Source organism: Hypanus sabinus, chromosome 9 (assembly GCF_030144855.1).
Source record: "Hypanus sabinus isolate sHypSab1 chromosome 9, sHypSab1.hap1, whole genome shotgun sequence".
Classification (NCBI taxonomy): domain Eukaryota; kingdom Metazoa; phylum Chordata; class Chondrichthyes; order Myliobatiformes; family Dasyatidae; genus Hypanus; species Hypanus sabinus.
This window is the reverse complement of record NC_082714.1, coordinates 30,967,553-31,028,500: the sequence shown is the minus strand read 5'-3', so window position 1 is coordinate 31,028,500 and position 60,948 is coordinate 30,967,553. Positions and strand designations below refer to the sequence as shown.

General features: G+C 40.4%; 1 protein-coding gene across 1 annotated transcript; it reads left to right on the top strand.

The window, feature by feature from the left end:
- The first annotated feature begins 3,361 nt into the window (after positions 1–3,361).
- Positions 3,362–32,904, top strand: LOC132398975 (protein disulfide-isomerase-like). The gene is made up of 11 exons (XM_059978811.1): positions 3,362–3,419; positions 11,845–12,051; positions 17,782–17,915; positions 19,543–19,680; positions 20,164–20,280; positions 20,684–20,809; positions 25,306–25,503; positions 29,719–29,839; positions 31,128–31,312; positions 31,400–31,471; positions 32,851–32,904. The coding sequence occupies exons 1-11, from the start codon at positions 3,362–3,364 to the stop codon at positions 32,902–32,904; spliced, it is 1,410 nt and encodes a 469-aa protein (XP_059834794.1).
- Positions 32,905–60,948: the final 28,044 nt, after the last annotated feature.

The following is a 60,948-nucleotide window of genomic DNA, read 5'->3' as shown; positions in this document are numbered from 1 at the left end:
TTAATTTAATAATAGAGCACTTACCACAGCTTTCACTCAGAGTATTAGTATCAATCTAATTATCACTTTGTTCCAGCCCAGAAGATTTCTCCCTTCAAGTTTGAGATCTATTTCACCCTATTATTCAATCTGTTTTAGTATCTGTTTAGTGACTATACTCCACATAAAAAAAACCTTGGCTGTTTAAACTAGATCCTTTCCAACCTACTTCGTTTTTTTTTGCAAATTGATCCCCTATTCTCTGATTTCCAATCCTCTTGCCCAAATTATTCCATAGAACTCTTCAAAATTTTGTTCACCTTGATTGAAACTTTCTCAAGTCCTCCTGGCTCTATGCCTTTTCTCACTGTCATCACCTGTAAAATTATTCTGATGCCAAAGGTGATTATTTATCAGAGAGGATTCCTGTATTTTGCAATCAAAACAGGAGATGGCAGCAAAGTGCAATCAGCAACTGCTGGCCACAGTTCTAACAATTCACTGGAATCCAATCAATTATCAACTTTTACAATCTAATAGAGCAAAGAAATTTAAAACTAATGATATACAGTACTGTGGAAAAGTCTTAGGCACATATATATATAGTGAGGGTGCCTACGACCTTTGCACAGTGCTGCAGTAATTTTATGTTTTGCACTGTACTGCTGCCACACCAAAAAAAAACACAAATTTCATGACTATATGGAGAGGGGAGGGAGTAGAAGGCACTAGAGAGACATTCTGTAATGATCAATAAGCCATTTATTTAAAATCAAATGGCGTCTGCAACCATGCCACCCCTTCTCTGTCTTTCCACGGTGCTCCAGCCTCGTCATTCCCAACATCCATTGATCCCACCAGATTTACAAACGCGGACCTCTGCTCCACATTGACAAATACAGTACTGAGCAAAAATCATAGGCGCCATAGCTACATATGCGTATGTGTGCCTAAGACTTTTGCACAGCACTGTATTATCAGAGAAAGAACACATACTCTTTGATACAATACTAATGTAATTAAATTTGATTTAGTGGTAAGCTACTGCACTTATTTTTAACAATTTGAAATAATGCCAATATTATGATACCTTAGAAGTGTAGAATTTGATAAATTATCAGTATCAAAGAATGTGGAATATTAAGCAATCTAGTGCAAACATGATACTGTAGAATTTAAAATAATGCTGTTATTATGCAACAGAAAGTTCAGTCGATTGGACAGCATCTGTGGAAAGTGAAAGAAAGTTAAAGTTTCAGGCCAAATAATCTTTCAGGTTCTTCAATGTGAAATGTTAATCCCATTTTCACAGATACCTCCTGATCTGTTGAGTGTTTTCAGTATCTGCAGTACTTTGATTTTCGAATAGTATTGAATACAATTTTTTAAAGATCATTAACATCAGTTTTTATGAGTAGCAGGTTTTAACTGAGTTTCTTTGTGAAAGAAGGAAGTCAGTAAGCATAAAGAAGCTCCCCATATACTGAGCAAAAATCCAATCCAAAGAAGAGCTCAATCTGAATTTCACAAGCACTCAGAAGAAAAGGACTGAGAGACGTATACTGGACAATGAGAAACTCATTATTTGCAGATATACAATGTAAGGTTTTTCAACAGATAAACCTATAAACTGGAAATAACTTCACAGAACATGTTGATTGTCATGGCTGCAGTCAGTGTAATGGAGAATTGTATTTGTATTTATAATGGCATAAAAATTTTCAATGAGCTACAACAGTATTATTTCAGCTGTAACTACAGATTACTTGTAGAGTTATGTAAACCAGGAGTACTCAGGTCAATGCCGTTTATACGTATAACGGAACAGCAAGAGGAATAAAACCCACAAAATTACACAGAGATCTCCTGTTCTGCATGAGACTGGACAACAGCTCTTAAAAGTGAAATAAACACGGAGAATGCTGAAAACATTCTTCAGGTCAGGCAACAGTTAGTGTTTCAGATAGAAAGCAAATGCGTTTGAAAATGCAAAGGAGGAGGAATGTGGAAAGAAAAAGGGAAGGAAGGCAAGAAGACAGAAAGCAAGAAAGGTTGGACAATGCTATTGGTGTTGGTTAGTGCTGAGGGCTTGCTCATCTGATCATTCTTAGGTAGATATAAAAATGAGGTGAATGAAAACAGAGAGAGAAAGAAGGTAAAAAAAATACTGGAATCATAAGATTACAAATACACCAGCTGATGGAAAGAAAAATAAAGGCTGGAAATATTCAGAAGGTCAGGCATGACCTGTAGAGAAAGAAACAGCTAGCATTTCAGGTCAGTTACCTCTTGTTAGGACCAGGAAACATTTAAAGTAGTCCAGCTTGTTTCAGACTGCAGAGATGGGGGTTAGAGAGAATAGAAGGAATATTTGGGAAAGGGTGGAGACTGAATGAGAATCAGAATCAGTTTTAATATCATTGGCATATGTACTGCTCCTTGAAGTTGACTTGGATACTACATAGGCTAGAACCCATGATGGAGCTGACTAATTTTGCAATTTTCTGCATCTTACTTTGATCTTGTGCAGTTGCCCTCCCATACCAGGTGGTGAGGCTGTCAGTCAGAATAATCTTCACAGTAAATCTGGAGATGTTTTTGAGTGTTTAAGGTGACAAACCAAATCTCCTCAAAGTCCTAATGAGTTATAGCTGCATCATTATGTTGCGTCCAGGTTAAGTTCTCAGAGATACTGACACCGAAGAACTTGAAATTGTTCACTCCCCCCACTTCTGATCCTTCTTTGAGGATAGGTTAATGGTTCCTTGTCTTACTTACTCTTTCTGAAGTAAACAATCAGCTCTTTGGTCTTGCCAATGCTGAGTGTAAGGCTGTTGCTATGACACCACTCAATTAGTTGGTATATCTTGCTGCTGTACGCCCTCTCCTCTCCATCTGAGATTCTGCTAACAATAGTTGTATCATCAGCAAATTTATAGATGGCATTTGAGCTGTGACTAGTCGCACAGTCATGGGTGTAAGAGGGAATAGAGCAGCGGGTGAAACACTCATCCTTCAGTGTTGATTGTCAATGAGGTGGAGATGTTATTTTCAATCCGCACAGATTGTGATCTTCCACAATCAACAAATCAATCAATGTACGACAGCTGAAATGCTCAACAGATCAGACAACACTTGTTGAGTGAAAAAGCATGGTGTTAACCTGAGAGGTTAATGATTTTCCTTAGAATCAGTCTGTTCAAACTAGAAAACCTTGTTAGCTGGAATCATTGAGTTCAGTGTTAAATCCTGGTGGCTGTAGTGTGTGGAGTCAGAAGATGCTGTTCTTATCACTGAAGATGAGCACTCCTGATGGTACTGGCAATGAGTCACTGAGAACAGCAACTTAACAAGGAGTTTATTTAGCTAGCAATGCCGAGGGATGAAGCTGATGTTTCTGCTGAGGATTGATCATTCAGTGTTACAAAGGAGAACCTCAGGTAATGAAAATGTGCAAGGGTAAAACTGGAGGGAGAGTTGGGATCAGAGGAAAGTGAAGAGAGAGAAGGATATGCAAGGGCATTAGAATTTGAGAGTTGTTGAAAATTGTGATCTTCGATGTCTTAAAGGGAGGAAACCACTTTTGCTAAAGGATCAAAATGTGTAGAAAGATGAGGACAAGCTATGGACCATATTAGTTTTGTGAGAGACTAAATTAGTGCTGTTGAGGAGAAAGAGGCTTCCATAGACAGCAGCAGGCAGGGTGGTACCTGCATTAGGGAAAGATTAGAGCTTAGTTCACTCACTCACTTGTCTGCTGGCATATATGAACCAACACACCCCAAATGCTGCAGGAACTCAGCAAGTCAGGCAGCATCTGCAGAGGGAAATGAACAGTCACTGTTTGGGCTGAAACCCTTCATCTGAGCTGGAAAGAAAGAGGATGGAAGCTGGAATAAACGGGTGTGAGAGGGATGGAAGCATGTTCTGATAGGTGCTAGGGAATCCGGTGAGTGAGAGGGAAGTGGGAACAATGTGAAGCTGGAAGGTGGGAAGGATTGAATGATAAGAAAAGACAATAGACCATGGAATAAAGACAAGAATGTGGTGAGCCAGAATGGGTGATGGGCAAGTTGTGAGGAGAGATAGGAAAGAGAAGGGATATCTTAATCTTCTTTTTGTGCTATGTTACAAGAAGATCTAACAAATGTCAGCTGGATGGGAAAACCCAACCAGAGTGTGACACAGAGGAAAAGATACTGCAAGTTCTCAGAATATCACCTACAAAACTCTTTGTAATATACCGGAGCTGAAGAGCTGAGCCATTGGGGGTCAACATAGAAACAAGCAACATCAAAATGACTACTGAAACCAAATGGAGGGGAATGATACTCACACTATTCAATTTTCTCACTTCCATGAATGAGACCAAATCTTAAAATATTGTTCCTTCTCTCTTTTTGCCCTAGTGTCCCTTGGACATGCCTTACCACTTTCTAGCTGAGAAACCTTCCAGCTTATTCTTCGCAATTAACTCTACTTAAAGGAAGCACAACCCACATCTGCCCTCAGCAAATTCTTATTCGTACAATCCTAAAACCCTTACGTTTCTTTCTCCTCTGAGGAAAAACAGCATCCAAGCCTTTAGAAGGCTAACTGTTCCATAAAACCAGATCCTCAGTCACTGCCACATCACTTTAGCACTGAGTAAAAATGAATTTCCCTAGTTACCTACAAAGAACTGTGCATCAGTCAAGTCACTTGATGTATGCTTGCTTGTGACATGACCAGGGTGGCTTTACAGTGATACCTCATGGCCTCCTGGACTGACTTTTTGCCATAGATGATGATGGCAGTGATTAATTTCTGTTATGTTATGGAGGCCTAGTAGTAGTAGTAGTGTGACTAAGGGTCCTTGGGCAGTTTCTGGTAGGGCTGGCTCATTATCTTTTGATGAAAGATTCTTTGCTTACACACCAGCTTACTAAGGTTCTGCATAAAGTGAGGGTCTCATCTGGTCTGGTCTCTTCTCTTAAAATGCTGCCCATTTCTGCCCTGCTGCTGCCCCTGTCCTCTGAGCTAATGGAGGCACCTAAAATTTCATCCCTGCAGCTAGAGGTGGACTGACCTGGGGCAGGAAACATCTTTCCGTGGCTCTGTTAAAGAGAGTGGGAAGCAAATTGTTTGAGACCCCGCTTACTTTGCCATCAAAAAAAATCTCAGCTGCTGAAATTGTCAAGGAGTCCTGAGATCAATGCCTAAAGGATGATCAGAAGTGTGGAGATTGAGGCAGAGCCCTGAATTTGTGAGTTAAGCGGGAAAGTCAAAGCTCTGGGTCTGCTGGAGGCTGGAGACCAGAGACTGTTTGTCTGGGGATTGGAGCACTGTGTATGTGGAATGATGAGTGGGAAGCCTCTTTTGCTGATGTTGCCTTGTTATTTGTTGTGCTATGTTTTGGTGTGTTCTGTGTTGTTCTGGTGAGTGTTCTGGTCATGCTAAGCTTGTGCTCGAATGTGCAGTGATACCCTCCCTGCTGCTCTCAGCACATCCTTGGGTTCTGCTGGCTGTTTAAACAAATGACTCATTTCACTGTATGTTCTAATGTTCATGTGATGAAATAAAATGAATCCAAATCCAGGATCTCTGTGGATGCAAAGCTGTTGCTTCCAATTATGTGGTTGGATTTATGAACATATCCATAAGTTCATCAAAGTCTCCGTTTACTGTAAAACAGCAGTCAGAGCAGCAGAACACCTGGGCTTCAGTATAAACTGCAAATAAGCTAATTCAGAGCTTCATGGGAAGCATCATAAAGCTCTTGGTTATGTCAGAAAGCCAGTGGCATCCTATTTTCCTCCCAACGAAACGTCAACCACAGACTGCAGCATTCTGGGGCAGCTACTACACAACCAGTGAGCTGGATTCAATCCTGGCCTCTGGTAATATCTGTACAGAGTCTGCACATTCTCCCTTTGACCGCGTTGGTCTCTCTTGGGTGCTCCACTTCCCTCCAATATCCCAAAGAAGTGTCAGTTGGCAAGTTAAATGGCCAGTGTGAAAACCAAATAGATGTAGGTGGCTGGTAAGTCTAGGGCAGTTACGGAGATGTCGGGGGAATAAAATGGGATCAGTGTAGAATCTGTACAAATGGTGCTTGATGGTCAGTGTGGAGTTGGTGAACTGGAGAGCTTGTTTTAATAATGTATGACTCAGTGAATCACTGACTGAAACATACAGTATCCCCACATACCATGGGAATTCTGGGTAAGTAATGAGCACTTTATTCTGAGAACTTGCAGTTTCTTTTCCTCTGCGTCATGCTCTTGTTGGCTTTTCCCTCCCAGTTGTCCTTCGTTAGATCTTCTTGTAATGTAACGCAAAAAGAGTAAGTTATGCGCGTGCTATGTGAGAATCTGAATCAGAATCAGGTTTATTATCGCCAGCATGTGACGTGAAACTTGTTAATTTAGCAGCAGCAGTTCAATGCAATACATAATATAGCAGAGAAAAAAATAATAACTAAAATAAAATAATAATAAACAAATAAATCAATTGCATATATTGAATAGATAAAAACAAAATGTGTAAAAACAGAAATACTGTATATTAAAAAATATGAGGTAGTGTCCAAAGATTCAATGCCCATTTAGGAATTGGATGGCAGAGGGGAAGAAACTGTTCCTGAATCACTGAGTGTGTGCCTTCAGGCTTCTGTACCTCCTACCTGATGGTAACAGTGAGAAAAGGGCATGCCCTGGGTGCTGGATGTCCTTACTAATGGATGTTGCCTTTCTAAGACACCGCTCCCTAAAGGTGTCCTGGGTACTTTGTAGGTTAGTGCCCAAGATGGAACTGTCCAGATTTACAACCTTCTGCAGCTTCTTTTGTTCCTGTGCCCTCCATACCAGACAGTGATGCGGCCTGTCAGAATGTTCTCCACAGTACAACTATAGAAGTTTTTGAGTGTATTTGTTGACATGCCAAATCTCTTCAAACTCTTAATAAGGTATAGCTGCTGTCTTGCCTTCTTTATAACTACATCAATATGTTGGGACCAGGTTAGATCCTCAGAGATCTTGACACCCAGGAATTTGAAGCTGCTCACTCTTTCCACTTCTGATCCCTCTATGAGGATTGGTATGTGTTCCTTCATCTTACCCTTCCTGAAGACCACAATCAGCTCTTTCGTTTTACTGACGTTGAGTGCCAGATTGTTGCTGTGGCACCACTCCACTAGTTGGCATATCTCACTCCTGTACACCCTCTCGTCACCACCTGAGATTCTACCAACAATGTTTGTATCGTCAGCAAATTTATAGATGGTATTTGAGCTATGCCTAGCCACACAGTCATGTGTATATGGAGAGTAGAGCAGTGGGCTAAGCACACACCCCTGAGATGTGCCAGTGTTGATCGTCAGTGAGGAGTTTATGTTATCACCAATCCGCACAGATTGTGATTTCTGGTTCGGAAGTTGAGGATCCAATTGCAGAGGGAGGTACAGAGGTCCAGGTTCTGTAACTTCTCAAACAGGATTGTGGGAATGATGCTACTAAATGCTGAGCTATAGTTGATTAACAGCATCCTGACATAGGTGTTTGTGTTGTCCAGGTGGTCTAAAGCTGCGTGGAGAGCCATTGAGATTGCGTCTACCATTGACCTATTGTGACAAAAGGCAAATTGCAATGGGTCCAGGTCCTTGCTGAGGCAGGAGTTCAGTCTAGTCATGACCAACCTCTCAAAGCATTTTACCACTGTCGATGTGAGTGCTACCAGCTGATAGTTTTTAAGGCAGCCCACATTATTCTTCTTTGACTCTGGTATAATTGTTGCCTTTTTGAAGCAAGTGGGAACTTCCGCTTGTAGCCGTGAGAGAGGTTGAAAATGTCCTTGAGTACTCCTGCTAGTTGTTTGGCACAGGTTTTCAAAGCCTTACCAGGTACTCCATTGGTAACTTCCACCTTGTGAGGGTTCACTCTCTTTAAAGACATTTAACATCAGCCTATAAGATGGAGATCACAGGGTCATCAGGCGCAGTAGGAATCTTCACAGCTGTAGATATATTCTCCCTTTCAAAGTGTGCATAGAAGGCATTGTGTTCATCTGGTGGTGAAGCATCACTGCCATTCATGATATTGGGTTTTACTTTGTAGGAAGTAATGTCTTGCAGACCCTGCCAGAGTTGCCGTGCATCCAATGTCACCTCCAACCTCGTTTGAAACTGTCTCTTCACCCTTGAAATAGCCCTCCACAAATCATATCCGGTTTTCTGGTACAGGCCTGGGTTGCCAGACTTGAATGCCACAGCCTTCAGCAGATGACGTGCCTCCTGGTTCATCCACAGATTTTGGTTTGGGAATGTACAGTATGTCTTTGTGGGCACACACTCATCCACACAGGTTTTAATGAAGTCAGTAACAACTGCAGCATACTCATCCAGGTTTGAAGATGAATCCCTGAGTACAGACCAGTCCACTGATTCAAAGCAGTCCTGTAAGTGCTCCTGTGCTTCCCTTGTCCAAACCTTCTTGGTCCTCACTGCTGGTGCTGCAGTTTTCAGTCTCTGCCTGTACTCAGGGAGTAGAAGTACAGCCGGGTGATCAGACATCCCGAAATGAGGGCATGGAAGAGCACGGTAGGCATTCTTGATGCTGGTGTAACAATGGTCCAGTGTGTTGTCTCCTCTGGTATTGCAAGTGATCTGTTGATGTATGTCTTGTTCCATACAAAACTAGTGAGGACGGGTGTAGATTGGCTCAGAATGAATAGCCTTGATTTCTAAGGATTCAGATTTACATCCAAGGTTCACAGTTATCCTTCCTTTCTCTCCCATACATCTGTGGAGGTGTGTTGACAATCATATCCAGTGTGTCAACATGGCAGCTACAGTGCCTGCTAATGTCACCGTTGTCTCTAGTGCTAAGATTTGGTAAGTATCATACTCTTTTTTAAAAGAAAACAGGTTCATGCTTTAGAAGAACCAAATAATTTATCCTTGCAAATCTGTAGTAATAATCTCATCAATTTTATTGGTAGATTAATTTTCAGTATTTTTCCACAAAATCTGACGTGATATCAATATGTGCGAACTACTGCTCTGGCCACTGTGGACCTTTCCTGTTATTATTGGTTAAAGTTTCTCTAGGGTTCTGTGATATCTTTCTTTGTGTTATGTTTTTGAAAGAGAAGTAGTTCTTGACACACAAGTTTGTCAAAATGGCAACTGACAAACAGATATGTAATTGGTAAATGAAGAATAGGATATAAAGAATAAAAAAATCAGAATAACAAATGTTCTTCAATAAGCAAAAGTACTGAACTGGAAGCAACAAGGCTATCTCCGATTTATAGTTACTTGACAGGAATGTTATAGGATCCGGGAAAATAGTCAGGAAGGAGACTGAAGACTTGACCAGAGGCAGGTTTGATTACCGTAGTTCTGTCTGCTCTTTTACATCTTACCACCTCTAAACACCACCCCTGGCAAAGTTTCCCCAATATTTCACAGAGCCCCCAGATCAGAGAATTCCTTCTCTGCAAATTTTTTCATCTCAATCCTAAACCGTTTAAACCTTATTGCAAAATTGGACTTCCTATACCTAGATTTCCCAGCCAGGGAAAGCGTCTTCCTTGCGTCTCGCCTTGAATTTTGGAATTTTTTGGAGAGATCTTTCATTCTTCTAAGCCCTGGAGAATGCAGATGCAGTCTATTCAACTACTTCCCAGATGGCAAACCTGTGATCAGCCTGGTGAGTCTTTGTTGTTTGTCCTCTACTTGCTTTCTTACATAACGGCACCAAATCTACACACAATGCCCCAGGTGAGATCTCACCAAAGCCCCAAGCGATTGCAGTCAGACTTCTTTAATCCTGTATTCCAATCCTTTAATAATGGAAGCCCACAATCCATTTACCCTCATGATCACTGACTTTGCCTGCTTGTTGGCCTGCCATGACCCATGTATAAGCATGTCTAGGTTCCTTTGAATATCAACACCACCCTCTTTCTATTTAACACTCTGATTTTCAGTTACTTCCACCAAAGTGGATAACTTCACATTCTTCCATATTTTGAAATTAGAACTGGAATTGCAGACAGCCCACCCTGCAAAAACTCATTTCAGGGAGGTAGAGCCATCAATTTGTGGGAGACTCCTGGGAGAGGTGGGATGTCTACAATAGAGAGGCTCCTTAGTAGCTAGCCAGCTACTTTAAATAATGTTAGCCATGCTAATGAATGAATGACGCCTGTTAAGCTCACCTCCCTCTCTCTCCCTCTCCCTCTCCCGCTCTCCCAAAAATCGATTTCTGGGATATTGTATATCATTTGCGGGTGTCAGGGAGCTGCTATCAATTTGTGGGAGACTCCCAGAACATCTGAGAGAGGTGGGATGTATGGAATTGGTTTGTTACTGTCACATGTATTGGTATACGGTGAAAAGCTTTTCTTGCATATCATTCCTACAAGTTAAATCATTGCACAGCACACTGAGATAGAGTAAAGAAAAGCAATAGAGTGCAGAATAAAGCGTAACAGTTATAGAGAAAGTGCAGTGCAGGTAAACAATAAGTTGCAAGATAATAATGAGGCACACTTTGTTCCATCTGCTGTATTCTAACCCTCTAACCCTGTTTGTCCATATTCCCTTGTATTCTCAAGGCGTCTTCATCTGCACTCATAATTCCAACTTAATTAGTATTAACTTGGAAATATGTCATTTGGGATCCTCAACTAAATAATGTAGTTTGAGAATAGTTGGTGCGCTAACGTTAATGATCAACGTCCTTTATGGGATGTTATTGAAACCCTTCCAAAAATCCAAATACACCATATGTACTGGTTCACTATTACACCCTTCATTATAGATTCCAGCATTTTCCCTCTCACCGATGTTAGGCTAATAGGTCAGTAGTTTACTGTGTTTCTCTTTCTTCCTTTGTCACATTTACTACCACAAATCCATCGGAGTAATTTTGGATTGTATAAAAGTCTCAAAGATAATAATCAGAGCATATGATTACTAAGACATCAGATCTGAAGACTGAGTTAGAACACTTAACCACTGTGTTTTGGGTGATTTCATATATATTGATGTCATTTGCATGAATGGCCAGTGCAGTCCGAGGATGGGTTGAGGGCAGCCCCCAGGTGTTGCCATGTTTCCAGCGCCAACATAGCATACCCATAACTTACTAGTCCCAACCCATACGTTGTTTGGAATGTGGGAGGAATCCATGAAACCCATGTGAGTCATGGGGAGGACATACAAACTCCTTACAGACAGCAGTGCAGATTGAACCCAATTGCTGGTGCTGTAAATCGTTACGCTAACTGCTATGCTACCGTGCTGGCCCTGGACTTAATGAACTTAATAAACTCAACCATTTAAAATAATTAGATGATTAAAACTGTGATTATATAGTTTTTAAAGCTTGTTACTGAATCTTTGGACAAAAGTTACAAGGGGAATAAAGGTAACTTCGTCACTGGAAACACATCAAACCAACCTTATATTAATCAGATATTCTAAACTAGAACAGGCAATGCTTATATAGAACGTTTCTCTCTATCCTGGTTCTGAGAAATAACTTGTTTGCTCTTTTTCCCAGTTCTGATGAACAGAATATGAAATAATAACTCTTTCTCTTTCCACAGACACCGCCCAACTTGTGGTGTGTATTTACCATTTTTGTCCTTGATTTTGATTAAATAGATCAATTTATCACCTAATTGTAAAATCTCTCTAAGTAAATCTTTAGTGTAACTAGATGAAAATTAAATAAAAGGAATAGTTCATACAGGAAGACTTACTCTGGCTGTCATTGTGCATTTGATTGCATAATAAACTTTGAGAATAAAAACAGCATATTTGATTTTGCAGCAGAGCATATGGTACCATTATGGTTGTTTTTTCACTTGTTACAGATGCCCCTTTGTCTGGCGCTTCACACGTTTTACTGATTGAATATGAGAATGCTGCCAAAGTGCTCAAGAATGAACATTTTGAAGCTAAACTTGGCAAGGTCGATGCATCAGAAGAAAAGGATCTTATAGAAGAATTCAATATTCAAGACTACCCAACTTTGAAATTTTTCGTGAAAGGAGACAGGAAGAACCCATTGAACTGCACAGGTCACTGTTGTTGTTATCAGCACTCATCCCTCTTACACTCTTCCCTGTTGGTTTGTCTTTGATTTTAACACTTACCAAACACCTTGGTCACTCCTTGAGCATAGATATAAGTATCAGAATCAGGTTTGTTATCAGAGAAAAGTGTCAAGCAATTTTCTGCTTTGCAGCAGCAGTACAGTACAATGCATAGAAATTACTATAAGTTACAATGAGGAATATATAAAGAATAAATAAATAGTTCAAAAAGAGAGCAAAATAGTGAGGTAGTGTTCACGGACCATTCAGAAATCTGTGGAAGAAGTTGTTCCTAAAATGTTGAGTGTGTGTTTTCAGGCTTCTGTACCTCCTCGATAGCATCAACATGAAGGGGGCATGTCCTGGGTGGTGGGGTCTTTAGTGATGGATGCTGCCTTTTTTCAGGCATCACCTTTTGAAAATATCCTCAATGATGGGCAGGCTGGTGCCAATGATGGAGCTAGCTGAGTTTTTCCAATCCTATCCAATGGCACCTCCTTACCAAATGGTGATGTAACTGTCTAGAATGGATGTAAGGTTAATAGAGCATAGAACATAGAATAGTACAGCACATTAGAATTGAACAAGTTAGGTCTCTATTCATTGGAGCGTAGAAGGTTGAGGGGGGATTTGATTGAGGTATTTAAAACTTTGAGAGGGATAGATAGAATTGACGTGAATAGGCTGTTTCCATTGAGAGTAGGGGAGATTCAAATGAGAGGTCATGATTTGAGAGTTAGGGGGCAAAAGTTTAAGGGAAATAGACAATAGACAATAGGTGCAGAAGTAGACCATTCGGCCCCTCGAGTCTGCACCACCATTCTGAGATCATGGCTGATCATTCACTATCAATACCCAGTCCCTGCCTTGTCCCCATATCCCTTGATTCCCCTATCCATCAGATATCTATCTATCCAGCTCCTTCTTGAAAGCATCCAGAGAATTCCGAGGCAGTGCATTCCACACCTCCACAACTCTCTGGGAGAAGAAGCTCTTCCTCAACTCTGTTTTAAATAACTGACCTCTTATTCTCAATCCATGCCCTCTGGTACTGGAAATACGAGGGGGTATTTCTTTACTCAGAGAGTGATAGCTGTGTGGAATGAGCTTCCTGTAGAAGTAGTAGAGGCCAGTTCAGTTGTGTCATTTAAGGTAAAATTGGATAGGTATACGGACAGGAAAGGAGTGGAGGGTTATGGGCTGAGTGCAGGTAGGTGGGACTAGGTGAGATTAAGAGTTCAGCACGGACTAGGAGGGCCAAGATGGCCTGTTTCCATGCTGTGATTATTATATGGTTATATGGTTATATTACAGGCCCTTTGGCCCACAAGTTTGTGCTGACCCTCAAATCCTGCCTCCCATATAACCCCCCATCTTAAATACCTCCATATACCCGTCTAGTAGTCTCTTAAACCTCACTAGTGTATCTGCCTCCAGCACTGACTCAGGCGGTGCATTCCACGCACCAACCACTCTTTGAGTGAAAAACATTCCTCTAATATCCCCTTTAAACTTCCCTCCCCTTACCTTAAAGCCATGCCCTCTTGTACTGAGCAGTGGTGCCCTGGGGAAGAGGTGCGGGCTATCTATTCTGTCTATTCCTCTTAATATCTTAATACACCTCTATCATGTCTCCTCTCATCCTCCTTCTCTCCAAAGAGTAAAGCCCTAGCTCCCTCAATCTCTGATCATAATCCATACTCTCTAAACCAGGCAGCATCCTGGTAAATCTCCTCTGTACCCTTTCCAATGCTTCCACATCCTTCCTATAGTGAGGCGACCAGAACTGGACACAGTACTCCAAGTGTGGCCTAACTGGAGTTTTATAGAGCTGCATCATTACATCATGTCTTTCAAACTCTATCCCTTGACTTATGAAAGCTAACACCCCATAAGCTTTCTTAACTACCCTATTTACCTGTGATGCAACTTTCAGGGATCTGTGGACATGTACCCCCAGATCCCTCTGCTCCTCCACACTACCAATTATCCTGCCATTTACTTTATACTCTGCCTTGGAGTTTGTCCTTCTAAAGTGTACCACCTCACACTTCTCCGGGTTGAACTCCATCTTCCACTTCTCAGCCCACTTCTGCATCCTATCAATGTCTCTCTGCAATCTTTGACAATCCTCTGCACTATCTACAACACCACCAACCTTTGTGTTGTCTGCAAACTTGCCAACCCACCCTTCTACGCACATATCCTGTCATCCTTTTGTTCTTCACATAATTGAAGAATGCCATGGGGTTTTCTTTTACCCTACTTGCCAAGACCTTCTCATGCCCCCTTCTTGCTCTTCTCAGCCCCTTCTTAAGCTCCTTTCCTGCTACCCTATATTCCTCAATAGACCCTTGCTTCCTAAACCTCATGTATTCTGTCTTCTTCCACCTGACTAGATTTTCCACTTCACTTGTCACCCATGGTTCCTTCACCCTACCATTCTTTATCTTCCTCACCAAGACAAATCTATCCCTAACATCCTGCAAGAGATCCTTAAACATCGACCACATGTCCATAGTACATTTCCCTGCAAAAACATCATCCCAATTCACACCCACAAGTTCTAGCCTTATAGCCTCATAATTTGCCCTTCCCCAATTGAAAATTTTCCTATCCTCTCTGATTCTATCCTTTTCCATGATAATGTTAAAGGTCAGGGAGCGGTGATCACTGACCCCCAGATGCTCTCCCACTGACAGATCTGTGACCTGACCCAGTTCATTACCTAATACTAAATCTAGTATGGCATTCCCCCTAGTCGGTCTGTCAACATACTGTGACAGGAATCCATCCTGGACACACTTAACAAACTCTGCCCCATCCAAACCCTTGGAACTAATCAAGTGCCAATCGATATTAGGGAAGTTAAAGTCACCCATGATAACAACCCTGTTATTTTTGCACCTTTCCAAAATCTGCCTCCCAATCTGCTCCTCGGTATCTCTGCTGCTACCAGGGGATCTATAGAATACCCTCAGTAGAGTAACTGCTCCCTTCCTGTCCCTGACTTCCACCCATACTGACTCAAAAGAGGATCCTGCTACATTACCCACCCTTTCTGCAGCTGTAATAGTATCCCTGACCGGTAATGCCACACCTCCTCCCCTTTCCCCCCTCTTTATCCCTTTTAAAGCTCTGAAATCCAGGAATATTGAGAATCCATTCCTGCCCTGGTGCCAGCCAAGTCTCCGTAATGGCCACTACATCATAATTCCATGTATGTATTCAAGCTCTCAGTTCATCACCTTTGTTCCTGATGCTTCTTGCATTGAAGTACACACACTTTAGCCCTTCTACCTTACAACCTTTATACCCTTTATTCTGCTGCTCTTTCCTCAAAGCCTCTCTATATTTTAGATCTGGCTTTACTCCATGCACTTCTTTCACTGCTCTATCGCTCTGGGTCCCATCCCCCTTGCAAATTAGTTTAAACCCTCCCGAATCATGCTAGCAAACCTACCTGCAAGGATATTGCTCCCCCTCGAGTTCAGGTGCAACCCATCCAATCTGTACAGGTCCCACCTTCCCCAGAAGAGATCCCAATGGTACAAAAATCTAAAACCCTGCCCCCTGCACCAACTCCTCAGCCACGCCTTCAACTACCATCTCCTCCAATTCTTACCATCACTATCACGTAGTACTGGCAGCAATCCTGAGAACACCACCCTTGTTTGTTAAAAAAAAATCACAAAAATTAGAGGTCCCAGAACAGATTCTTGTGGGACACCACTAGTCACAACCCTCCAATCTGAATGAACTCCCTCCACCATGACCCTCTGCCTTCTGCAGGCAAGCCAATTCTGAATCCACCTGGCCAAACTTCCCTGGATCCCATGTCTTCTGACTTTCTGAATAAGCCTACCATGTGGAACCTTGTCAAATACCTTACTAAAATCCATGTAGATCACATCCACTGCACTACCCTCATCTATATGCCTGGTCACCTCCTCAAAGAACTCTATCAGGCTTGTTCTGCCCTTCACAAAGCCATGCTGACTGTCCCTGATCGGACCATGATTCTCTAAATGCCCATAGATCCTATCACTAAGAATCTTTTCCAACAGCTTTCCCACCACAGACATAAGGCTCACTGGTCTATAATTACCTGGACAATCCCTGCTACCTTTTTTGAACAAGGGGACAACATTCGCCTCCCTCCAATCCTCCGGTACCATTCCCGTGGACAACGAGGACATAAAGATCCTAGCCAGAGGTTCAGCAATCTCTTCCCTTGCCTCGTGGAGAAGCCTGGGGAATATTCCATCAGGCCCCAGGGACTGATCCATCCTAATGAATTTTAACAACTCCAACACCTCCTCTCCCTTAATATCAACATGCTCCAGAACATCAACCTCACTCATATTGTCCTCACCGTCATCAAGTTCCCTCTCAGTGGTGAATCGTTAAGTTTAATATCTTATCATGTTTGAAGATTTTCCTTTTAAAATTATTCTCTCGATAGTGTGTTGAACAATTTACAGACAGCAAAATCTTACAAACAGTAAAAGAAATGTTTGATTAAATTTTAAATTACTTTCAGTTGAACAGGCAAGCTGGCGTTATCAGACTGCTTACACTCACAAGAACAGCTTTTTAACATTTTATTGCTTCACCTGAAAGAATGAGAATATGCTATATTGGGGAATCAAATTAAGTGATCTACTGTGCAGTCTAGAAAAAATACTACATGTACAAAGAAACAAATAAACGCAGATTTAAGTGGGGAACTGAAAACCATGAGCCATGTATATAATGGAGTTGGTAATAAATGTAAGGAGGAATTCAGGAGAAACTTAAGGCTGTGGTATTCGACACTTCATGCAGTGGTTGAGGTGAATGGCATTGAGCAATCTAAGGGTGCAGCTGAATATGTATGTGAGCCAAGAAAGAAAGAAATGAAATGGGATATTGCTTCTATGGAACACTGTTAGCATAGTGGACCTGTTTCACTCAACATTTTAACTCTGTTTTCTTCTGCACTATAAAGTACATTTCATAATGAATGTTTTTCTCTTTCTTCCATACCACTGTCCTATTTTTGACATACAGCTCTACTGAAGCCGATAGAACTGAGTTTTTGGAAGTTGGGTAGAACACAAGTTATGCATTTAGTGCATGTGGTTGACAGTAAATTTGCACTTCACAGCACAAGGACTCAGAAATGGTCTGTTAGGTCAGGACAGTGTTTTTATTTAAATTTGAAATATGTTTCAATTAGATTGAAAGATTCTATAATGGTACACAATGTTTACATTTGTGTTCGTTATTCACAGCAATATTTAAAGCAGGTTTTAATAATATGGATTCCTGGGAGCAATCATTTTGGTTTAATTCATATATTTGAAATTAGTTAAGAACATTGGCAAGTTCAATTTAACCTGTTTAGTGCAGGTTATGTGATACCAATTTGATAATGAACTGTCTATTGTAAAGGTATGGGACTGCACAAGAAAAGTCACGTGACATTTTTAGACACAGTTTCCAGCTGTTATCATTATTTTATAGAATTGTACACAAATATATTGGCATCCTAAATGGCATGCAGAAGCGCCAGTAGAAATAAAATATGTGAAAAATAAGCCCCTGATAAATAAGCAAAAGAAATGTATACTTTTTTCTTGAGTTACCAAGCCATGAATTTCAATAAGTAAATGCAGAAATTAGGTTTTACATAAAAAGTAAATGCTGCATAGTCTAAGTCCTTTCTTTCAGGAGTAAGAACGGATGTTTCCATTATCACCTGGCTGAAGAGAAGGATTGGTGATAGTGCTGTACGACTGACCAGTATGGCTCAGATTGAAGCTTTTATTGACTCTGAAGATGTGGTGGTAGTAGGTTTCTTTAAGGTAATTATTTTATCTGCTTTTAAAATTAATGGTTTTTTGGCAAGTAGACATTGTTGCACTTTATGCTAATGCCTGATCATTTTCCCTACGTGGAATCATCAAATTGTCCATAAAGAGATTTGAACTATCAGAGGGATGGTTTGTATCTTGAATCTTGCAACATGTTATGCCACATTTCCCAGTAAGAGTAGAAGAGATCCATCCCCTTTTCTATGTCTCCACTGAGCCTTCTGCAGAAACGTTTGTCAGATACTAAAGGATTAGTCAACCAAACAGCTACAGACGTCTACATACAAAGATGAACTGGAGGCTATAGTTGACACAGGGGTCACATATTTAAAGACCCACCACCACCATCTGACCCCAACCCCCAGGTGATTCCTTATCCAAAGCCCAATGCCTTTAAAAGCATCTTTGTAACACAATTTTTTAAATTTATAATTAAAGTCTGATTACATAGAATAGAACAGCACAAAGTTATGCTGAGCTAATTACATTAGTGATCAAATAACAATCTCCTCTAATCCGTACCTTTCCGTTTCCTGCATATGCCTACCTAAGATCCTTTTGAATGCATTTATTACATTTACAATCACCGCTACCCCAGGCAGACCTTCCAAGCATCCACCACTCCATATGTAAAAGACTTGTCCTGCACACCTCCTTTAAACTTTACATTAAATGCATGCCTCCTGGCAGTAGATCGTTCAACCCTGGGAAAAGATACCGGCTGCCTGCCAATGCCTCTCATAATTTTATAAACCTCTATTAGATCTCACTCAGGCCCAGCTGTCCCTGAGAAGACAATCGAAGTTTGTCTAACCTCTCCTCATAGCACAAGCCCTCTAATCCAAGCTGCTTCCTGGTGGCAAGGTAGACGAGTGGTTCCATAACTCTTTACAGTACCAGCGACTCAGGTTCAGTTGCCGCCACTGCTTGTAAGGAGTTTATACATTCTCCCCATAGGTTTCCTTTGGGTGCACCAGTTTCCTTCCACAGTCCAAAGGTGGTTGATTCATTGGTCACTGTAAGTTGTCCTGTGATTAGGCTAGGATTAAATCGGGGGATTGCGGGTGGCATGACTTGAAGGGCTGTAAGGGCCTATTTCATCCTGTGCCCTAATAAATAAGTAAAGTCTTTTCTGCACCTTCTCTGGAGTGTGTGTGTGTGTGTGTGTGTGTGTGTGTGCGTGTGTGTATGTGTGTGTGCGTGTGTGTGTGTGGAACCAGTACAACATATTATAAATTATTGTGATTGCACATCGTACGTTTAAATGCGAATGTAACAAAGATTTTTACTCCTTATGTATGTGAAGGATGAAAGAAATAAAGTCAATTCAATTCAGTCAAGAATAGAAAATATCATCAAAAAATTTGAACTGGAACATCCAGGACAAAAATCAAGATAGACACTTTCATACATTAAATAGTTAAAATCTGGAAGTTCTTCACGCAAGGTACAGCTAATTCATATGTATATAAATCACTGATAACTTTTGGTGGCAGAAGTTTATATTTTGCCATTTTGAAGATGTTATGAAGAGAAGCTTTCCACATTTACGGTAAATTTTCTGTTGTGTTATAATGTAATAGGAAGTTAGTAAATAAAAATACTTGTTTCAATGCAGGATCTAAAAGGTAATGACACCCAAACCTTTTATGAGACTGCACAAGATATTCCTCATCTTCCATTTGGTATCACAAACAGTGCAAAACATTTTGTTAAGTATGGCATCACCAGGGATACCGTCATTCTGTTCAGAAAGGTATGACTCTGATATCAATAGTTATATCTGTAATGTTTGAAATTAATGTAGTTTTTGGTTTCAACGTCTAAGTGGTTGTATAATATTATGGAGACCATAAGGTTTTGATTTAAATGCTGCTAAATCCTGAAAGGTGCTGTTGATTTCCTTTGCATCAGCAGATTTGTTCCCTCTGGAACATGTACTAACGGAGTCAGTAACAAGTATCTTTTGATTGTTTAATGTTATAGGATTATAAGCAATTATAGGATTACTTGATCATATCGGTCAGAAGTATAACCAACAGCTGAAAATGGATAAAAATGTGAACTTTTTTTTTAGGGAAATATAACAAATTTCTGTTAACAGAATGAGACAGAAATGCACACTTCCATATTGCTGTTTGTGAAATATGTGAAAAGTCAGACAACCTATTGTTGTAATTTATGCTGTTAAAGAGCTGATGATCATTTCTAAACTTTGTACTTTTCTTTTTGGTTGCAGTTCGAAGAAAAGCGTATTGATTATGAAATCACTGATGAAAATAGATTGGAGAAAAATATTCTTAATAAATTCATCAAAGTCAATGAGCTGCAGTTAGTCACAGAATATAATCAGCAGGTATACTTGTATGTTAATTAAATATAATTAATGATTTTAAACTTTTCATACTGCATATCAATATATTCAGAAGATAATTTAATTGTTTGTTTATTTGGGAACCTCCTAATTTCATTCAATTCAAATGGTGTATTCTCTTATTCCATATTACCACATAGAAATTAATGAAATGATATAAATTATTAACATATTTATACTATATTACATTTCTGACTACAAAACCATGGTAGTCAAAATTTTCTGTCCATATGTAAACTTAAAGTAGTATTCCTAACTAAAAATGTTAGCTTCTTTTTTCTCCAAAGTAGTATCTAAAAGCCATTTTTTTGTTTGCAATATATTCAAAATGCTCCATTTTGAGAGATTAAGGTTTCTTTTTCAATATCGAAAATATATTTTTCAGAATTCTATGAAAACCTTTGATGTTGATGTCGACAGTCACCTTCTGCTCTTTGCAGACAAGACCTCAAAGGACTTTAATGAGATTCACAAAGGCTTTAAAGATGCAGCTGTTCAGTTCAAGGGCCAGGTTTGTTTTGCTACTGTTTGTTTTAAATAAATTAATTACTCCATATTGCAAACTTAAAGTGAAAAGTGCAAATAATTAATTAATCATTTTTACTTAAACATGCATTTCATGACATTTGGTTTTACTTGCATCTTTTTTCTTTCAGATTCCAATATTTTAATTTAATCTGCAATTTACACCTACAGTAATACATAGCTTTCTGAGAGTTATAAAACTCTTGATATTATAATAATTATTATACTTTTACTCTTTCAATCATTCTCAAATCAAATGTGGACCACAGCTTAAAAAATAGCACTTACTTCAATTATAAATGTCCAAAATGAAGCTGGTATCATTCAACTAACACTGAAGTTGCAGTGCAGCCCAGAAATTAAATCAACAAAGACTTTAAAATGTATTTTATCCTTTTCACTGACTCAAGCATTAAAAAGTCTTTACTGTTTTGAGCAAGAGGCCTTGATAATTATACTGTAATGTCAGTCTGGTTTCCCTCTCTCACTGCCATACACTTCTTGGACATTTGTAATTGAATCCACAGTTATTTAATGCAGATCATTTATCATTCATCTGATTCTGATCTTATAATGAGATAGCTATCAAGAACCATTTGTTATTCACTCAATTTCTCTTAAAGATGTTTATAGTCAACATGATGAGGTTATGCCCAGAATTTCAATCAAAAATGCTTAATGATATTATAGTTAAAACACTTTTCCTGAATAATCAGCACAACCCGGATCTATTATCAAGTTATGCATTTTTTAATCACTAACCATTGCCAGACACATAATGGAAACTGTTTTGTTTAACCAAATGCTTGTCATAGAATGATTATATTTGCGCTGATCAAACAATAATGAGTTTGCTAGAATTGTGTTGTGGTAAAATTTAGAGTTGGTTTGATCATTTGTAGGCCATTCGAAGTTTGACACATGAAAAATATCCAGATGTTCTTGGTGAGAGAAGAGGTCATTGTCAACCCTTCTTATTATGGTGGCAAGTCAATAGATTTCAATCTGTAATGAGATGGACAATTATCTTAGGTATATGGGGATAGAAATGAAGTAACAATGAAGTCACTCATGATTCCATTAAAAAGTGGATCAAGCCTGAAGGTCTGAGTGATCAGCTCCTTTGCCCAGTTCATATGCTTTATGTTGCTTCCTGAAGTTATCATAGCACTTTGTATCTTTAGTGATTTTGAAGTTGAATGTGTATTAGATAGATAGATAGATAGATAGATAGATAGATAGATAGATAGATAGATAGATAGATAGATAGATACTTTATTCATCCCCAAAGGGAAATTCAACATTTTTCCAGTGTCCCATACACTTATTGTAGCAAAACTAATTACAGTACAGTACAATACAGTTAAATACAGTATTTAACTCAGTAAAAATATGATATGCATCTAAAATCACCCTCCCAAAAAGCATTAATAAATAGCTTTTAAAAAGTTCTTAAATAGTTTACTAAAGTGCATTGAGTGGTAACTTAAGCTCAGTCCTAACCCTGGCACTTAACATGACTTGCCCCTGGTAGTTGAATTGTAGAGCCGAATGGCGTTGGGGAGTAATGATCTCTTCATCCTGTCTGAGGAGCATTGCATTGACAGCAACCTGCCGCTGAAGCTGCTTCTCTGTCTCTGGATGGTGCTGTGCAGAGGATGTTCAGGGTTTTCCATGATTGACCGTAGCCTACTCAGCGCCCTCCGCTCTGCCACCGATGTCATACTCTCCAATTCTGTGCCCACGACAGAGCCCGCCTTCCTTACCAGCTTATTAAGACATGAGGCGTCCCTCTTCTTAATGCTGCCTCCCCAGCACACCACCACAAAGAAGAGGGCACTCTCCACAAATGACCGATAGAACATCTTCAGCATCTCACTACAAACGGTCTTGAAATTACCAGACGGTCTTGAAATTCTGGCTTTCTCTCCTGGTAGGGAAACCTCTATGGAATCTTAAATCTGGTTCTTTTGAAGTTCTTAGTTTTGCTAATCCACTGATTCCAAGCCTCACTGACTCTTGCTCGATTTAATTGAAATCATGGAGAATGTGACTATCAAGCTAACATACTTTAAACTAAGATACACTTGCATAAATAGTAATGCAAACAGGCTTTAGTATATAATGTCCCATCAGAATTTCTAATTGCTAATATTTGATGCAGACTAAAATAGTTACCATATTTGTCTCATGCAGATTGTAGAAAAACTTAACCAATTTCAACTACACAAAGAAGTTTTAACTGATTTTGCTGTGTCTGTGTGTGTCTGTGTGACATGCATCCAATTAATTTACTCACATAGGAACTCAACTGGGCTATCAGAATATAAGCACAAGTAAGCTATTTTTTGATCCAGGAAATTTTTCAATAATTGGTAATTGAAAGTAAGATTTACATTATATACCATCTTCCATACTGTTCCAACATAAGGACCTTAAAAATATGCCCTCTTGTGCTGACCATTTCAGCCCTGGGACAAAGCCTCTGAGTATTCACACTATCAATTCCTCTCATCATCTTATACACCTCTATCAATTCATCCTTCGGCACTCCAAGGAGAAAAGTCCAAGTTCACTCAGCCTATTCTCATAAGGCATGCTCCCCAAACCAGGCAATATCCTTGTAAATCTCCTCTGCACCCTTTCTATGGTTTCCACGTCCTTCCTATAGTGAGGTAACCAGAATTGAGCACAGTACTCCAAGTGGGGTCTGTCCAGGGCCCTATATAGCTGCAGCATTACCTCTCAGCTCTTAAACTCAGTTCCACGATTGATGAAGACCAATGCACCGTATGCCTTCTTAACCACAGAGTCAACCTGCGTAGCAGCTTTGAGTGTCATATGGACTCGGACCCCAAGTTCCCTTTGATCCTCCACACAGTCAAGAGTTTTAACATTAATACTATATTCTGTCATCATATTTGACCTACCAAAATGAACCACCTAACACTTATCTGGGTTGAACTCCATCTTTCACTTCTCAGCCCAGTTTTGCATCCTATCAACAACCCGTTGTAACCTCTGACAGCCCTCCACATTATCCACAACACCCCCAACCTTTCTGTCATCAGCAAATTTACTAACCCATCCCTCCACTTCCTCATCCAGGTCATTTATAAATATCACGAAGAGTTGGGGTCCCAGAACAGATCCCTGAGGCACACCACTGGTCACCAGCCTCCATGCAGAATATGACCCATCTACAACCACTCTTTGCCTTCTGTGGGCAAGCCAGTTCTGGATCCACGAAGCAATGTCTTCTTGGGTCCCATGACTCCTTACTTTCTCAATAAGCCTTGCATGGGAGTACCTTATCAAATGCCTTGCTAAAATCCATATACACTAGATCTACAGCTCTATCTTCATCACTGTGCTTAGTCACATCCTCAAAAAATTCAATCAGGCTTGTAAAGCACGACCTGCCTTTGATAAAGCCATTCTGACTATTCCTAATCATATTATGCTTCTCCAAGTGTTCATATATCCTGCCTCTCCGAATCTTCCCCATCAGGTTACCAACCATTGCAGTAAAACTCACTGGCCTATAATTTCCTGGGCTATCCCTACTCCCTTTCTTGAATAAGGGAACAACATCTGCAACCCTCCAATCCTCCGGAACCTCTCCTGTCCTCATTGAAGATAAAAAGATCATTGCCAGAGGCTCAGCAATCTCCTCCCTCGCTTCCCACAGTAGCCTGGGGTACATCCCTTCTGGTCCCGGTGACTTATTCAACTTGATGCTTTCGAAAGCTCCAGCTCATCCTCTTTCTTAATATTAACATTTTCAAGCTTTTCAGTCCACTGCAAGTCATCCCTACAGTCACCAAGATCCTTTTCTATAGTGAATACAGAAGTAAAGTATGCATTAAGTACCTCCACTACTTCCTCTGATTCCATACACACTTTCCATTGTCACACTTGATTGGTCCTATTTTCTCACGTTTTATCCTCTTGCTCATCACGTACTTGTAGAATGCCTTGGGGTTTTCCTTACTGCAGTCTGCCAAGGCCTACTCATGGCCCCTTCTGGCTCTCCTAATTTCATTCTTAATCGGTACATTTCCCTGAGAACATCTGTTTCCAATTTATGCTTTCAAGTTCCTGCCTGATAGTCTCATCATTCCCCCTACTCCTATTAAAAGGTTCCCTAACTTGTCTGTTCCTATCCCTCTCCAATGCTATGGTAAAGGAGATGGAATTGTGATCACTCTTTCCAAAATGCTCTCCCACTGAGAGACCTGACACGTGGCTTCTATGCATTGCAACATTAGCTCAATACAGCTTTATTAGATACTTCTGCTCAGTCTTGGAGAAAACAGTGGTGTCAACTGAGCCACGTCTGGTTTGTATAGCAATCCCTTTTATTAATAATCAACACAAATATATATTTCAAATAAAAATTCTATTTTTCTGCTCTTTAAAGTAGTCTACTGCTTTTACAGATATTTTCATTCCAACAACACTCCTTTTTGAACTCTTCAGATAATCTTTATTTTGGTTGACACTAATGAAAGTAGAAATGGCCGCATCAGTGAATTTTTCCATATTCGGGACTTGGACATACCTGCTGTTCGAATGATTAACATAACAGAGGCAGTGAGATACAGAATGCAAGCTGACAAGGTCACATCCGAAGCTGTGGAAAAATTCTGCCTAGCATACATTGATGGGAAAGAAAAGGTAATGTAACGTCAATAGAAAATAATCAGACAACATGTAAAGTGGTCATTAACAAAAGCAAAGATGGAGCTTCTCCGTGCATCTCCAAGTCTTTCAAATGCACATTTAAATATGTGTGTATCTGAGAGAGAGAGAATGTCATTATTTTGTGTTAATATTACTGTATTAAAAGCATTTAATATCTTTAATAAGTATAATTTTGATAATGTAAGATCTAACGTGAATGTTCTGTATTTACTTATATGTGTGTGCATGTGTATTTGTTTGTGCAATTGTTTAATATGGTTTGTATGTGTAAATGCTGCACGTGTGTATCTGAAAGAGTGATAAAGGGAGAGAGCAAGAGAGAGAGAGAGAGAACAACATTTTTCTGTGTTAGCATTGTGAAACATCACTGCCCTTTGTGGATGCTTTTTCTCATTATCTTAAAGCTCCGTTAGCAAATAATCTGGGTAAAGTCAAATTAAAGTCCACAGTCATAGCTGATGTTAATTGAATTTTTTGGTTGCCAACAACACTGAACAGGTTTTCTTCTGGCAACTACTGGGGACTTTGCAAGGATCCGTCAGTCTGCAATTCATAACCGCGTTTTTAATATCACAAAGCTGTAATGTTGGCCTGCTTGTGAAATCTCCTTTGGGATGATTCAGAGTAGATCCTCACAGTTTTTCTGAAAGGGGTAACAGCAGCTTTGACATCTGAGTGATCAATTCATCATCCTTGCAGCTTCCAAAAGGACAAGTGAACAGCAGCTAAATTATATTAAATATCCAAGGAGCCTGAACACACAATCATGAGAATATATATTTTCTGTGGTGCCAGTGTGGGTAGATCACAGGTTATCCACTACCTCCCAGATCATGATCAATCAATTGATGTTTCCTGGAGAGGTTAGCTAAGATATGCCCCAGGAAAAGTGCTGCAGGAATGAGCAGGGTCCAGTTATCATAATTTTATTTATTCATTTGACCTTCCATTATAAAGTCAGATAAAAGGATGTTTGCTGATGGTTGTATACTGTTCAATTCCATTTACAGCTGCTCAGCAAATAGAGCAGCAAGACAGAGACAGCATACAACATGGCTCATATGCGGCAGGGAGCTTTCACAAAATGAAAATGCCAGTGAAGGACCAAAACCGAGTCTGACCACTTCCCCCTGAAATTCAATTACCCTTGCTGAAGTCCCCACCATAACTATCCTATAGGTTCATTAAGGTTGTTATAGCCGTGGGCGGTAGTTCCCACAACCTATCAAATGCTCCCAATAGCGTGCATCTCAAAAAGTCTCTGACAACCAAGCCCAACTCCTGGCCTTCATGTGTGGCTTAGCTACTAAGCCTGGCGGAACCATTTCTGCTGCCAAAGACGGGTCATTGGAGCCTCAAAACCAGTCATTTAGTGCAGATGGGGCACCTCAGCCATGGTTGGGGGATCATCAGCCACAGCTGGGGGCTCATCTAGGAGAAGGAACACCCTGATCTCAGATCTGCACTACCTTGCTGCTATACCCACTCACAGGGAGGAAAATCCAGAGCCGGAGTCGCTAAGTCAGTCCTACACTGAGTTTAACACTGACTGGCCCCTCCTACAACACCACTGATGCTGAGCTGTATCAGTCTCTGCTCTTCCTTTGGATCCATCAGCTGCATGGAGAGGGGGAGCCTGCTACATGGGCAACAGCTTGATCTCCATAACCTACTGCCCTGGCTTGTGTATCAGGTAGACAGTTAGGACGTGAGAGGTCAGACCCCACTTGGAGTACTGTGTTCAGTTCTGGTCACCTCACTACACGGAGTAGGTGGATACCATAGCAAGAGTGCAGAGGAGATTTACAAAGATGTTACCTGGATTGGAGAGTGTGCCTTTTGAGAAAAGGTTGAGTGAACTTGGTTTTTTTTCTCCTCAGAGTGATGGAGGATGAGAGGTGACCTGATAGATGATGAGAGACTTTGATCATGTGGATAACCAGAGGCTTCTTCCCAGGGCTGAAATGGCTAACACAAAGGGGCATAGTTGTAAGGTGCTTGGAAGTACAGAGGGGATATCAGGGGTAATTTTTTTCTTTACATAGAATGCACTGCTGGCAACGGTGGTGGATACAGATAAAATAGGGTCTTTGACGAGACTCTTCGATAGGTACATCGAGCTTAGAAAAATAGAGAGCTCTGCGGTGCGATAATTCTAGGCAGTTTCTAGAGTAGGTTACATGGTCAGCACGTTATTGTGGGCCAAACAGCCTGTATTGTGCTGTAGATTTCTATGTTTTATGATATCCACGGTCAACCCTAACCAACAGAGGGCCTCAGCAAATACCCTGGAGATTACCATCGACAAGAAACTCAAGTGGATAAGCCATGTCATACCATCTCCACAAAACATGCCAGGTGATGGGTATTGTGTGACGAGTGGCTTTTATCCTAACAGTCCAAGGTCTTTCCATCATCGACAAGGCAAAAAAGTCAACGGTATTGTGGAATACTCTCTACTTGCTGAAGAATTGCAGATCCAGCAGCTCTTGGGAAATCTGCTTTGATTGGTTTCCTATCCATTGTCCGAGATGTTAATTCTCAACATCACCATTTACAACATTTACTGTCTACAACATGCACTGCAATTACTTGCCTAGACTACTTCATTAATACCTTCTAATTCCATGATCTGTACTACCAAGGACAACAGCACAAGATGCACTGGAACTTCACCCCCTGCAGGTTCCTCTCCAAGTCTCATATCACGATCATTCTGAAATATATTGTTGGTCCTTAATTAATTAAGGAGCTGCATGGTAGTATTATGGTTAGCATAACGCTTTCAGCACCAGCAGTATGATAGGTGTTCTCTTCCCACTGCTAGCTACAAGGAATTTGCATGTTCTCCCCATGACCACATGGGGTTCCTCTAGGTGCTCTAGTTTCCTTCCACATTCCAAAGATGGACAAGTTAGGATTAGTAAGTTGCGGGCATGCTATGTTGGTGCCGAAAGTAGAGTGACACTTGCAGGCTGACTCTGGCACATTTTGGACTGTGTTAGTAACTGTGCAATTAACGCATTTCGTTGTATGCTTCAATGTACAAGCGACAAATAAAGCTAATCTTTAAATTCTTTATCTTTGTCTCTGGATCAAAGTCCTGGAACTCCTTAATGGATACACTGTGGAAGCACCTTTACCAGAAAGATTGCACTGGTTCAACCTGGTGACTCGCTACTTTTTTCTCAAGGGCACAAAGAAATGGCCACTAAGTGTCAGCTATGCTAGCAACACTCTGATCCCCAAAAAGGGAATTAATCAAGAGGAAAGGCTGCATATACCTCGAATTACAGAGTACCACTGTATTCCAACATTGATTCTAATATTGGTTTCTGTTAGAGGTGTGTGACAATAGAAATGGACAGTTCCCTAAATTGCTTGTTATGATTTCTACCATACAATGTAGAATGGAAGGAGGCATTGACTAGTTTGTGAAGGAGCAGTGACAACAAGCTGTTGTACAGTAGTTGGAAGTTAAGGAGAAGTTATAGAAAACTGATCAGTCATTGCTGGTAGGAGATGATTGGATAAACCTTAGGTGTTCATTTTCAGTTTTTTACGTGGAAATGTTTTATTTCAGGACCAGGTTCCCAAAGTTATTTGTAAATCTGCTGCCTATCTTGTCAAAAAATATATATTTGGCATCCAAAAACAGTATACAGTACAGTATACTTTTTTTTATGATTTTGAATCCATTTCCAAAAGAATTTTATTGACATGTTTTTGATAACTACTTCAAAAAGCAAAATTAAAACAGAAAATGCTCCAAATATTGAGCAGGTCTGAGGGGAGATAAGTAATTGGTTTTTCAAGCCACTGATCTTCTACCAGAATTGACTAAAATTTTAGGCCTTACATTTAACTACCCATGGTTTTCACTCCCTCAAACTTTTGGCTGTTTCCCCAGCCATGGGGCAGGGGCATCTGTCTCCCCATCTCTCTCAAGGAGGGCAGCAGCAAAGTATAAGATTTTAGTCTCAAACATTTGCTCTGGAGATTGGGTAGTGGTGATTGTGAGCTTTAATTATCTCTCCTTGTGCTCATTATCAATGCAAAGAAGAGCTTGGCACCGTTCCAAGGGCTTCCGGTGATTGCTTACTAAGGACAAGAATGATGGAAATATCTCATTAACTTTTCAATTTGAGTTTTAGCTGATGATAATAATATGTGCACTTTACACAATAGCCTGAAGAGCCCAGTGAAGAAATTCCAGAAGATTGGAATAAGAATCCTGTTAAAGTACTAGTGGGAAAAAATTTTGAAGAAGTTGTGTTTAATGAAACAAAGGATGTCTTTGTGCTGTTTTGTAAGTATATTTTAGATGTTCACAGATTATCTTTGCAGAATATAAATATTAATAAACTTCACCAAAGTTTTAGATAACCATATATAAACACATGAAATGTTTAATGGAAAGGTAATCTGTAGGAGTTTGTAACAATCAGATTGGCAATGTCATCATTTTGTACCAACATTGCAGTTAAATTTTAGCCCCCTGGAGTCCAGTATTATTCTGCTGTAATTTATTCTGAGTCTTTAATGTTGAAAACAACTCATCATTCATTTACTTTTGCCATTTTCTCCTCTTCTCTTCTGATGGTTATGACTATATCGGGCATCAGTTACTCCTCTGAATCTCAAACAACCAGCGTATGCACGAGGAGCATCCGATTACCTGCCTTAAGGGGATGGAAACACATGTTGTGTTCATCACCGCCCATAGTGCTCATTTCCACTGGTTGGATAGGTACAGATGTCACAATAGATCTTTTCTTTGTTTCTATTTGCAGCATTAATAACAATGCTTCAGTCATTAGCCTGATTGAGGCCATAGGCCAAGGCCATAAAGTGTAGAGTAATCCTGCATGAGTTCAACCAGCTGATCCACTGGAAGAAACCAATGAACTATGGAAACCAACCCATGCAGTGTTGAGAAACAGCCCCTTTAATGGCAAAAGAAGAAGCTAATAAAGTTCAAAGTAAATTTGTTAGCAAAGTCCATATCTGTCACTATACGCTACCCAAGATTAATTTTCTTTAGGCATTCATAGTAGAACAAAATACAAGGATCAATTAAAAACGACACACAAAGATTGACAGCAATCACATTGCAAAATAAGACAAACTGTACAAAGTACAATAATAATAATATAAATAAATAATACTGAGAATATGAGTTGTAGAGTCATTGACAGTGAGCCTATAGGTTGAGTTCAGTGTTGAGGTGAGTGAAGTTATCTACGCTGGTTCAGGAGCCTGGTGGTTGATAGGTAATGGCTATTGTCGAACCTGGTGGCTGCTGTACCTTCTTCCTGATGGCAGCAGTGAGAAGAGAGCATGTCCTGGCTGGTGGGAGTCCCTGAAGATGGATGCTGCTTCCCTGCATGTAGATGTGTTCAGTGATGGGGAGGGTTTTCCTGTGACGGACTGGGCTGCATCCACCACCTTTTGTAGGCCTTCCTGCTCTTGGGCTTTGGTGTTTCCATACCAGGCCGAGATGCATCCAGTGATAATTATACACATTACTAAAACATTTTTCTTACAGTATCTGATATATTGTTAAATAATGACTTATTCCTTTCTCAACCTTTAAGGTGCTCCATGGTCTCAGAGATGCAAGGACATTAATTCTATTTGGGAACAGCTGGGGAAGAAGTACAACAATTCTGAGAATATTGTTATTGCTAAGATAGACATTACAGCAAATGATGTTAATTTTGCTGTCATAGTTGAGAAGTTTCCGAGTGTAATGTATTTTCCTGCTGATTCAGAGAATAAGGTTTGTACCTTCAGGATCCTTTGTCTCCTTTCCAAATATTTGCTTTATCTGCTTTTTGATGCTGATGTTTCCCTCCTTCTCATAAAGATTGTACACTACACTGGAGCTCATACTCTGGAAGCCTTATCTCAGTTTCTGGACAAACAAGAAGAATTAAAGGTAAGAGTTCAGCCATGGCAAGCTCAGACAACTTGATTTCAGACCAATGCTAAAGACTGGAATTTCAATATATTTTAGCAATATCTTAGGAGACAAATCTGCTTTTTAATATGTACACCCCCATATTTTAACAAATTTTCCTAATAAAATGTTTACCTGCTTTAGCTCAGAAGATAAAGTGCTCAAGTTGTGCCTCTGAAGCTTGACTATATCCAGTCCTTGCACATTCTCCCTGTGATCACAAGGGTTTCCTCCTGGTCTTTTGGTTTTCTCCCACAGTCCAAAGACTGACTAGTTAATTGGTCATTGCAGATTGTCCTGTGATTAGGCTAGGGTTGGACTGGGGGTTGCTGGGTAGTGTAATTCAAAGGGCCAGAAGAGCCTATTCCACACTATATCTCATGAATATATAATAGTGGTCCATCCTGGAGTTGGAGGACTGTCTGTGCGTGTGGGTGGTGGGAGGAAGGAAAGGGGCTTGTGTTGCTGCCATTGTTTTGTTGCTTGTTATATTCCATGTTGTTCTGTTCCATGTTCTGCTGAATGTCATAGGCATGCTGGAAGTTTGTCCCGACCCTTATTTATTTGTGTTGGTTGTTAATGTAAGCAACACATTTCACATGTGATGAATAAATCTGAATCTGAACTCTATATCCTCCTTTGCTTTCAAGAGATCCCATGCCATTATACTGTATATCGAAGGGCAATGAAATTTTCCCCATATCTAGCCCTTGACCAAAGAGTCGAATGTTTATTTCAAGTGGAAACTTGCTTTGTTGCTTCATTTCCTAAAAAAAACAACAGTGACCGCAGTTTAAAAGAACCTCATTGGCCACAAAACACTTTGGATTTCCTAAAGCTCTGAGAAGTGTCGTGGCACAGTTTTAAAAACTTTATTGACACATATCCACTAGATAATAATTGCAGTAATGTATTATTTTCTGGGATAGACGTTACAGCAAGGATCTTGGCGAAGACCAGTGCTACAAACAATTAAGCATTTGGTGATTGCATGGTGGAGGAGGAGGCTACCACAAGACAGTTCTCCATTTAGAGCACATTTGCCAGACTACCCCAGGTAGTGGCATCAGCACAGGCACAGGAAGACAAGATAATTGGTTGGGAAGCACTTCTGTGCCCCCTGCCTCAACTTGTGGATGGATAGGGAAAGATAGGGAGGAATCTGGGTAGAGAAGAAGGGAACTTTCACATAGCTTTGTCTACTGAGTGCACCAAGACCATCACAGCTAACTTTGAGCAGAGACCCCACCAATATCTCAAGTGAATCTCTCAAGTCTCAGGTAAATAGTCCTAGTTACAATATCTGACAGAATGAAAGTACAGTTCAACATCCTGATCTCTACAAATTGTTCTTGCAGAAACTTCGTGAAAATTCACATACTACAGATGAAGAAATAAAAGATGAACTTTAATGATATAAAGTACCAAAATGCTTCCGCTGAATGTTTGTCTCTCCTAGTTGTCTATAATTGGTGAGGATATAGTGATCAGATTATGGGATGATTTAAAACAAGGTTATCTTTATAGTCTTTATATCAGTGTATCCTGTGCAAATGTTAAAATAACAGGCACTAGATAAATGTTCAGAAATAAAAACTTCACATTGAAATTTGAATCATTATTTGTGGTTTTTGATAAAAATATAAAATGTACTGTTTGAAATCATTACGTTGCTACTTATCGCATATTGCAACACAGATATTTAGAGAAGAAGCTGGACTTGAATTCAGTGAAAAAGTACAATGAACAACTTCACTATTAGAATCAAAAATAATCCTTCCTCGAGTTTATAGATGGCAAAGTTGAACAAGTATCCAGTTAAGCATAAAACTAGAACACCTTAACTATCCCAACAAAATATCCAGAAATGGACCAAAGCAGTGCTACCATTACGAATAATAATTTTATACATTCACTTTATCGAAAAGTTAGTAATTGGATCAGTTTTCAAATGTGATGGTGGTATCAGATTGATTTACTTCTGAAGCACATAGGAGATCCACGGTTCACTACTGAGGCCACTACAGCAACTTGGCACAGGTTCTGATTGGCTTCGTTCAGTTGCAGATATGGGTGAAAAAATGGCAGATGGAGTTCGATCTGAGCAAGTCTGGGGTGTTGCACTTTGTGAGATCAAATGTGAAGGCATAGTACACAGTTAAAGGCAGGATCATCAATTGCTGATGTACAAAGGGATCGGGGGCTCCAGATCTGTAACTCCCTGAAAGTGGCCTTAAAAGTTGACAGGGTAATAAAACATGCGTATGGCATTCTTGCCTTTATTAGGTGAGTCACTGAGTTCAAGAATCAGGAAGTCGTATCATTAAAAACCTCTGGTTAGGCTGCATCTAGAGTACCGCGTTCAGTTCTGGTATCCCCATTTTAGGAAGGATGTGGACACTATTGAAAGGGTACTGAAGAATTTCACCAGAATGCTACTTGGATTAGAGGGCATGTACTATAAGGAAAGATAGGAAAAACTTGAGTTGTTTACTCTGGATCTTCAGAGGCTGAGGGGAGACTTGATAGGACAGAAGTTTGTAAGATTATGAGGGGCAAAAAGATAGGGTAGACAGCCAATTTCTTCTTCCTAGGGTTGAAGTGGTTATTACTAGAGGGCATGCATTAAAGGTGACTGGATAAGTTCAAATGAGATGTTTTGTTCCATTTTGATCCATATCCATACTTTACCCTCTACCTTTGTTTCTATATAATTCTTTATCTTTTTGATTGTTGAATATTGTTGTTTTTACATGCATGTCATATCCTGACCAACAAACCACAGCAAATCCCTAATACATGTAAATATATATGATGAATGAAATTGGTCCTTAATCCTCAACATGATCCTTAGAAATGAAGGTTTACACAGCCTGTAGATGTAAAAACTTCCGACAATAGGAGGATCTACTGCTCCTACCACCAAAACTGCCCCCATTATCCCCCATACCCTCCTACATCCAAATCAAACTGAGTTTGATGATGCCGACAATAAACCTTGGAGGCCGAATCATGCTCAGTATGGCAAAAATAGTCTCAGTAAGAAATAACCTGGAAGCCAGGTCCCACTGGAGCCCAATCAATATTGTGGCATGCAGACCTTGAGAATCCAAAGCTTTGCAAGTGAGCACCTCTTTAAATCCAGTGGACCTTTGAGGTCAGTGTCACTAGGATATGTCAGCATAGTGCGGGTTGTGCAGGGAGTGAACATTAAAGTTATATTAAGGTAATGATAAAAGGTTGGACCAAATTAAGCCCCAACTGATTGTTAAGCTTAGGAGAAACCAGTAATGTGGAGCAATGTGTACTTTGTGGCAATTTTACCAGATCACCTATTCTGAACCAAATGGGTTAAATCAGCCCTAAAATACATATGAAAAATAAGAGCATTGCATTAATACACAGCTACTTTGTGCACTGTTTTGCCTGTTTATATACTCTAAATATTTGTATGCTAATGTTGCCTGGTGCAAGTTCACCGTTATTACTCGGATGACAGGTGTCTGTTTAGGCAGTGACACAGACTTCATTGTAACATATGAGAGGTTGAGGTGAGGGGGTCCACATCACATACAAAATTGTTGGTACAACTAGATCCACGTGTGTTCCCATTAAAATACTCCTTCCGTGGGGTCGAAGGAGAAGTTGACCACAAGTGGACTAGGGCAAGGTGGACAAAGATAGCTAGGCTTTTTACTCTCATCCCAAAATAAAAAAACCTTTTGACAATTTTACTTCCATTCTCCCCTTGTCTTTTGCCTTTACATAGCTCATCTCTGACCTGAGATCTTTGATCTCTGGCTGCATCACAGCCTGATATGAAACACCAATGCCCTTGAATGGAAAATCCTACAAAAAGTTGTGGATAAGGCCCAGTCCATCAGGACTAAAGTCCTCCCCACCATTTATCATATCTACACGGAGCATTGTCGCAGGAAAGCAGCATCCATTATCAGGGATCCCCACCACTCAGGTCATGCTCTTTTCCCACTGTTGCCATTGAAAGGAGGAACAGAAGCCTCAGGGCTCAGACCACCAGGTTCAGGAATAGCTTTTACCCGTCAACCATCAGAGGGGATAACTTCACTTTCCCCATCACTGAACTGTTCCCACAACCTATAGACTCACTTTCAAGGACTATTCATCTCGGGTTCTTAATATTTATTGCTTATTTACTTGTTATTATCTCTTATAATTATTTTGTATCTGTACAGCTTACTGTCTTTTGCATACTGGTTGGATGTGGTATTTAATTGATTCTATTATGCTTATTGGATTTATTCAGTATGCCCACAAGAAAATGAATCTCAGGGTTGTAAATGGTGAAATATATGTACTTTGAGAATAAACTTACGTTGACTTTGAACGTCCATCCTTGACAAAATATCACCATTAGCAACAGTATCACAGATAGTTCAGCAGATGGCAGCAATGCATAGAAATATAATCAACCTTGAGCATGGAAAACCAGTTCAATTTGTCCCTTAACTTTGTCCATAGAATTTTCTGTTCCTGTGCTTAAATCCTTCATTCCACATGGCTCCTTGCTTACACACTAAGTGTACAAATGAATTTCACAATTTTTTCAATACATCCCATGGTTTTTGATCTCTTTTACTCCTTTCAAATTTTATTTAAAGATCAAAAATGACTTGTTTTAATTTCAAATCTTCAATGTCATATCATACCCCAACATACTAAATTCAACTCCACTTTCATAGGTCTGTCCGAAAAGCTGAAAATCTGTATTTCTGGTGTTATCTTAATGAAGATGTTCTGTTCCTGTGCTTTTTTTTCTTTGCACATTTAGTTTTTGGATATTGAGCTTTGAATTCATACTTCTGACAGGTTTGACACCACTGCTTTCTTATGATAGGTTTGAAAACTCTTCATACTCAACGAGCTCTGGAAGGTGACTCTGAAGTTTATGGGTAACACACTTTACGTGAACCTAGTGCATTAGTGTTTGGCAGCACAGAATTAGACCCTTTGGTGCAATATCCATGCAACATGGTTGTCTAGGTTAATCCAGTTTTCTTGCATTTGGTTCACATCTCTCCAAGCACTTCCTATCCACGAACCCATGTACATGTCCTATAACTGCAATTCTAAATGTCTCATAATTCTATCATCTCTCCTACTTACTCTGGAATTTAAGTAAGTTAATAGGAATGACCAACTGTTTAACAGGCACAAAGTGCTGTAGGAACTCAGCAGTCAAGCAGTGTTTATGAAGGAACATGAACAATCAACATTTCAAGCCAAGATCTTTCACTCCATGTGCCTACCAGCTTCTTAAAGTCTCTTTAATAAATTGGGACCTGGAAGTACTGACTTAACCCAGAATGTCGCTCAGAAAGAAGACTAAAGCAATAATTTTAATGGGATCTCTCCCTCTACTCAAACTGGTATCTGGATATTTGGGATTTTTGGAGCCATTTGTTGACTTAATCCATGCCTCTGATTTCCACCAGAAGGAGCAATGTTGAGGATCTTTTTGTTTTGAGGCAGAAATAGGAAGTAACACCAATGGAGATATCGAAGTTGAAGGATAAAAACATCCAGAGAACCAGGACGTATCAGAAGTGGATTTAACTGGGGGTATTACAATTCCTATATTTTTAATGTGGGAACAAGGATGATCTTTTCGAACAGTTGAGTAAGGTGAAGTAGATGGAAGTGGAAAAGAATTCTTGACTTCCTGCTGTCATCCCAAAATAACAATTTCAGTAACTTCCTCAAACACGAGGAAATCTGCAGATGCTAGAAATTCAAGCAACACACACAAAATGCTGGTGGAACACAGCAGGCCAGGCAGCATCTATAGGGAGGAGCGCTGTTGACGTTTCAGGCCGAGACCCTTCATCAGGACTGTAAGTAAGGGATGTAAGTAAAGATGTCAAGTAAGTAAGGGATGTGGTAAGAATGGGAGGAGGTGCATTAACGGAAGTTAGAGAAATCAATATTCATGCCTTCAGGTTGGAGGCTACCTAGGCGGAATATAAGGTGTTGTTCCTTCAACCTGAGTGTGGCTTCATCTTGACAGTAGAGGAGGCCATGGATAGACATATCAGAATGGGAATGGGATGTGAATTACAATGTCTGGCCACTGGGAGATCCCGATTCCTCTGGCGGACAGAGTGTAGGTGTTCAGCAAAATGGTCTCCCAGTCTGTGTCACGTCACACCAATATATAAAAGGCCACACCGGGAGCACCGGACACAGTACACCACACCAGCCGACTCACAGGTGAAGTGTCGCCTCACCTGGAAGGACTGTCTGGGGCCCTGAATGGTGGTGAGGGAGGAAGTGCAAGGGCAGGTGTAGCACTTGTTCTGTTTACAAGGATAAGTGCCAGGAGGGAGATCGGTGGGAAGGGATGGGGAGGACGAGCGGACAAGGGAGTCGCGTAGGGAGCGATCCCTGTGAAAAGCAGAAGGGGGGGAGAGAAAGATGTGCTTGGTTGTGGGATCTCGTTGGAGGTGGCGGAAGTTACGGAGAATTATATGTTGGACCTGGAGGCTGGTCGGGTGGTAGGTGAGGACAAGGGGAACCCTATCCTGAGTGGGGTGGCGGGTGGATGGGGTGACAGCAGATGTGCGTGAAATGGGCAAGATGCGTTTGAGAGCAGAGTTGATGGTGGAGGAAGGGAAGCCCCTTTCTTTAAAAAGTGAAGACATCTCATTCGTCCTGGAATGAAAAGCCTCATCCTGAGAGCAGATGCGGTGGAGACGGAGGAATTGCGAGAAGGGGATGACATTTTTGCAACAGACAGGATGGGAAGAGGAATAGTCCAGGTAGCTGTGAGAGTCCGTAGGCTTATAGCAGATATTAGTAGATAAGCCATCTCCAGAGATAGAGACAGAAACATCAAGAGGTGTCGGAAATGGACCAGGTAAATTTGAGGGCAGGGTGAAAGTTGGAGGCAAAGTTAATGAAGTCAACGAGCTCAGCATGAGTGCAGGAAGCAACACCAATGCCATCGTCGATGTAGTGGAATTAGGCCTTACTCTTAATCATTTCTTGTTTGGCTCCTCTCACGTTCTCTAAACTAAAGGTGTAGCCATGGGGACCCGTATGGGTCCCAGCTTTGCCTGCCTTTTTGTTGGCTTTGTGGAATTGTCCATGTTCCAAGCCTGTACAGGTATCCGTCCCCCTCTTTTCCTCTGCTGCACACAAGAGCCAAATTGTCTTGGCGCTTCTCTACACAATGATTTCAAGTCAAGTTCAAATTCAAGTTTGTTGTCATTCTTTCATACACATGTATACCAGCAAGCAAAGCAACGTTCCTCCAGACCAAGGTAGACACCACTGTACATATCGCTCACTAAAGCAATACTACCACAAATAATAAAATATATTCCAGAAGACTGACGCTTAGCGTAGAACACCTAATCGTTTTCTGGCATGCTTCCAGCACCAAATGATGTCCCATACTACAGGTTTTCCTTCTTGAAACATAAATTAGAGCTTTTGGCAAAAACTTGTAAAATTCATTGAATATTTAGAAAACCTGCAGCACATTGTGCTGAGGTTGCCAGTGAGATGTTAATTAATATGTCCCCATTCTGATATTGATGTCTTGCAGTGTCAGATTTTAATGTTCAAAACACTTGAAACCTCCTCACTGGTTGATCTATAACTGACTGCAGCCTTTTGAATTCACACACAGCAGTGCTATAAATTGAAAGCTCTGTCTCATTGATCATCCTGCTCTCATAATAATGTTGGATCACACGCAGTCTGTTTCGGAGCTTGATTCTGGGTGTAGAATACTGTGGTTATCCATCTGCAGATGGCTAACCCACTCTGACCTCAAGCAGGTCATTTGGTACATTCTCAATGAAATTGTTACCGACCTGACTACTGAGACACCTTGGATACTTCAGAATCGGAATCAGGTTTAAGATGACCGGCAAATGTCATGAAATTTGTTAATTTAGCAGCAAAGTACAATGTAATACATGATGATATAGAAAAAAATAAGTCAATTACAGTAAGTGTATATTTATTTATGTATATTAAATAATTGAATTGAAAATAGTGCAAAAACAGAAATAATATAAAGAAGTGAGAGAGGCACTCTCTTTATCCCTCCCCCCACTTTTATTCCCCCTCGACCATCCCATATTGCTTCACTCCTGATGAAGGATTTCAGCCCGAAACGTCGTTTTTACCTCCTCCTATAGATGCTGTCTGGCCTGCTGAGTTCTGCCAGCATTTCATATTTTTTTTAAAGAAGTGAGGTTGTGTTCAAGGATTCAATGTCTATTTAGGGAACAGATGGCAGAGGGGAAGAAGTTGTTCTTGAATCACTGAGTGTGTGCCTTCAGGCTTCTGTACCTCCTTCCTGATAGTAAAAATGAGAAGAGGACATGTCCTGGGTGATAGGGGTCCTGAATAATGGTCTTTCTGAGTTACTGCTCCTTGAAGATGTCTTGGGATAATACAGAGGTTAGTACCCAAGATGGAGCTGACTAACTTTATGGCTTTCTGTAGCTTCTTTCAGTCCTGTGCAATAGGACCCCCCTCCACCCCCATACCAGATAGCAATGGAGTCTGTTAGAATGCTCTCCACAGTACATCTATAGAAGTTTTGGAGTGTCTCAGGTGACAAACCAAACTTCTTCAAGTTCCTAATGAAGATCTCTCAAGTTCGCAAAAATTAAACACCATTTAGAAAGCTAAAATTATTCACAATATTTAAATAAGTCTTGAAATCATCAAAACACTAAAAACTACAGTTAAACCACATGAATTACTAATTCAAACTTTTTGACAGAATTTAAAGCACCTTCAGGACCAATGTAGCCATTCTGGTGAAGGTGCCTTCACAATGTTGTTGGGTAGGGACTTCCAGGATTTACAGCCAGTGAGGATGAAAGAATAATAATATACTTCCATGTCATGATGTCAGGTACAGTTTGAAGGGGAACTGTAGTAGATGGTGCTCCCATGGCTCAATGAATACAAACTTTCAGTTATGAAATTTACTGTTGCCTCTAGTTTATTGTAAATCCTGAGGATCTGAGGAAAAGATTGTTAAAGGTCAAGACACCAAACCTGTCACAAAGTTTATGGCTTGCCCTAAAATAGACTTCAGTTGCTTGGACCACTTACAGCAGGCGCCTCAAAGCACTGGGAAGATACCAGTTGTAGCGCCATCACTAAAGCTTCCAGACTCCCTGCAGGACAAGCAAATTTACATCAGCATGCTCTTCCAGATCAGTAATCCCAGCATTGGGGCCTTAACTACACTCAGTTAACTAGGATGAGTGGACCAGGTTGTTTGCATACCTGACACCAGGCTAAAGAAACACATTGATCTTATCAGCCACTTCGGAACACTTACTGCAGCAAAACATTTGAGATTCAAGATCAAAGGTTCAAGACTCAAGTTTGTTTCCTGTCATTTTGCAGTACATGGATATAAAAGAGGACAAAATAATTGTTACTCTGGATCTGATGCAGCCCCCCCCCCCCCAAAAAAAAAACACAACAAGATAAAGTACACAATAATTAAAAAAACACAATAAAATAAACATGAGAGATTCTGCAGGTGCTGGAAATCCAAAGCAACACACACAAAATGATGGAGGAACTCAGCAAGTCGGGAAGAATCCATAGAAATTAAGAAACAGTCAATGTTTCAGACCAACACCTTCTTCAGGACTGCAAAGGAAGGGGGAAGATGCCTGAATAAAAATAAATAGACTAGATAGCCTAAGTACATAGATTGATTGTATGTCCATAAAGTGACACTAGGCAGAGGAATTTCTATACACAAGGTGACTGACAGGAAATGATAAAGGAGTGGTGGTGGGGGATGTGGAGGGGTGGGTTAGTGGGTGCAGGAGATGACCAACCTTACTGTTTGGAGAAAGGAACTGTTTTTGCATCTGGTTGTCCTGGCATAGATGCCACATAGCCTCCTTCCTGATAGGAGTGGAACAAGCAGTCCATTAGCAGGGTGAGTGGGCTCCTTCATGATGTTACTAGTCTCTTTTCCAGCACTTTTCTGTATATATGTTCTTGATAGTGGGTAGGTTGGTGCCGCTGATGTGTTGGACAGTTCAGACTACTCATTGTAGATCCTCTCTGTGGGCAGCAGTGCAGGTTCTGTACCATGCAGTGATGTAGCATGTTGGGACGCTCTCCTCTGCACATCTGTAGAAGGATGTTAAATATGCACAGTCCAGCTCTCTTTTGCCTCCTTAGAAAGCAGAGTTGTTGATGAGTTTTCCTGATTGTGAAGGATGTGCTCCGGGATTATGAGAGGTTGTGTGAAATATGTACTCCCAAGAGTTTGAAACTGTGTACAGTTTCTACTGCTGTGCCACAGATGTAAAACGGATCCTGTTACTGCCAGTGGATGCTCATTTGGGAGGGGGTTAGTTTTCGTGGAATCCAAAGGAGAGAAGAAGAGGATAAAGAAGAGGAAAAAGGAAGGGGATTAAATAAAAGTTGTCCTGTCTCTGTCCTTGTTGATCGTAGAGGTGACATAAGATGTGAGAAACTGCAGTGTATTTTGTAAATATGTGCATTGCATCTTGTGGTGTTGGGGGAGGGAATAAACGTTTATTGTGTTGGATGAAGACCAATCAGGTGGAAAGCTTCGTCCTGATTGGTATCGAGCTTCTTGATTGTTATGGGAACTGCAATCATTGAGGCATGTGGCAAGTATTCCATCACACACCTGACTTCTGCTTTATTGTACCATCAAAGGCACCTTGGAGAACTTCGCTGATGGTGGTAATTAGAATCGTTGGATTTGTCCTCCCTTTGCTGAACAGAGTAAGCCATGGATTGTTTTGCTACTCATATCTTCAGTATCACAGCTGGGAATTTGTCTGGTTCCCCCAGCCTTTTATGAAACTTGTCTTCTTATCTATTTGCTGATATTGTATGGTGTGAACTGACTGAGAGATGACTGACTTTTGGTGGAAGCTGAGATGAATAGTTTACTCATCACTTCTGAGTGAACATTTTGCAGATGCTTTTTTTAGCACTCACATACTGGTCCCTGCCATTGCTGAAACCTTGGTTCCCAGACTTTTCCCCTTTCATTTGCATTAATTGTCCACTGCCCTTCAGGACTAGATGTGAAAGAGCTGCAGAGCTTTGATCTGCTCCATCGGTTGTGTGATTACTTACTTTTGTCAATCGCTCACTACTTCTGCTGCTTAGCATATGGGATATTCACGTGGCAGAGAGTGGCCCTAGTTTACTCCACAATGGAGGGTAAAAGAGCAGCAGTTACATGGGTGTAAATCATCATCACCATCATTACGTGCCAAGTCATATAATGTAACGATAATGGTCTTGACCACGGTTCTTGGCAAATTTTTCTACAGAAGTGGTTTGCCATTGCCTTCTTCTGGGCAGTGTCCTTACAAGATGGGTGACCCCAGCCATTATCAATACTTTTCAGGGATTGTCTGCCTGGTGTTAGTGGTCACATAACCAGGTAACCAGGACTTGTGATATGCACCAGCTGCTCCCATGGCTTCACAAGACCCTGACTGGGGGTGCTAAGCAGGTGCTACACCCTGCCCAAGGGTGACCTGCGGGCTGACGGAGGAAAGCAGTGCCTTACACCTCCCTTGATAGAGATGTATCTCCACTCTGCCGCCCGACCACAATATTGCCTCCATTTGTTTAAACAGTAGGAATTCACAGCTTGCAACACACTGAAATCTCAGATCAAAATTGGCTAAATACACCGGAGTTCAACAGAAGGCTTTAAAACATGCATTGAAATTTTCTTAAGAGCTATAAAGCATAATGTGTGTAGACATGCATCAGCTGAACATTTTTAATATTTCCTTATTCAATACTGGGGCCTTTGCCCAACAAGTTTTGTAGCAGGAAAAGAATCTTGGTTGCGCTCCAAAAGGTAGAGAAGACCATAAGTCAAGTGGCTTGCTGCCACCATTGACAGTAGTTTGGACCACTGACCTATTTTAATTTATGTTCTCCTTTGGAGCAGAGAAAACCTGCAGACTTAGCAGTCGGAAGCCGATCACTAGCCAGAAAAATAGACAGGCAGAATTTAAAGATAATGGAATTAGTCTTAAACCAGGGTGAATTACTGTAGCCTTCCTGTCAGCTGGAGCCAGTCTGGCTATTCTTTGATCTCTCTCAATAACAAGGCATTTTCGCCCACAGAACTGCTGCCCACTGGGTGTTTATTTCTCGCACCATTCTCTGTAAACTCTAGAGACTGTTGGGCATGAAAACCCCAGGAGATCAGCAGTTTCTGAGATACTAAAACCATCCCACCCGGCACCAACAATCATTCCACAGTCAAAGTCACTTAGATCACATTCCTTCCCCATTCTGATGGTTGTTCTGAACAGCAAATGAACCTCCTGAGCATGTCTGCATGCTTTCATGCATTGAGTTGCTGGCACATGATTGGCTGATTAGATATTTGCATTAGCAAACAGGTGTACAAGTGTACCTAATAAAGTAGCCACCGAGTATACATACCTGTATAAAGATCAATACATTTATAGATAGTCTCTTTCTCTGCACTGTCCATTTCAAATCTGAATGGAGGAACGTAAACTTACCCTGCTCCACAATGTACCACAAGGCTTCATACTGACTAAAATTTGCAACTGTAGTGCCATAGAACCAGTTTGTTCAAGATGGAACAAACACATTTGCACATTTGCCAGGACCCAAATAAATGAGCGATGCTGACATAGTGCTTTAGATTAGAAAGGTGACAGGACAATTACATGGTCTGCAACGAGGTATTAATGTGGCTGCTGCTTTGTTTGGTGTTTTTCCTTCAATCAAAGGCCATTTTTCTTCTCCTTTATTGATCCTTCTATTATGCTCCATTCTCTAGCTATGATACATGTTGATTCTCCCGTCAGTCTTAAAAGTTAAAGCCAAATATTGTGTGGGAATTTCCCTGGGTGACGGTCCTCTCATTTATTAGGAGGTGCGGAGCTCCCTTTCAATAATTTTCTGGTGTCATGGACAAGACTGCTTGGCGGTGAATCTTAGATTATCACATTTTACCACTCTGTCATAACATGTCATTTATATAACCATTCCTGATTAATAGTCAGAGAAAAGCAACTTCAGAAAATTGCTTTGGGTGGATTCATACTATTTCAATAACTATTGATTTTAACTGCAAAGGACATTGCCTGTAAAGAGATATTAAGAGATATTAATATTAATATTAACATTAAGAACAATGAAGGTGACTGAGCACATGGAGGACTGAGCCTATTTCAGTCGTTAAGAGCCAGTGGAGAAATCTATAATATAAAACATACTGTGTAAAATGCAGACTTGCAATAATATTCATCTATTTGATCGAAAAATAAGATGCTACGAAGTCTACAGTGGTTAACAAGGTGTGGAAAAAGAGGCACTGTGGGAGGGGACTGAGCCAATGGCTGTAAAATCCTTATAATTAGATAGAAGATGGGATGAGGTACAATTCAAGAGGCAAATCCAGAATAAAGAGTATTTTTAATGAATGAATCGACATTTCTTACAGTAGGTTAAACAACTTTAGGTTTTCTAATCTCCAAAATGAAATGAAAACCTTCACATCTCAGCTACCTTCCAATAAATCTTCTCTACACCCACACTGGGACTTTGATGCCTTTCTGGATGTATATGCCCAGGAATGGACAGAGTTTTGCAGATGAACCTAAATGATGCTTGAATATATCTTGATTTTGCACTCCTTGCTTCCTTTCATAATTCCTGTGTCTTTTAAATAACCATATCAATATTTGCCATATTGAAAGATTTGTGGAATTAAACCAGCTCTGCTCCCAACAGCTCCCCACACATCATTTATTTTGCCTCACACTTTTTTTGCCACAAAACATCAGTTCATAATTACCTACATTAAATATCAATTGACATGTGTTTCCCATTTTAGCAGTTTATACTTGGTCCAGATTGAACCACAACTGGCTGTTCTTTAAAGATCTGCTGTCTGTATTCTTACTGTTCAGTTTTCCTCACCTACCCGCATTTGTAGTGTCAATAGCAGAAGTTTTAGACAAGCAGAAGATGAGGTGCATCGGGCTTCTAGACTCTCTGCTGAATCCAAAGGCAGAGCTCTGATGCACTTCACATCCCACCTGTTTTTTCTCCTGTGCTGCTAGTGAAAGAAGTTATTCTCCTGTGGAAAAATTAGACTAGTTTGCTATTTATACCATACAAAAATATTTTAATTATTGTCTATTGACAGTTTACCCTTCCTGCTATACCTCCAATTTTTCTACTTTCTGAGGAGGTTGATGAGAGCTGGACTATGCAGATCAATACTCACGATTTTATACAGATGCACAGCAGAGAGCATCCTTGCATGCTGTATCATTGTGTGGAATGGAAAGTGCAGTGATGGATGGGAGAGCTCTACAATGGGTAATAAAACTGCCCAATGCATCACCAGCACCAGCCTGCCCACCATCAGAGACATATATACAGAAAGGTGCTGGGAAAAAGCCTGCAACATCACGAAGGATCACAACTGATCTTCTCATGGACTGTTTGCCCCACTCCCATCAGGAAGAGACTATGCAACATCTACACCAACACCATCAGACTCAAAAACAGTTACTTCTCCCAAGCCGTCAGGCTGATCAACACCTCCAACCATTACTGCACTACACCCCACACCACCAACACATTATCACTTCAACTGCTCAAGCAGATAGTGAGTTTACTGCTCATGGAGTTCACTGATTAGACCCAGGCCATGCTCTTTTCTCACTTTTGTCATCAGGTAGAAGGCACAAGTGCCTCAGGACTCGCACTACCAGGTTCAAGAACAGTTACCATCCCACAGCCATCAGTCTCTTGAACAAAAGGGGACAACCACACTTATTTAAGGACTCTGTTATTTTGTTACTTCATGCTTGTTAGTTATTGTTTTTGCATAGTTTGTTTACAGTTTATAGTTCCTGATGTTTACAGTTACTGTCCTATAGATTTGCTAAGTATGCCCACAGAAAAAGAATCTTAGGCCTGTATGTGGTACATGTATGAACTCTGATAATAAATTTTATTTTGAACTTTGATTTCCTGTCAGTCTCCTTCTGAACAGATACGATACATAGCATAAAGAGTCACTTTATGTACATACAATCTGTCTAAATATATAAGCTAATCTTGCATTTTTATATTTAATATAAAATGTCCTGCTGAAGGGTTTTGGCTGAAACGTCAACTGTCCTCTTTTCCATAGATGCTGCCTGGCCTGCTGAGTTCCTCCAGCATTTTATGTGTGTTGCTTGGATTTACAGCATCTGCAGATTTCCTCTTATTTATATTTATTGTGTTTTTATGTGTTCTTTATGCTTATTGTTTTTTTCTTATGCAGCATCAGATCTGCAGTAACAATCACTGTGTTCTCCTTTACACTTGTATACAGACGAATAGCCATAAACAGTCTTGAATGTTGAAACTCGAAATTGTGTGCGATCTACAAACTTCAAAATGTAACTTAAACACAGAGCTTTGTTACTTTAATCAACCAATGAGGGACAGAGCTTTAACCTTCCCCCCAGTATGAAAAACAACAACTCACCTCTGCTTTCTGTCCTTTAGACAAATTTATATTCTTACTGACAGTACCACTTTCATCCCTGGACTTTAACATCGCTATCAAGCACCTTGCATACGTCTATGTGCAAACCAGCTGCACAAATCCATCAGCCATCAAATTAAGCAAATATGGGCTGCTTTTGACAAATCCATGCTGGCTATCATTAAGCAATATGTTTCCAAATGCTGAATATTTTCCCTGAAAGTTTCTCCACGAGTGACCTTAGGCCATTTTGTATCTAAATGCTGCTCTATTGTCTTACTCAGCACTTTTGAACATTTTCTGTCATTAGCTCTTCCGTTCCTAACAAAGAGGGCGAGGGTTGTAATATGAGGAGATACATTTTATGGCTATTTTTGTAGATACACCCGTGGATCTGCTTATTAATGCAAACATTTAATCGTACAATCATGTGACAGCAACTCAATGCATAAAAGCAGGCAGATGTTCAGTTGTTCAGAACAAACATCAGAATTTGGAAGAATTGTGATCTAAGTGACTTTGACTATGGAATGATTGTTGGTGCCAGATAGGGTGGTTTGCATAGCTCAGAAACTAATGATCACCTGTGGTTTTCACACAGTAAAATATCTAGAGGTTACAGGGAATGGTGCAAAATAAAGCATCCGGTGAACGGTGATTCTGTGGGTAAAAAATATCTTGTTGACGCGAGAGGTCAGAGGAGAATGGCCAGACTGATGCAAGTTGACAGGAAGGCAACAGTACCTCAACAGTGTCCAACAGTGGTGAGCAGAAGGGCAACTGTAAATGGACAGCATGTCAGGCCTTGATGTAGATGAGCTATAGCAGCAGACAACCACAAACGTGCGCTCAGTGGCTACTGTATTAGGTACAGAACAGTAACAAGGCCTCTGAGTGTATATTGGATTGTTACAAATTTCTGGCGGGATAATTTCTCCTGTTCCAAAACATTCTTTGCACTCTGTTCCTGTCAGCATTCTGCATTGAATTAGTAGATCAATACTGCTATGATGCTGGCTGACTCAGATGTTAAAACACTCCTCTGTTCCTCTCAATCGACTGCTTGAATGAATGCTCTAGTCAGACAGTTAACTCAAAGAGTATTGTGGGAAATGCCATCATTCATATCTTTCTAATGGACATAAATAATCCTATGCCCCATCTTGAAGAAAAGCAAAGGAATTCTCCTGAGGTTCCTTACAACATTTATCACTTGTCAAAAAACAAGGATTGGTGTAGAATTTTCAAAAAGAAGCGGGGAGGGGGGTTATTTTTGATCACTGTTTTCTAGAAAGCAATCTGATGATACATTGTGATGTGTGCACAAGTGCAGCCAAGCAAAGAATCCAGGAAATCCTGTTGCATCAGGGGATGCATTGTTTTATCAACTTCAGACTGATTACTGAATTGATGCAGACTCAAATTATTTATAAACTATTCTCAAAGTAAAGTCATATGGAAATTACTGAAGGTTGGAACCGGGCATTTTGAGCCATTACATGGGAAGGCTCCATTTGGATCCAGCAGGTAAAATGGAGGCAATGAGGAGTAGAGGGGGAAAAGGAGATGGTTGTGACGGTGAGAGTGGGAAATGATTGAGTAGAAGGTAAAGGAGCCCAGAAGAAATTTGGTCAGAAGGCGATGACTGCAAGTGGTGGGGATGGGATGGTTTGATAGAGCTCGGGAGAAAGCGTAGAGTCACCTGCTTGGGAATTAGTGGAGGTGACTGGAAAGGATAGAACAGGGACAAAGCTATTGTCTTCCCTGCTGCATTAGAGTTAAATGAAGCACTCAGGCTGTGCGGCGCAAGCGTATCACTGCACCGGAGTCTGGGTCCTGAGCGAAGCTCTACCCCGTGCTTGAACAATTTAAATGCCGGTCCAGATAGAATGGAATGCCCGAGTATCGGGGCTGGAGGTGGGGTGACGTTGCAAGCTCTACCGTGATACTCCCTCCTCTCTCCACAGTGCCGAGGTGATGAACGGCTCTGGCGGCTGTCATCTCTGTGAATTTCGTGGCATTTTGCCCGCTATTAAGATGCACCGTTCGAGGCTTGGGCATACTCCGGCTGCTCCGGGGAGCAGATCTAAGGACTCAGTCTGTTTCAGAGATCTGCCATTTGTTCCTATTGTTTGCATGATGTGAGTGTGTTTTTTCCCACATTCTCAGCGTAGTGGTTATCGTATTTCTTATTCAAAACTGGATTCTTTGGGTTTCTTGCTTTGCGACTGCCTGAAAGCAAACAAATCTCAAGGTGAAAAAATTGATACATTCTTTGACAATAAATATACTTTGAATCTTTGAATTACTGCTCCTCCGGGATTCTACATCAGGTTTTTCAAAGTCAACGGCCTCTAGAAAACCTTACAAGGATCACTGATTGAATTGCATGTACTCAGCCAATGCCAAGTCAGTGTCATTCAGAACAGCAGAGATTTGAGCAGGAAATTTGTGAATGTACCCTTTTGAGCATTTGCAAAAGGGACAAAAATTGGTTTCCCTCTTTTAGCAGAGGATGTACATACAGCACAGAAAGCTGCTAAAGTGATGATAACTTCTGACATTTTCAGTCCTGCTTCATGTCTAAATCCTGATAAATTCTGTTTGAATAAGCTAGAAAGTTTATATGATACAGCTTGCTGACTCTTCATGCTCTTAGCTGACTAAAGTGAGAATGAACACTCAAGTTGCCATCTGAGTTATTTCAAAAACTAACCAGCCATCCAATGACGTTTGTTTCTGGGATATTATTTTACCAGCTTCATTACAAATGGTGCTTCTGATTAAATGTTAATTATTTTGCAGATATCGGGCATTAAAGCTAATAATATGATGCCTAATAAAAGCAGTCATGGTCTGCTTGTAATCCACTGCTTCATTTCCTATATTACACTGCGGCAGTAGTGATAGGGAACATAATTAATAGAAGAAGCAGCAAAATATTTCCAACTATTTTGGGGATCATATCACTCATAAGTTGCCACAAATTAATAGGATATTTGTTTAGAGCAATATATAAATAATAATTGCAATTCCTTTCAAAATGTTGCTATTAACATGTAACACATAGATAGCAAATCAACAGCAAACTAATTAGTTCAAAAGAACAAAAATAAGAGAGAAACTAATAGTCCATGAGGAATTGCAATCTGGACTCCAAATTGTTTTCAAAAGACGAAGTGCTATGACATTGATTTTCTGTACATTTTCACCGGAATATCCAAACACAAATGAACTCAATGACTAGAATGTAACAATATTAGTTTTACTCATCAGTGACAATTTAATCTGTAAAGAGTAAAACTGCTTATGGCATTTCTTAGGGAGACAGTGAGTCTCAAAAGGAGAAACCTTCCGCAAAGAGGATAACTTTAAGGAATGTTGGAAAGGAGCAGGAGCAGTACAAAATCAGAGAGATTTGGAGATTCTTATGGTCTAGCCATCTAGTGGGGCTATAAGAGCCACTTAGGTGTTTATATTTCAGAAAACATAGAGCAGGGGTTCCCAAAATGAGTTGCATGGGCCCCTCGATTAATGGTAGGAGTCCACAGCATAAAAAAGTTTGGGAACCCCTGATAGACTATGATTGGGCTGGTTAAAAAAAATCACAAGAAATTAAGGCTGAAGGACTTGTTTGTCCTTTATTTGGTATTGGAATGACATGCAATCTCTCTGAAGCTGTTTTCTAAAAGGTCTAATAAAATAGTGAAACTGCTTCAGCAAAAGCATATGGATTTCCCACTTTCTAGGACATACCTTCACATTCCAATCTCAGGAAGTGACATCAGCATGCTTTCAACCATTGAGAGCATTGGCAAAGATGAACGTGTGCTGCAGTGATGTTGGCGGAAGAGGGCAGAATCCTCACATACTGTGTGGAAGAACCTGAACAGGGGCTGTACAGGAAGTGTCTGGCTACATATATGGCAGCCCTGCTGATGCACCATCAATAACACTCGGAGACGTGAGTTAAGGTAGGCTTTTATTGGCTGGAAGAAAGAACAAGCAGCAAGTGACCACCACAATACATCCTGGAGACTGAGGCCGGGGCGGAGTCTCCAATCGCCTTTATACCGTGGTCAGTGGGAGGAGCCACAGGAGCAGCAGTCAGCGGAGGGGGGGGGGGGGGCGTGTCCAGACAGGTATATGTAGTTCACCACACCTGCAATGTAGCCAAATCAGCAAGATGCAGAAAGGATCCAGAAGATATCAAGAGGCAAAGGGAATGGATAAGGCATGGTAAATGCAATATCATATGAAATATATGTGCAGTCAGCTATGGTAGGAAAAGATAAAAAGATCCAAAATTTTCACAGGGCTTGACAAGATGCAAAGCATGATAGATTCAAGGAAAGTAGTTGGCTAAGATAGAAAGTTGCTTCATTTTGAGGTTAGGAATTTTGAAATTCTCTACCCAAGTCAGATGTGGAGGATCAGACATTGAGCATCTTCATGACAGAAATAGATAGATTTTTTTAATATTAAGAGAACTAAGGGATATATGGATAGTGCTGGAAAGCTGCATTTAAGTAAAAGATCTCCATTCATTCCCTCCTCTTCTTGCTTCTGTTTCCTTTGTTCTTAAGTACTAAAATCAATTTTCACAAACTCTCCCCAGAAAAGAAGAAAAATAAATTTGCATTACAATGCTATTAATGTCACTGAGCAAGATATATACATGGAAAACTGCAATAGTTCTAAAAAAATCTCATACCAAGGACTCCATACTCTCTAGAAAAGACTAATATCAAACCTCTCAGAAATCAGCACAAAATTGGTAAACATACGATGAACTCAATTCTCAACCTCACAACGTTGCTTCTCCTGGCATTGCCTCAATGAATTTCTGGGCCTGTATGGTTTTTTTTAAAGTGCAATAGATTATTCAGTAAATAGACAAACTGAAGAGAAACCTAATTAAAGTTGGCATATGTGTGATTATGGATGGTTCAGCACTATGCTGTATATCAAATGTATTTAACATTAAATAAATGGTTACATTGATCTTGCCACACATTACAGTAAATGTTAAATATTCAAGTCATGCAAATACATTTTCCACTATGTCATTCTGTTACTGGCTTAGCTTCTAAGCTACTTAGACAGTAGTCCAGTGATTAACAGAACTCTCAAATCCTACACATGTATTAAGCAAAAGAAAGATAGGCAAAAGAATAGGATCAATCACATAACCTCCTGAGCCTGATCTGCCATCCTCTTAGATCATGATTGATCTCTGCTTCATCTTCATTTCCATGCCTCAGCTCCTGATGTTCTTACTGAACAGATCGCATCAGTCCAGCCTTTCTCATTTCAATTGATGCAGATCGCATGGCCTTTTAGTCAAAAGCTTAGATTTCCACTAGGCTTTGTGTGATGAAAGACTTTTCTGATTTCAGTTCTTATATAAAACTAAGCAGCCTGGTTATAAATTCCTCTAACAGAGGAATGATAGATTTACATCCATTTATTAATTTTAGACAAATGGATTGGATAGAATCTATACAAACCCATGGAACTGTAAGCTTTCTAAGCCAATCTAAAATTATACATCATTTAGCCTTTTCACTTCTATTCTTCCAGGGGACGTGGGTGTTTGTGGCAAGGACAGCATTTATCTCTCATAGCTAGCTGTCTTTGAAATAAAGTGACTTGCTCAAACTTTTCAGAGATCTGTTCAGAGTCAGCACATTGCTGTGAACCTGGACCAGACAAGGTAAGGACAGCAGAATTCCTTCAACAAAGGGTCTGCATCAATGAGATGGTTGCTTTTTGGTCATGGTTCTGTTACTGGTATTCAAGTTACACATTCTTTAATTTGCTGGTTTAAATTCCTTTTTCTGCCCTGGGGGAATTTGAACTTTTCTCCTATTCAGTAACACAATCATTATCCTTCTACATCCTCTAAGTCTGAGCATAACTTACTCCAACTACCCTCCCAAGTCCATTTAAATTTTCTAAGATTCAATGTCCACATTTAGTTTTAGCATCTAAGTCATCCCCATACTTAATTACTCCTGCTTTGGTGTCTTCAATTTTTCTGGAATTCCCATCCTAAACTTGCCTTACAATCTCTCTTGCTTCCTTTAAGAGGATTTTTAAGATGTATCTCTTGATTTTTTTTTTGTTCTTTATCTGCACTTAATGTAGAACACTCCAATTTATGTCTGATAATTCCCCCAGGACATCTTATGGGATACTTTATCACATTAAAGATGCAATATAAACAATCTCATTGTTGTACAGCAGGAACTGGACCCTGGTGGAAGACCCAAACTCATTTCAATTTATCAGTTGTTAACAACAGAGACCTACGATCAATACTTAATATAGCTGGATTCTCAGTAGGGAGCTCCCAGCTCTGATAAAAGCCGATAAAGAATGTTTCGATAAATGACAGGGTTAGTCTGAAATTCCCAAGTTAAGTCATAAGTTTATTCAGGCAGAATTAAGGACAGCAAGCGTAAACAAAAGATCAGGGACAAATCTCGTACCAAGGCCCATGCACCCACCATCACTAACCCCCCCCAGCACTCCCACTCCAACCCCAACCTCAACCAAGAAACAAGTGATCTAAATTAAATTTGTATTGATCCTCGTGATTTGGATAATTCTATAAGACTGACCTTTGACTCCCACTATTCCTTTACCACATAAAAACACCATGTTGAAAGATGGAGATGACAGAAACCTGTCAATTTTTCTGGTTATTATATGGAAATAAAGGAAGTTGCATAACAGAATGTCCCATGCATTGCATTTTGTGAAATAGAATTGAACATGCACCTGTCTTTTGAGGGGACAGCAGTGGAAAGAGTAAGCAGCTCTAATTTCATGGGTGCCAATATCTCTGAGGATCTGTCCTGGAGTGAGGAGGAGCCTAAAGACCCACAACGAACAATTCAGAAATAGCAGCTTCCCCTCTGTAATCAGATTTCTAAATGGTCCATGAACCATCATCCCCATTTTTGCACAATGTATTAATTCATGTAATTCATATTAATTTTGTATCTTTGCACTGTTGAACATCATATGAACCAGATTCTGATTTTGCATCTATGCAGGAAGTTGCTATAAATATCTAACTTCGGTAGTTCAGTTTTTCTGATGTTCCTTACTGATACCTACAAAGTTAGTGAGAAGATATTTCTATTGACATACAGTAGATGTATATTTCATTGATCCTGTTTACAGTTACCATTCTATAGATTTGCTGACAATGCCTGCAGGGAAAGGAGACTCAGAATCACATGTGGTGACACTCTAATAATAAACTTTACTCTGAACTTTGTCAGACTGGGCCCAGGCATAACTCATTTGTCACACTGCCTGCTTCAGGTGGACTTGGGGATAACTAACAAGAAGCAACAGCCACTGCTGCTGCTGCATAGCTCCTGAGGCCCCCAGGTTCAATACTGGCCTCAAATGCTCACTTGGCAGAGTCTGCACATTTCCCTCATGTCCTTGTGGGGTTTTTCTGGGTGGCCTTGGTTCCTCCCACATCCCAAAGATGTACAGGTAGGATTATTAACTAGTGTAAATTTGCCCCATGTGTAGGTATGAAGCAAACAAACCCAAGAGGAGCATATGAGATGGAGTAAGTTGCTACATGGATATAATGTGAGGGAGAATGAGATTGGTGGGATTATTATTTTGAAGAATGGCAAGGACTTGGTGGGCTGAGACATTATGATCTGCTTAGGATGATGGTGAATATTGGTAGCTCGGGTTCAGGTATTTGTTATTGATTTCACCGAGCTTGGCTTTTAGCTTGCAGACATTTCATCACCAGTCAAGGTGCCATCCACAGTGTGCAGTTGTTGGTGTTTTTTCTCAGGGAGTGCATGCGTTTATATAGGCCTCTTTTCGCTTGCCTCAGTCCTGACTAACTCTGTAAACAAACATATCAAAATAGACACCATTTACATACCCCCAAGAGCCATAGAAATGCGGGCCAAAAGAATTCAAAGGTCAACTGAAGGGATAGCCAATCAGGACCGAGGCAAGCGAATGGGGGCCTATATAAAAGCGAACACTCCCAGAGAGAAACATCAACAACTGTGCACTGAGGATGTCACCCTGACTGGTGATTAAGCGTCTACAATCTAATTGCCAAGCTCGGCAAACACCTCAACATCATAATGATTTGCTTTAACCCTAAAATCTGGTTACCTCTCACTTGGCAATGTAATCAAAAAAGGATTTTAAGTAGAATACCTCCCTTGGCAATAAGAGAAGATAATTAAAACTACAGACGCTGGAATCTGAATTAAAAACAGAGAGTGCTGAATGAACTCAGTGAGTCAAGCAGCACCATTGCAAAGAAAACTTACTCAACAGTTCAGATCATTGGTCTTCACTCAGAAGTGAAGAATGAATGCAGGGTTAGTTTTAAAAAAAATGGTAACCCCTTCCACATCTTCCTTGGCAATATGCCCCATCTCACTGCCTTTTCACACTGGGTTCAGAGCAGTCAGGGAAGTGGAAGCTCCCAGAGTAGGAAGAATGGTTACCTCTTCCCCCCGATGCTTAAGTGAGAAGGAGATGGGAGGATGGGAGTTCAGACAACAATGAATAGAAATTCTCAAAACCAAACACTGGATCCCCCCCGGTGGATCTTTCTACTCCCCTAGCAGTGAGACATCAGTAAATGAAGGATGAGGAACATACTAAATGCAGGCTGCATTAATCAGCCATGAAGGCAATTAATGGAAGCTAAATTGAAGTTCACACTTTGTATCTGATTGCAGAGTCTGACTGCATGAAACCAACAAATTTGCTTTTAATTACATTGAACCCTGAACCAGTCTTTCCCAACCCACAATTGGTGTGTCAGTGTGTCAAAAAAATCTCTGATTTGTTTAATTTTCTGCTCCCACAACTGAAGATGACACCCTTCCTCAATCTTTAAATGATTGTCAATTCATTTTAGAGGCGTGCAGTGGGCATTATTGTAAGTAATCTCTGAGTGGTTTGGTTTCTGTCAGCAAGGTGAGTGAAATCCTTTAAATTAATTGAAATAATTAGCATTCCTATTCATTGTTGACAGTAATGTAACAAAACAAACACCCTGGAATCTAATCAATGTGAAGAATCTTTTTAATTATTGCTTAGAAATTAACTATTTGTCTGGAGTTTCTATAGGATTTCCACTAAATACCAACTTTATCTGGTGAACTTTATAGAAGTGGCCATGAGGGTTACCCAGTATTAAATGAGTTTTGTTCATTGCTGCCTTATATTAGAGGACCGTGGGATATAAATGCAGTTACCTGATAAAAAAACTATGTCCTGAGTCAGAATGGTGACTACGTGATGGGGTTCGAATTCATTGTGTTGCATTTAGGAACTCGGGTGCACAGGTACTTATGGATAAACTATGTCTGAGTTTGTTTATTTTTTATTATTTTATTGAAGTACAGTGCAGAACAGACCCTACCGGCCCTTCGAGCCACACAACGCAGCAATCTCCCGACTTAATCCTAGCCTAATCGCGGGACAATTTACGAAGACCAATTAATTTACCAACTGGTAGGTCCTTGGACCGCGGGAGGAACACAGAGCACCTGAAGAAAACCCAAGCAGAAAATTGATAAACTACTTAAAGGCAGCAGCAGGATTTGAACCCGGGTCACCTGTGCTGTAAAGCAGTGCGGTAACCACTACACCACTGCATGGCTTGAGGTGCCGTAAATGAAACCACACTTAATTGGTTCTCTTTCTTAGCTGTTCAGAATGATTTTGAACTTAGGTCAGATGGAGTTAAATACAGTCAGTTGCTTTGTCCTTTGTTACTCAAAGACACATGACAACAATCAATTGAAATCACACAGGTGTGTTCTGCACTGCTACAGCAATTAATTAATTGAAAATAGCTGGGAAGAACAGTCTATTGTAAGTGTCCTGGTATGAATTAAGGTAAGTTCTGAAGGGGAAATAAAGGCCATATCCAACTAAGTAACAGCTGCCATTTCTGCAGGGAATCGCTGGCTGGCAGCTGTTCCTGTGTTAATGTGTTTTGGACTTCATGGCAAGCTCAGCCAGCTGTGCTGGAGGTCAGATGCCAGTACATCTGTTTCCCTGCCCCATCCAGGATTCCCCACTGGGCACAGTGGTGTTGTCCTGATGTGCTGAGGCGAGGGGCCAGGCTGTCAAGCCCTCAGTTTTCTGTGAGTTACTGACAGACCTGTAAACGGATAAATCTGGAGGGTGATGCTGAACCACTGGAATCACATTTGTACAGCAAGTCATTTTATTTGATTTTAATGTCTTTATCCTTTCAGCTTACAAAGTATTTTTCACTATTTAAACCCATTTAAAAAATCATGAAATGTCTCTGCCTATTGGGTGTGAGGTGCACTGGCCAATAAGAACCTGGTCTGTTGTAGTTGTTGACATTTATTTTATCTGATCTTTGCATTGGACAAAAGTCTGGCTGGGTGAACAGAGACTGCTGGCCAATCTGAGTAATGAATTATGCCAGGTACAATCTTGCCAGGCCCTTGTGGCTAAAGGGATCGGGGGTATGGAGAGAAAGCAGGTACAGGGTTCTGAGTTGGATGATCAGCCATGATCATACTGAATGGCAGTGCAGGCTCGAAGGGCCGAATGGCCTACTCCTACACCTATTTTCTATGTTTCTATGTTTTGTGTCTTTCAAGCCTTTCATATAGTCCCATCCAGAACCTGTAGCTTACGCTGACCATCATTATTTAAACAAGCTGATCTATGGCTCTGATCTGTAAAAGAGTTAGAACAGAGTCCAGTGACCACAATAAAAGTTCTACACCTTAATCTTGAATAACAATAAGTAAACTGAAATTAATATTCACACAACAATTACACATAAATGTGTTTGTTTAGCTTGTGGATCTTAACTAGCAGATGTTGGTGTCTGAAGATAATATCATTCTTTGAAATTTGTTGCACTGTGATTTTAACAGGAGTGTTTCAAAAAAAAAAGGACCTAATGTGTGGAAAGAGAAATAGCTAATCTTTCAGATCGAAGCCGAAAGATCTTCAACTCAAAACATTAACTCTGTTTTTCTTTCTGCAGGTGGTACCTGAAAATACTGAATGATTTCTGAATTTTCCCTTTTTATTTCATATTTATAACAGTTGCAGTTTTTGCTTTTCATTTACTGTTTAGTAAAATGTCTGCACTTTGACTACCTATTGAGTTTCTACTTTATTTCTCCAACCAGTGAAATAACCTTTATCTATTCTTGATGCCCTTTCACAGTTTTGCACAACTTACGCCTATCTCCTTAGGGAAGTCTCATGGCCTTGGCATTTTTAAACTAATTAGGAGAAATGGAAGTTGTGTATGTATGCAGGTTAGTGTTTATACTGGGGGATAAATGTTTCATGAAAATCATGAACAAGAACAAATACTGTAGAAACTTGCCTAGAATTGGACTGTATTTATTAAGCATTATATAATTAATATGTGCTCATAATTTACATACACCTATCACCTTATTCTGCCTTCTGCCCCCTCCCTTTCCAGTCCTGATGAAGGGTCTCAGCCCAAAATATCGACTGTTTCTTCCCCTCTATAGATGCTGCCTGACTTGCTGAGTTCCTCCAACATTTTGTGTGTACTGCTCACGATTTCCAGCATCTGTAACAGCTCGAGTTTATAATTTACATATCATTCTACATCACTTGTCTAGCTTAATATCATTTCCATGAATTCATCATGAATCATCCAGTGATAATACTATTCCTCTTTGGAACTCGAGGTGCAATTTGGACCACGGTGTTCTGGGACCATCCAGTGTTGGTACTCACATGGTAAAGCTGCTTTCAGCGCAGTGCTGGAATGCATTTCACCTATCTTTGTTCTTTAACCCCCATATCAAAATCCCTACTGCCAAATTGCACACAGAACTTCTCAACTCCACACTCCTACTCCTGATCCCACATTTTTCCATTTTTTTTAATATTCCCTAACTGCTGCATCCTAACACAATGATCCTGGCCAGAGCTCCCTATTTATCTGCAACCCCCACCCCCACACCCCACTCAATATCCAAAGTCCTGTTTCCACCAAATCATATGTGGCCCCATTGGACCTACGGCTTCTAAGCCCCCCCCCCCCCACAGAGATTTCCTGTCCTCTGAAAGGAGCTGGAAATGTTCATGGAAACTACTGAAGTTTTCAGCAGAGGGTCAACAACTGAAGCAATCTTTGGTCACTGCAGGGCCTATTAGGACGCCCTGGGATTGCTAGGTACACATTATCTCGATTGGTCGGTTGCTTTGAACCAGCTGCATTTAATTTGAAACAATTTGCTTGTAAAATGTGCACCTGCTGTTGTGTCAAGTCAGAGAAGTTTTCTCTCAGTGACAGTGCGTACTTGTCTCCTCTGGTTGCACCTCACTTGCAATTTGTGTTAGAGTGAGAGGAGTGGTTACAGCTCAAACACCATCTATAAATTTGCCAGCGTTTCAGCTGTTGTTAGCAGAATCTCAGATGGCGATGAGGAGGAGTACAGGAGTTTATTAAACCTGATTTTGGGGTTTTAGATACCTATTTTGCACATTGCCTCATTTACAATGCCTGTTTGACAGGCCCTTTGTCTTTAGAAAAACTGTGATTGCTAAATTAAAAAGGACAAGGTCAAAATCTGAAAGCTTTAAATGTAAATTGAGATTATGCAAAAGGAACAGATGTGTGGAATAAATAACTAGCAGGAAATAAATCAATGCTATACTGAATAAATAATTTAAAATGCCTAAATAAATAAACACAGTTACTTGAGCATCAATGTAATAATAGAACTGAAGATATAAAGGTAAAATAGGCAAAGTTGATTGTATTTGGTGGCTGCTGAGTGTATCTTCATCACAGATCAATATGAGAACAAATACTGCAGCCCATCAGGAAGAAGATGCATCACATTCTTCTCAGGACACCGGTGATAGACAATAAATTAGCCACAGCAGTGCCTCAATCAGAGCTTATGAGTTCCTGGAGGAAAAAAAACACAGAGGCAGCACTGAGGAACTAATTGGAACTTGGTGCTGGTAACAAAGAAAATGAATTAGTTCTCAAGAATGTTTTTGTTAGAGTTATGGAGAAGTACCGCACAGAAACAGGCCCTTCAGTCAATATAGTGTGTGCTGACACCATTTAAACGGCCTACTCCCATTGAATTGCTCTGGTACCATGGCCCTCCTTATTCCTACTATCCACGTACCTATCCAAAATTCTCTTAAATGTTGACATCAAGCTCGCAGGCACCTCCACATGCTGGCAGCTCATTCCACACTCTCACAACCCTCTGAGTGAAGAGGTTTCCCTCATGCTCCCCTTAAACGTCTCACCTATCACCCTTAGCCTATGACATCTGGTGGTTATAGTCCCACCCAACCCCACCTCCTCCAACTTTGACTTTTCATTTTTTTTTCTCTCCATTTCTGCTGAAGGGTTTCAGCCTGAAACATCGACTATACTGTTTTCCATAGATGTTGCCTGACCTGCTGAGTTCCTCCAGCATTTTGTGTGACTTGCTTGGATTTCCAGCATCTACAGATTTTCTCTTCTCAGTGGAAAACATCTGCTTGCATTTACTCTATCTAAGCCTCTCATAATTTTGTATGCCTCTATCAAATATCCTCTCAATCTTCTACATTCTAAAGAATATACACTTCAATCTTTCCTTGTAACTCAGGTCCTCCAGATCTGGCAACATCCTTGTAAATTTTCTCTGCACTCTTTCAATCTTATTGACATCTTTCCTGTAGGTAGGTGACAAAAACAGCACACAATACTCCAAATTAGGTCTCCCCGGAGTCCGGCACTGATGTCACTGCACCACCAGCCAGTAATGTCTTATACCACTTCAACATAACATCCCATCTCCTGTACGCAATA

Bases quoted from the DNA above. Each gene is read 5' to 3' on its own strand.
- LOC132398975 (XM_059978811.1), top strand. From the start codon at position 3,362: ATGAAGCTGATGTTTCTGCTGAGGATTGATCATTCAGTGTTACAAAGG. The intron at 19,681-20,163 runs GTATGACTCTGA...TTTTGGTTGCAG, and splicing joins CCGTCATTCTGTTCAGAAAG to TTCGAAGAAAAGCGTATTGA. The intron at 20,281-20,683 runs GTATACTTGTAT...TATATTTTTCAG, and splicing joins TCACAGAATATAATCAGCAG to AATTCTATGAAAACCTTTGA.